This window comes from Rhipicephalus microplus, chromosome X, assembly GCF_043290135.1.
Source record: "Rhipicephalus microplus isolate Deutch F79 chromosome X, USDA_Rmic, whole genome shotgun sequence".
In the NCBI taxonomy this organism is placed as follows: domain Eukaryota; kingdom Metazoa; phylum Arthropoda; class Arachnida; order Ixodida; family Ixodidae; genus Rhipicephalus; species Rhipicephalus microplus.
In genome coordinates, this window is record NC_134710.1 from 368,516,046 (window position 1) to 368,588,134 (window position 72,089).

Genomic DNA, 72,089 nt, shown 5'->3' on the forward strand with positions numbered 1-72,089 from the left:
TCAGTTATGCTCAGAGTTACGAACAGAAAAAAAAAACGGGAAATGAAATGTCAATATGAGATGAATTCCACAAATCACAAGCTGACTCAATAAAATACCTAGCCTTAATTATTTCAAATGATTTAAGTTATAACCGCACGTGAACAGCATTTTTGCAGCTGCAGAAAAAAAGTTATGGTTCCTTGGATGCCACCCGGGTCCAAGGACTCGAGGCCGTCACCTAGGCCGGGGTGCTTGTAGCCCCACCCCGCTCAATGACGCCGGACATGTTCAATAAAGTTTTTACTCACTCACTCCTTCGTCGCAAACTAAAGCTAGCAACACCATCCGTGAAGCTGCTTGCACGTTTGACCTACGTAAAGCCAACGCTAGGATACGCCAGTGCAGTGTGGGACCCCTTCCAGTCGAGGTTAATAAATCGAAATGAAAAAATACAGAGAGAAGCCACAAGGCTAATTTTATCGCGTTATTCATGAAGTGACTCTGTTTCTGAAATGCTTCGGTTGCTTGAATTGCCTACGCTGACTCATCGCAGGAAAGTCGGTTGGCTTAAGTTTCTTTTTTTGTTATCAAAAGGACACCTTAATATTAAAACTCAACCCTATCTTGTTCCCAGGCCTTCCAGCAATGTCAGATCATGCAACTAATTTGTGTATTCGGTTCCTAAATGCAATCTTGATGTGTATGCGTATTCCTTTTTTCCACGAACGATAAAAGAGTGGAATCAGTTGCCAGTACCGGTACTGAATTCAAAGAATATAGAAAGCTTTGAACAGTGCATTAAAAATATGTCGTAAACATTGAGTGTTGCTATAGTGTTGTACATATATTACCATGTTGTTCGAAAATACATCGCGTAGTTACTTCATATTGCATACTATACCACCATCACAATATATGTATGTACGTACTTATTAAACACGTTTAAATAATGTTTCTTTGTGTATTTTAAAAAAGATTCTGTCTTCTATACCATACATTGTACTTGTTTTTGTTTTATGTTTACTGTACTCACCCTGTTATGGCCATAATGGCCAACAGTATTTGGAAATAAATAAAAAAATACCTAGCTACGTGTCTATCGGAATTTTGTTAACTCTACATCAAGAGACACATGTGGGACACAAAACTTTTAAATTGAGAACTCAAGTTTCTACCCGTACAACAACGTAATGAAATAAAATAAAACATAAAGTTGGCCCCTTCAGATCACTCTGGGCGAGAGCGCTCAGCTAAGGATATGATGAGGACAAAATTTTGCCCCGAATCGCCAGAGAGAAACCGATAGGCGGAGAAGGTACTAACTAAAATGCGCGGCTCAATGAGTCTGCATTAGCGTTTAGCTTTCATTTTTTCTTTTGTAGCGAACGTCAACGTTGTGCTGTTGGAGTATCATGCTCCACCTCAGTAACCGGCCACATTTAGGCGACATGTTATTTAACCAGGTTAGAGGGCAGTGGTCCATTTCGACCACAAACCTCGAACCAGAGACATAAGAGGCTAGCTTTTGAACGACCCACACGAGGCAAGCGCATTCCTTTTCTGAGTTGTATGCCTCTTCCCTGCAGCTGAGTTTTCGACTTAAATACAAAACTGGCCTTTCGTTACCTGCACTGTCTTCCTGCCACAATATAGCTCCCATACCGCGATCACTCGAGTCGCACTGAATGACAAATCTCTTAGAGAAATTGGGTGCCATGAGAACGGGCTTTTCGCTTAGGGCCTGTTTAAGCTTGCAAAACGCATTCTCCTTTTCTGAGTCCCATACTACTTTAACCGGCTCAGACTTTCAATGTTCGTCAGTTAGAGGGCTGGCAATGCTAGAGTAGTTTTGCACGTAATGCTGATAGTATTCAGCTAGGCCCAAGAATGCCCTTATCTCGGATATTGTGGTTGGTCGTGGATAGTTCAAGACGGCGGCTACCTTAATTTCTGAAGGTCTACGCCGGCCACGCCCCACAACGTGTCCCAGGTAAGACACTTCGCTGCACCCTATAGGTGATATTTAGTAGGTTTCAAGGTAAGACCAGCTTCTTTCAACCTGTTCAGCACAACGCATAAATGCTTGACATGTTCTTCCCAGTTGTTTGAGAAGATGGCGACATCGTCAATATATGGCAGAGCGAACTCAGAGAGGCCTTTAAGAACGCGGTCCTTTAAGCCTGACAAACAAAAGGGCGCATTTTTCAATCCAAAGCTCAGCTTAAGTGGACGACAAGTTCCGAATGGAGAAACGAATGCGGCATAGCGGCTAGCACGATAGGGGGACTTGCCAATACCCTCGCACGAGGTCTAACGTGGAAATATAGCTAGACTGTGACACAGTTTCCACCCTCTCCTCTAGGTTTGGTATCGGGTAAGTTTGGTCTCGAGTTATGGCGTTAAGACGCCGATAATCGATGCATGGCCTCGGATCTTTTCCCGGCACTTGAACTAGTATTAGAGAGGATGTATAGTCACTCTCGCCCGGTACTATTACTCCAAACTCCCGCATTTTATCGATCTCCTCTTTCATGATCTGCTTTTGCATAGGGGAACATCGATACGGCTTGCTACGGACTGGCTCCTCACAAGTTAGCTCAATATCGTGTTCAATCACCGTCATATTTCCGGGATGGTCCGAAAACACGTCTTCAAACTCGAAAACAATCCTTCTTAGGTCCTCCTTCTGAACTTCACTTAACCTAGGCTCTAGGTTCAATTGCTCCAAGATTACCTCCGATTCCCTTTCGATTACATCACTAGAGGTCCAAATTTCTGCTCCCTTTTCCTCTAAAGCATTCAAAAGCAGATTTACGACCACTTGACGTTGAACATATGGTTTCATCAAGTTACTGTGGTAAATTTCGTTCAGCCGCCTTCCTAATTTCTCTTGATAATTGGTATCAGAAAGCTTCGATATTACTTTGGCGGGACCTTTCCAATAAACCTCAAGCTTGTTCTTTTTGGACGGCCGCAGCAGCATTACCTGACTACCTACTTGAAAGGTACGCTTCTTCGTCGATTTGTCGTAGTACTCCTTCGACAACACTTGTGCAGCCTTCATCTGGCTTTCCACAAGATTTCTGGTTTTTCCAAGCCTCTGAACTCAGAAGGAGGTCTAGAACACGCAACTACATTAGGGTCCTCATCGAATCCTTCCCAGCACTCGCGTAGAATTGGCAATGGTGTTCTCTAACTCCTGCAATACACAAGCTCTGCAGGGCTAAAACCAGTGCTCTCATGAGGACCTGATCTCAAAGCGAACATAGCGGGAGGGATGCACGCTCCTCAGTCGCATTTGTGCTCTTAGCAAAGAACTCTCAGTATCCGTTTCAGAATGGAATGCGTGCGCTCTACCTGATTAGATTGCGGGTGATGGATCGAGCTGTGCACTACTTTTATTCTGCATTTATCCAAAAAGGTAGAGGTAAGGCAGCTGGTGAAGACACTCCCATTGTCGCATTGGATTTCAGAAGGAAATCCGACGCGTGAAAATATAGATAGCACTGCATCTACGAGATGAGGGGCATTGAGCTCCTTAAGTGGTATCGCTTCCGGAAATTTTGTGCTACACAGAGGGCCGTCAGGATATACCGACAACCTTCCCTTGACTCTGGCAATGGCCCAACCATATCAATTACTAGGCACCGAAAAGGTTCTGTGATAATTGGCACAAGCTTCATGGGTGCCTTCCACTTGTCCGTGGATTTCCCCGCTCTCTGACAAGTATCGCATGAGCGTACAGTCTTCGATATCCTTCCAGTATTTTGGCCAATAAAACTCAAGGGAAACTCTAGTCTTGGTCTTTTTTATGCCGAGATGCCCTGCCCAGGCGTTTTCATGCGCCAGTTCCAATAGTTGGCGACGACACTTTTGTGGCACCAAGAGCTGCTCATACTTGCGACCTTGCGCATTTCTGTAGCTCCGATACAGGAGCCCTGCCTTAATTCTCAAGAAAGGAAACGTTCTCTTTATTTTTTTCCAAGTTTACGCTTTCCAATAGCGCTTTCATCGAGAGGTCCTCACGCTGCTCTTGAATGAGCGTTTTTCGATCAACCCTCGACAGCTCACTCCAATTTTCCACTACAGGCGAGAACGTTGCACCCCTCTCGCTCTGACTCAATGGCACCATGTCGTCTTCTCCGCCGCGCCAGTCGCTTCGGCGACGCGCCGCTCGAGTGACTGCTTAAATGCTTAAATGCGACTGCTTAAATGCGAGTGATGCTTAAAGTGACAGCTCTCAGACTTCCTGTCTGAGATTCCCTCGACTCGCCGCCAAAGTCACACAGATCAGCACCTTTTGCACTTGGTGCTTCACCACATTGAACAAAATCAAGTTCCTATGAAAGCTTCCGCACCTGCGATCGCGTGAGGGCCATGTACGCTAAGTTGGAGAAGAACGATTTACCCTGCTCTTTGAGAAGCTGCTCTGAGTTATTAGAAAAAAGATAAGGAAAACGATCGGGAGGCGTGGCAGACACAGCCGCTTCGGTGCGAAGCTTACCGAACGGGCCTTCAATGACAACCGTAGCGATTGGTAAGCAAGCACTCTGCTCCTTGGCGACTTGTCTGATCCACGCGAATTCTCCTGTAAAGTCATCCGGAGACACCAACGAAGGATGGACAACGTTCATGGTTGCCGCTGAGTCTCCAAGTGCTCGATACGTTTGCCCATTCACACTAATTTCTTGGAGATACGGCTCTAACAACCGCATCTTCTTTTCCGATTCTCGGATTGTTGCGAAAGCAAACTTTTGCTTGCAGTTTATCGTGATGTGCCCGTCCTTTTTGCAGTTGTAGCAGATTAGCGGCTTCCGTGATTCAAACGCCCGTGTGGTATCAGTGCGTTGTTTAGGAACCTCACTCAATTTCTCCGCTTTCGTTTGCCCTTCCCCTACAGTGCCCTTCGTAAGAGACGGGTCCTGTCTGAAATTACGGTGAGGAGAGGGTTTCCGCTGATCAGTATTCTTCGAAAAGCCCTCTTTTCTTTCATCCTTGTCAGCACGCACTGCCCTACTAAGCAACTTTCGGCGAGTGTAATACTCCTCAGCTAACTCTGCTGCTTTGTTTAGCTGTACTTCACCAAGTTTGTCCTGCAGCCAAAGCTTGACATCCTCCTCGATGCATTGCTCCAACGCAATGCATTCTACCACTTTATCGCGGTCGTCACAAACACATTCAATTAAATCGGCTTTAAGACGAAACGCGTAGTCAACGTGTGACTCATTCCCCTTTTTAGCATACCGGAACCTTTGCCTGAAAGGCTCGGGTGACAACCTATAACGTCTCAAGAGCACTTCCTTAACCTTGTAATAGCTCTCGAACGCTTCCCTCGACAAGCACGTTATCACGTCGGACACTTCGCCGAGAAGAAGAGCTAACAGGTTCTGCGCCCAAAGAGACCACTCCCAAGCATTTCGCTCACAGGCGTGTTCAAACTTGACGAGATACTTCGCCATGTCCTCGCCTACTACGAACGGTGGCAGTTGGTCCCGAATTCTATAACCGCTGACCTGAACTGTCGGAGAAGCTACGCTGGGCGCCTGCGAACACTGTAGGATTGCCAATTCTATTCGTTTCAACTCGAGGCGCTCCTGTCTCTCGGCTTCCTCACGCTCGCGACGTTCGCGCCTTTCAGCTTCTTCACGTTCGCGAACTTCTCGCCTTTCAGCCTCCTGTCAGAGTGTTTTGAAATCTAAGTTAATGCGGAGGGCGTAAACACGGCGGTGTAAGAACTTGCCTGCGCGTCTTGCTAGTAGACTTATACTGGGTACGACAAGTAGATTCTTAATAGGGGCAAACAATTAGAGCATAGTGTGAACGATAGAGAACATTAAAGTGAAGGAACTCATCGAACCGGTGCCTATGAAAAAAGCCAAGCGGCGCGTCGCCAGCAGTGTAGCTAGGCGTCAGAGAGAAGCCGACATATGCGTGCGAGAGAAGGCATCTCGGCTCTTGGAGTCCCTAAGCTGTCGGTCCCAGTGCCGAATATGTAACGCCTCTGTTTATATGCTGTACATAAACCTTGCGTTAACTCACCGTCGTCTCATCCGCTCGTCTATCAGCTCTGCGCAGAAGCAGTCGCGAGCTGAGTAATACCCCTGTCACACGGGCACCCGCGAAGACCGTTTAACTCCCTCGTCTTTACGACAACGAAGATGTGGTCCGTGTCACACGGCCACCCTTACGCAAACGAAGGTAAACGGAGCATTTCGCAAAGGGCGTTCAACGATCTCCCTTCGCAGCGAAACGAGGTACTCTTGTCCCCAGCAGTCTAGAGGTCAGAGAAAAATTTCGAGCACTAAGTGGCCGCAGTGAAACAATAATACATTTTCGCAATATTAAACGTTCTTTCGTTGTAGTACTCATTCACAACGCGTATTTGTTTACATATATTTACGCCCGCCAGAGTTCACTTACTCTCAACACCGATGCCCTACACACCGTGCCTCACGAGTCGGGCCAGCCGGCGCCAGCCAATAAACGTCATTACCCGCGCAATATGGTACCACTTCCTCACGTCATCTGCTGTGTCACTCATGGCTGAAGAACACAAAATGTGCGCTCACGAGGCAAGGAAGCATAAGAATTTTCGTACTGAGCATGTGTACCGGCAAGAAAACAACTAAAAGCACAATGTGGCCAGCGTCACTAGCAGCATTGCTACATTTAGCAAATGCGTTTTTATTTGAAATTATTTTTAATGGTTTGTCAGTCGCATACTTACTTAATAGTGCTTTTTTGTAAAAACTGCATAACAATTAAGGATTCACAAAAAAATCAATAGAGATGAAATTAGAATGCTTTTCCGAAAATCAAACAGCGCCAGCTGAGCCCCCTCGTGGCAACTATTGCAACCTTGTCATTGCCGTGTGACACTGCCACAACTCCTTCTCCGTTCAACCCCCTAGGGGAGATTTACGTTGACGGTGTTCAACGGAGTTTGCTGGTGGCCGTGTGACAGGGGTATAACACAAGCTACCAAACGGCTGGGGCGGCGGAGTTCGGAGCAGTAGCGCCTTCGGGACCGTGTTGGCGTCGCGCCTTTGTAACAGTGGTGGCAGCGGTGGGACCCTTTGCATCACCAACGTCCAACCAGAAGCACCGCTGGCCCTGGTCAGAACCCTGTAATGTGAACCCGCCGCTACGCGTGGTTGCACAAAAGGACGAGGGATGTTGCCCGGCATTGCGTAAGACTCGCCAGACTGGAAGGCGCCGATTGCTTCATCGGGCTCGTGGACCGAGGGAGCTCGCTGTGCGTTGCGTGACAGACCAGCGCCACCTCTCGATGACGTCGTTGAGTTGATCACGTCAGGCGGGCTCGATCGCTGGTCTTGACACAGATTGCCTTGGCAGAGGCATTGACGTTGGGTGTGGACTCCCAGGCGTAACAGCCTGGCTGGCCGACTCCACCACTTTTTCACTGTTCGTCGGTTGGGGTCGTTCTGCCGCGATTCCAGCTGCACGGCACGTTTTCTCGTTCAACGCGATGATCTCCCGATTCACTGTCTTTTGTACCTGGGCTTTACCTTGAGCTCGAGTGAAATCCGTCGCGAGATTTTCCTCCACGGTATCTCGCAGTCCCTGTGTCGGCGAGGGCTCTATCTTCAGGTCTTCCCCCAAACGTTTGGGATCGTTCAGCTCTCGCACTCCCTCGATGTTTCCGATGATAAGGTCGTACAGGGGGGTCGGCATGCGCAGGGCAGTAACCCGTCTGCTGAAGGACGGGTTTTTAACCTCAATCTCCGCTTCAGGAAGCATCCTAACCATGCTGTCAATTAGGCAAACCGGTTTAGTTTTGCCTGTTAACTCACTTTTCCAAACCAAATTTCTCCGCACGATAACAGTGGAGCTACCGGTGTCTACACTGTAACCTTCTTGCCCGCAACTTTTCCAGGCAGCGTTGGCATTCCCTTCGTAACACCGGTTGGCCGTTTTGTCATTTCAGCACCCACAATAGGAGGTTTCTTCCCATTTTCAACTCTCCTAATCCATCGGTGACGTCGTCAACATCGGCTTTTGGTGCCACCTGTAAACAGGCTACTTGGTGGGTTTTGCTCGCTCCGCTACGACATGCGTCTGCTTTGTGCCCAGTCTGACCACATTTGAAACATTTTACAACAGCGGGGCTCCTAAAGTTAGTCCGACAGCTGTTAGCGCGATGACCCACTTGGTTACACAAGAAAACATTGCGGAACACTCTCCGGTGCACGCTTCTTTTGTTCGGGTGCCGATTTCTTCGAATCTTCGGGGCATTCCTTCTTGACCTTGGCCAGATTTGTGCAACCTTGCGCTTCCAAGAATTGATCAGCCAATTCAAGCATGTCTTCAAGTGACTTAGCTCTCCTCTCTTTCAAATAAAGCGACAGGCACGAGTGACAACTGCTCTAATAAGGACCTCTATAAGCTGATCTTACTCCTGTTCTGTCCCTGAAAGTTCGTTCCATCTGTCGAAATGATGGCTAAGTAGGGCAGCGTATTGCGTAGCCGTCTCACCACCAGCTGGTTTTCCTGTTGGAAATCTGTTCCGGAAGCCTTCCACAGTAAATATAAATCTCTTAAGTAAGGCTGCCTTCACCCTTGTATAGTTGGCTGCATCAGTTGGCGTCAGCCTCCCGTACTCACTAAGCGCTTCGCCACTCAAGCAAGTACTCAAAGTAGTTGCCCATTGATGTGCCGGCCAATTCTGGCTCCTTGCAATCTGTGAAGGTAAGCGTCAAGGTCGTCTTTCCTTTCATCAACGCTACGAGCAGCTTGCTTGGGTTCAAACGGAAGCCAAGATCTTCCCGCTCGCTGCTTTCCGCTCTAGCCAGGACGGGAATTTCGTTTCGCTGTTGCAAGCGGCGCCGCTCGAGTTCCATCTCGTGCTGCCGCTGCCGTTCCCTTTCAGCCATCTCCGATTCTCTTTCTTCTTTAGCCCTCTCAGCTGCCAGCCTTTCTCTCTCCAGCTCCAACTTCAATTGCTACTCTCTTTCTTCTTTTAGTGGTCGCTCCTTTGCTTCTCTTTGCATGTGATCGCATGTGATCACCAATCACATGCGAGTGACCTCGCATGTGACTGATGATGAGTGACAATTATGTTTGGGGTATAAGTTCAGCGAGAAAGAGTACCGGCACAATACTGCGCGTGGAATAGCACAAAGGCCGCCGTCTTATGCAGGCTTACGTCGCGCTATGCATGATTTTTATTTTAAAAGCCTGCTCGTGATTAGTTAAAAAACAAAGGACTTTAGCTACAATTAGCAAATAGGAAACCGGGCGGGGCAGTTGCCTGCAAATTATGCAAGGCTAGATCCGCCGGCTACCTACAACAACCTTAACCCCCTTAACCTTAACCCTTATATCGGATAGTTCGTTCTCTGTAGTGTAGCGCGGGCGGTCAGTGTTTGCGGTGTTTTACTTTGAACTAATAGTGCGTATGTATTGTGTGTGTGTGTGTGTGTGTGTGTGTGTGTGTGTGTGTGTGTGTGTGTGTGTGTTGCATGACCAATATACTGCGTTCTCCAGTGCTGATTAAATTGGAATAAACGTTAAATATACTCCACAAATGCATTGTCGCCATTTTTTGCTATTCTTCTTGACGGTTCAACTGTTAGTCCCACTGGAGCATTCTACTAGGACCAACACTTAAATCAAGTGGAGTAAGTGCTAGGGGGTAACAGTTCAACCCTTGCAGTTGCTCTCGCAGTTAGTCCGAAATTGGTTCAAAATCTCTGGCAGCTCATTTATTCCCCTAAAGAACCAATGGCATACCCCACTTTAGTACTTTTCGGCTTAGAGTGCACGGCAGCTTGGGCTAGTTGCTATGACATGACGATAGCTATAGCGCGAGAACGGAACGACGACAAAGATACAAGAAGGACACGAAGGACACGAGCGCTCGTGTCCTTCTTGTGTCTTTGTCGTCGTTCCGTTCTCTCGCTATAACTATCGTCATGTCATCGCTGGCGCTGCTGAATGTGCGTCGTTGATGTGTTCAGTCAAGACCACTCGGGCTTTGTGTATGATTCAGTGCATTTTTCAAATACACAAACAGTACTGCTAATGCAAACTCAGCCCGTACGACAGAGCGCCAACTAATAAAACCCTTTCGCTATAGTTAAAAAATTATTGAATATTAGGGAGGTTTGAGATAAAAGGCATGTGTGTTAAAATGCTTACCTCACGCCACTGCAACTTGATATCTATGCAATTAGTGTTTATTGCTTAATTATTAGCAAAAAAAAGGTCCCACTAGTACCACATGGGAGTCAGAATATGCTGGGTGTTCACTGAATCGTAGGTGAGCAGAGCGTGTGCGAAGTTGTGGTTAGTGTGAGTTTTGTAAATGATGTGTGCATGTTAGTGTACTGTAATAATTCTTGTGTGCTTTGAAGCAGAGCGGGTGCCAAGTTGTGGTGAGTGAGAGTGTTGTAATATTTCGTGAACGTTGTGTACATGTTTGTGTACTGTAATCATTCTTGTGTGCTTTGAAGGTAATTCAATTAAGGTTACGCTTGCGCATGGTACACTCTTAGTCAAATCATTACTAGACTTTGTGTGCATGTGTGTGTTTATAATCATTATTTTGTGCTTTGAAGGTAATGCAATTGAAGTTACGCATGCGCATCAATCAAATCCTGTCAAATGCTGGCTAGATAGACTACACGCTTGCAGGCAGGAAAATTAAGTCCAATTATCACTGCTGCTACGCAGGTCCGTAGGCGTGTGTCAGTGAAACCAGCCCGATTCGAAGTGGCCTTCAGAGTAGCAGGGATTTTAGGTCAATTTTTTTCGTCACAAGATACGGCCTGCAGTTAGGCGTGACATTTGCGTAGGCGTACGCCTTGAAAACAAGCAATATGTTTAGATATTGCTACGGGGCGCCACATACGAACATTGTAGAAAAAAGGACGATGTTTAGGGCGAGCTCGGGCTGACTGGGCTCCATATTGTATGCCTGCCTGTTTACCAAAAGTAAAGGTATTTTTCAGACGCCTTCTCCCCGTAACATTTTGGTGGAGAGTGCGGGTCTTCCAACAGTCAACACCACGACGATTCTACGCAGCGGACGTTCCTTGGCTGCCTGTGCGATGCCTGATCAAGACGAGCACGAGGATTCTTCGGAGACTACCCCAACCGTGCTTCGTCCAACTACGCAGCAACCAACAGCACAGCATCCAGCTGCTACCAACCGCACCGTCGTCCTGACTCAACCGCGTGACCCAGGCACCTTTTCGGGCAGTGACAGTACTGACGTGGAGGAATGGCTTCAGCCGTACGAAAGGGTGAGCGCTCTTTACAACTGGGATCCGACGCTCATGTTGGCCAATATTATTTTCTACCTTGATGGTACAGCTAAAGTGTGGTTTTCTAACCACGAGAAAGATATCACGAGTTGGGACACCTGTAAGCAGAAACTTATCGATCTCTTCGGCAAGCCCATCGGGCGTTGTCGTGCTGCGCAGAAAGAACTAGCGTGCCGAATCCAGTCCTGTACCGAGTCGTACGTTACGTACATACAACATGTGCTCGACCATTGCCGGAAGGTTGATGACAAGATGCCGGAATCTGAAAAGGTCGCGCACATCCTCAAAAGAATCGCCGATGACGCCTTCAATCTCCTCGTATTTCGAAACTCATCGACCGTAGACGACGTTATCAATGAATGCCGACGCTTCGAAGACGCGAAAAGTCGCCGTATCACTCCACACTTTTTGCGTCTTCCCAACACGGCTTCAACATCTACCTGCGAGGACGGCCATTTCCCACCAGCCCCTGCTGCTTCCGACAATATCGTGCGCATCGTTCGCCACGAAATCGAGGCAGCGTCTCCCCTGTGTGACCAAGTCCAGGCCCCCGACGACTCTCGCGCCACGATTTCTTTGATCAAGAGTGTCATACGCCAGGAACTGGCCAACGCCGGACTTCAGACGCTATGCCCCGTTAACCGACCTGGCTATCGACTGCCCAGTACACCTAGTATGCCCCGCGGACCGAACAACCGCCCACGTTACCGGAACCCGGCAGAATGGCGAACTTCCGATGACAGGCCGATCTGCTTTAACTGTGGACGAGTCGACCATATTTCACGTCATTGCCGCACTTCCTGGGGTTGGCAGCCATGGTCGCATTATGCCAACACCCGACGCCCACCTGCTGGCTCTGGGATGCCGATCTACACGCCACAAGATGATGCTTCGCCATCCAGGCCCGCCCAACCAAGCCGCTCCCCATCGCCCTCTGGACGCATGTCCCGCTCAACTAACCGACGTCGCTCCCCCTCACCTTCCTACCACCAGTCCTCGGAAAACTGACGGGCGCAGCTCCTAGAGGTGAGCCTGATTCGACGACCCGACCCGAAATTCCTCTACACACGATACCCGACACAACAACTTGATTAATGTAAATGTTGACGGTACTTCTGTGGTAGCACTCATTGACACCGGCGCTCACATATCAGTCATGAACTCCAGCCTTTGTGCTCAACTCAAAAAAAGTGCTCACTCCTGCTCCGATCACTGTTGTTCGAGTAGCTGATGGTGCAACACCAGCAGTCACTGGGATGTGTGCCGCCCATATCACTGTTGCTGGACGTCATACTACTGTTCTGTTTTACGTACTGGACCACTGTCGGAGCATTCCGCCCTAATTGACTGTTCTGCTGGTGTTGTTCAGCTCGTCCTACCACACGCCGTAGACCCTCCAGATCCTGCGCCGCCAAAACTATGCTCCGCCGACTTTGTTCGCCTATCTTGTCGAGCTGTGACGTATATCGACGTCTCTTCTGATCCACCTGTGGCTGACGGCGATTATGTCATTTCACCTAATCCTACAGTCCTCTGTTCGCTCAATGTTGCGTTCCCCCACACCATCATCACAATGAAGAACAACGTGGCATGTCTCCCTATTGTGAACTTTGGACTTAGCTCTGAAGTGCTGCCACGAGGGATATCCCTTGCAACCCTTGCCCCGGCCGGCGACTACCACATATCGGCCTTAACAGAGGATACACCGTCATCTGCAAGTATTCAGTCGGGCAGTACACTAGACTGCATAACTGGAATGATTGCCTCTGATCTCCCGGCCAAGCATGTGTCTGCGCTTCGTGGCCTTCTTGCGTCGTATCAAGACGTCTTTGATCTCTGTGACCGACGCCTAGGTCAAACGACCGTCGTAAAGCATTGGATCAACGCCGGTGATGCAAATCCAGTACACCGGTGACCCTATCGGGTTTCCTCCACCGAGCGCCACGTGATCCAGCAAGAAGTCGACAAGATGCTTGCCCGAGACATCATTGAACCTTCTTCAAGTCCTTGGACTTCGCCCGTTGTGCTCGTGAGAAAGAAGGATAACAGCTGGCGCTGTCGACTACAGAAATCTTGACAAAGTTACAAAAAAAAGACGTGTATCCTCTGCCGCGGATAGATGACGCTCTTGACTGCCTTAGTGGAGCAAATTATTTCTCTTCCATCGACCTTCGTTCCGGGTACTGGCAGATATCAGTTGATGATCTGGACCATGAAAAGACGGCATTTATAACTCCCGACGGGTTCTATCAGTTTAAAGTAATGCCGTTCGGGTTATGCAATGCACCGGCTACATTCGAACGAATGATGGACGCTCTTCTTCACGGTTTCAAGTGGTCAATCTGCTTATGCTACCTTGATGACGTCATTGTTTTTTCACCAACTTTCGAAACTCACCTCGAGCGTCTCTCAACAATTCTTTCGGTTTTCCGCAAAGCAGGGCTCCAACTAAACTCGTCGAAATGTCACTTCGGCCGCCGGCAGCTCACTGTCCTTGGACACCTTGTCGATTTTTCTAGTGTTCGTCCCGATCCTGAGAAAATCCGCGCCGTCAAGGACTTCCCTGTGCCGACCTCTGCGAACGACGTTCGAAGCTTTGTGGGCCTTTGTTCTTACTTTCGTAGATTTGTGCGGAATTTCGCTGACGTCGCACGCCCGCTCACGGAACTACTAAAAAAATGTGACTTTTGTGTGGGAACCTGAACAAGCCAGAGCATTCGTTGAACTGACGAGTAGATTTACGACGCCACCGATTCTCGGCCACTTTGATTTATGCGCTCCAACGGAAGTGCGTACCGACGCCAGCGGCCGCGGAATCGCAGCCATTTTGGCACAACGACAGCATGGCTGCGAGCGCGTTATTGCATACGCTAGCCGTCTTTTATCGCCAGCAGAGCGAAATTACTCCATCACAGAACGCGAATGCCTCGCGCTCGTCTGGGCAGCGGCTAAATTTCGGCGGTACTTGTATGGACGCCCGTTCACGGTTGTCACTGATTACCACGCCTTATGCTGGTTGTCGTCCTTAAAAGATCCTAGTGGACGTCTCGGCCGGTGGGCTCCACGGCTACAGGAATATTCCTACACGGTTGTCTACAAATCAGGTCGCCAACATGAGGATGCCGATTGCTTGTCGCGTCATCCAGTAGACCCAGCAGATGTTTCTGAGAGCGATGAGCCTACTTGCGTTTTGGCACTTTCCATGTTTAGCAACATCGGAGATCAGCAACGCCGTGATCCTCACCTCAGAGATATAATCCTTCGGTTTAGTGGTCCCACAATTCCTCCGTCTCTCCGTATGTTCCTGCTACAAGATGGCGTCTTATATCGCTACAGCATGCATCCTGACGGACCAGAGCTGCTGTTGGTCATACCACAACATATGCGTCAGACTGTCCTTGCACAGTTGCATGATATTCCGACAGCTGGTCACCTGAGAGTTTCAAGAACTTATGACCGCGTTCGACGTCGCTTCTTTTGGCCCGGTGTTTACCGATCCGTCTGCCGTTACGTCGCCTCATGCAAATCCTGTCAACACCGCAAAAAACCAGCAACCCTTCCAGCGGGACGCCTTCAACCCATTCAGATCCCATCCGAACCATTTTATAGGGTAAGTGTTGACTTACTAGGACCGTTCCCTTTATCGGCCAGCGGAAACAAGTGGATAGCAGTCACCACGGATTACACCACTCGGTATGCCATCACGCGAGCCCTTCCTACCAGTTGTGCGACCGACGTCGCTGACTTTCTTCTAGAAGACGTCATATTACACCACGGCGCTCCTCGGCAACTGCTTACCGATCGCGGTCGCTACTTTTTATCACAAGTTTTCCAAGACATATTACATTTTTGCGCTACAAAGCACAAGTTCACAACGGCGTATCATCCTCAAACCAACGGGCTCACGGAGCGGCTAAATAGAACCATCACGGACATGCTTGCCATGTACGTTTCTTCCGACCATCGTGACTGGGACTCCGCCCTTCCACTTGTAACATTTGCCTATAATACGTCTCGGCATGACACTGCAGGTTTCTCGCCATTTTTTCTCCTGTACGGACGAGAACCTACGTTGCCTTTTGACACGCGCCTTCCTGCCGTTAGCCACACGTCAGAATATGCCCGCGATGTCATCTCTAGAGCTCTAGAGGCATACGGAGATTGCTCGCCGGCGTCTGAGCGATTCGCAGGAACGACAACGACAGGTCTACAACGCGTGCCATCGTGATGTCCACTTCAGTCAAGGTGACACAGTCCTTCTTTGGACGCCGTCGCGGCGAGTTGGCCTGTGCAAAAAGCTGACTTCACCGTAATCGGGTCCGTACCGTGTGGTGCGCCAAGTCACCGACGTGACATATGAAATTGAACCTCTTAACGCCACCAGCGCGCGATCGTGTTCTGACGTTGTTCACGTCACGAGGCTGAAGCGATATTACTCAGACCAACCGAGCACCGAGACGGTGCCTTCGCCGCCGGGGGTGATGCTACGGGGCGCCACAAACGACCATTGTAGAAAAGAGGACGATGTTTAGGGCGAGCTCGGGCTGACTGGGCTCCATATTGTATGCCTGCCTGTTTACCAAAAGTAAAGGTATTTTTCAGACGCCTTCTCCCCGTAACAATATTAACAGTGGTTTCTCGCCGATAATGCGGCGGATATTATGACTACAGGTAATTAGCAAACCATTCATATCACAATCATCTATGTCTGCGTGAGTAAAATGCAAAGCACACACAGCCCTGGAATCTAACTCGAGACCTCATGCACGTCAAGCAGATGTCTTGCTAATTGCACCACAGCACCACCGCATGAACGGGAGTCTTTTCGCGGTGGTATATATCTACCAATAGGCTTTTTTTGAACCGTTGGTGGGAACTTGAACTGTTTTTGTGCCATATGCATGCATTTGATCAGCGAATAGTTTGTAGGGCTTGTTATGCCTGCGAGTCCACATCGAACGTCCATGCCTCGGAAAAAGGCAATCTGTGTCAAGGTCAGAACGCGAGCCCGCCTGACGCGAACAACTCAACGGCGTCATCACGCGGCGGTGTCTTTCCACCGCGCGCGCACAGTGAGTCACCTCTTCCCACGAGCCCGTCGAAGCAATCGGCGCCTTCCTGTCTTGCGAGTCGGACGCGATGCGTGGCGACGTCATTCGTCCTTGGCTGCAGCCACGTGAAGCGCAGCGGCTCCGGATTTGATGAAAATAACGCAGCCCAGCGGCGCTTCTGGTATGACCATTGGTTACTCAAAGAATCTTCCCGGTGCATATAAAAAAAAGCCCTGCGGCGCGTCGCGAGCAGTTGACCTATGTGTTAGAGAGGAGTCCTCGGCTCTTCGAGTCTCTAAGTTGATGGCCCCAGTGCCGAATTTGTAACGTCTCCGTATATATGCTGTACATAAACCTTGTTTAACTCACCGTCGTCTCGTCCGCTCGTCTATATCAGCTCTGCGCAGAAGCAGTCGCGTGCTGAGAAACCTACGCTACCAAACGGCTGGTGACCTTCCAGGCGGAGTTCGAAGCAGTGGCGCCTTCGGGACCGTGCTGGCGTCGCCGTCTTTCGTAACAGTGGTTGCAGCGGTGAGATTTCGTGGCGCCCTTCATAACGTCGTCCGAGGCGCGTTTCGTTACAGTGGTTGGCAGCTGCGGGATCGGCCAGTGTCAGCGACATCGATGCCGTGAGTGCCTGATGTTTTCCCCTAAGTTCACCAGATTACTCTAGCTCAGGTTATAGCAGTTTATAGAAAGGCTGTGTGAAGCAATAGAGTGAGCTGTGATCGTTTCAAGCAAAGTCGAAGTGATTTGAAACCAAAGGTAATGTGGAGGGGGTAAACACGGGAGTGTTAAAATTGCTTGTGCGTCTTGCTAGTAGACTTATAGTGGGTACGGCAAGTTAATTCTTAACAGGGGCAATCAGCAAGAGGCTAGTGTGAACGATGGAGAACCTTAAAGTGAAGGAACTCATCAAACTTTTTGAGGAACTCGGCATTACTTTGGGCCGTGCGAAACGAAAGCAAGCGATCCTTGAGATCATGAAGGATGAAGGAGTGTCGGGTGAGGAAGTCGATGAGGCCTGGGCGGATATCAAAGCACGCCGTGAGGAGGCCGAAAGGCGAGAAGCTCGCGAACGTGAAGAAGCTGAAAGGCGCGAACGTCGCGAGCGTGAGGAGGCCGAGAGACAGGTGCGCCTCGAGCTGAAACGAATTGAATTGGCAATTCAACAGTGTTCGCAGGCGCCTAGCGTAGCTTCTCCGACAGTTCAGGTTAGCGGTTATAGAATTCAGGACGAACAGCCACCGTTCGTAGTAGGCGAGGACATGGCGAAGTATCTCGTCAAGTTTGAACACGTCTGTGAGCGAAATGCTTTGGAGAAGTCTCTTTGGGCGCAGAACCTGTTAGCTCTTCTTCTCGGCGAAGTGTCCGACGTGATAACGTGTTTGTCGAGGGAAGCGTTCGAGAGCTATTACAAGGTTAAGAAAGTGCTCTTGAGACGCTATAGGTTGTCACCCGAGCCTTTCAGGCAAAGGTTCTGGTATGCTAAAAAGGGGAATGAGTCACGCGTTGACTACACGTTTCGTCTTAAAGCTGATTTAATTGAATGGCTCAAGGGCGAAGGTGTTTATGACGTCCGCAATAAAGTGGTAGAATGCATTGCATTGGAGGAATGCATCGAGGAAGATGTCAAGCTTTGGCTGCAGGATAAACTTGGTGAAGTACAGCTAAACAAGGCAGCAGAGTTAGCTGAGGAGTATTATACTCGCCGAAAGTTGCATAGCAGGGCAGTGCGCGTTGAAAAGGATGAAAGGAAAGAGGGCTTTTCGAAGAAACCTGATCAACGGAAACCCGCTCCGCACCGAAATTTCAAGAAGGACCCGTCTCTTACGAAGGACACTGTAGGGGAAGGGCAAACAGAAGCGGAGAAATTGAGTGAGGTTCCTAAACAACACACTGATACCACACGGGCGTTTGAATCACGGAAGCCGCTAATCTGCTACAACTGCAAAAAGGAAGGGCACATCGCGATAAACTGTAAGGAAAAGTTTGCTTTTGCAACAATCCCAGAATCGGAGAAGAACATGCGGTTGTTAGAGCCGTATCTCCAAGAAATTAGTGTGAATGGGAAAACGTGTCGAGCACTTAGAGACTCAGCGGCAACCATGGACGTTGTCCATCCTTTATTGGTGTCTCCGGATGACTTTACAGGAGAATGCGCGTGGATCAGGCAAGTCGCCGAGGAGCAGAGTGCTTGCTTACCAATCGCTACGGTTGTCAGTCAAGGCCCGTTCGGTAAGCTTCGCACAAAGGTGGCTGTGTCTGCCGCGCTTCCCGATCGTTTTCGCTATCTTTTCTCTAACAACTCAGAGCAGCTTCTCGAAGAGCAGGGTAAACCGTTCTTCCCCAACTTAGCGTACATGGCCCTCACACGATCGCAAGCGCGAAAGCTTACGCAGCAGCATGATCTTGTTGAATGTAGTAAACCATCAAGTAACCTTGGTGGCGAGTCGATGGAACCTCAGAGAGGAAATTCTCCGTGTGAGTCATGTGAGCAGTCACTCGAGCGGCCCGTCGCCGAAGCGACCAGCGCGGTTTCCTTAGCAGGGGGAGACAACATGGCACCTTTGAGTCAGAGCGAGAGGGGTGCAACGCTCTCGGCTGTAGCGGAAAGTTGGAGTAAGCTGTCAAGGGTTGATTGAGAAACGCTCATTCGAGAGCAGCGTGAGGACCTCTCGATTAAAGCGCTAATGAAAAGCGTAAACTTGGGAAAAAAAGAAAAAGATTGTTTCTTTTTTTCAGAAAGCAGGGCTCCTGTATCGGAGCTACACAAACGCGCAAGGTCGCAGGTATGAGCAGCTCTTGGTGCCACAGAAGTATCGTCGCCAACTATTGGAACTGGCGCATGAAAACGCGTGGACCGGGCATCTCGGCATAAAAAAAGACCAAGGCTGGAGTTTCCCTTGAGTTTTATTGGCCGAAATGCTGGAAGGATATTGAAGACTTTGTACGCTCACGCGACACTTGTAAGAGAGCAGGGAAATCCACGGACAAGTGGAAGGCACCCATGAAGCTTTCTGATACCAATTATGAAGTGAAATTAGGAAGGCGGCCGAACAATACTTACCACAGTAACTTGATGAAACCATACGTTCAACGTCAAGCGGTCGTAAATCTGCTGTTGAATGCTTCAGAGGAAGAGGGGGCAGAAATTTGGACCACTAGTGATGTAATCGAAAGGGGATCGGAGGTAATCTTGGAGGAATTGAACCTAGGGCCTAGGTTACGTGAAGTCTAGAAGGAGGACCTGAGAAGGAATGTTTCTTTTTATGGGAAATCTGGACTCCCATATTGTAGTTACACAGATGTGCAACATCGCAAGGACGAGCAGCTCTTAGTACCGCATAGATATCGTCGCCTTAAAGTGGCTGGTTACTGAGGTGGAGCATGATACTCCAACAGCACAACTTTGACGTTCCCAACAAACAAAGGAAAGCTAAATGGTAATGCAGACGCATTGAGCCGTGCGTGTTAGTACCTTCTCCACCTTTCGCTTTCTCGCTGGTGATTCGGGGCAAAATTTTGTCCTCATCACGGCCTTAGCTGAGCGCTCTCGTCCAGAATGAGCTCTAGGAAGCAACTTTCTGCTCTATTCTATTTTGTTACGTTGTTGTACGTGAAAAAATTGAATTCTCATTTTAAGAGTCTTGTGTCCCACATGTGTCTCTTGATGTAGAGGGAACGACATTCCGATAGACAGGTAGCTAGGTATATGTTGTAATATACTTTGTCTGGTGTTCTGTCGGGTGAGCAAGGGAACTTGCTTGTGTCATGTGTTGTCTGGTGTCGAACCGATCTTGACAAGTTGCAGAACCATCGACAAGTGCTGAGACCAAAGATCGTCAGAAGAGACGAGCGAAGCTGGTCTACAAGTTGTGGCCACAAGCCAGTGGAGCTGGGATCTGTCCTCAAGAATGGGATGTGTTCCCGGAACAGAGTCTGGAGCTGCATTCTCCCCATGGCCCTGGAGGCGAACCTGGAGGGACCTGGCGAACGAGCGCGCCTGACATCCGAGCCACGTGGAAGAAGCAGCTCGTCTTTCCGGCGCATTGTCTGGCGGCGGGGGTGCTGTTATGCCTGCGAGTCCACATCGAACGTCCATGCCTCGGAAAAAGGCAATCAGTGTCAAGGCCAGCAGGCGAGCCCGCCTGACGCGAACAATTCAACGGGGTCATCACGCGGCGGTGCCTTTCTGCCGCGCATGCACAGTGAGTCACCTCTTTCCACGAGCCCGTCGAAGCGATCGGCGCCTTCCTGTCTTGCGAGTCGGACGCGATGCGTGGCGACGTCATTCGTCCTTGGCTGCAGCCACGTGAAGCGCAGCGGCTCCGGATTCGATGAAAATGACGCGGCCCAGCGGCGCTTCTGGTTTCACATTTCGTTACTCAAAGAATCTTCCCGGTGCATATAAAAAAAAAAGCCCTGCGGCGCGTCGCGAGCAGTAGACCTATGTGTTAGAGAGGAGAGCTCGGCTCTTCGAGTCTCTAAGCTGATGGCCCCAGTGCCGAATTTGTAACGTTTCTGTATATATGCTGTACATAAACCTTGTTTAACTCCCCGTGGTCTCGTCCACTCGTCTATCAGCTCTGCGCAGAAGCAGTCGCGAGCTGAGAAACCTACGCTACCAAACGGCTGGTGACCTTCCCGGCCGAGTTCGAAGCAGTGGCGCCTTCGGGACCGTGTTGGCGTCGCCGTCTTTCGTAACAGTGGTTGCAGTGGTGAGATTTCGTGGCGCCCTTCGTAACGTCGTCCGAGGCACGTTTCGTAACAGTGGTTGGCAGCTGCGGGATCGGCCGCTGTCAGTGACATCTATGCCGTGAGTGCCTGATGTTTTCCCCTTAGTTCACCAGATTACTCTAGCTCAGGTTATAGCAGTTTATAGAAGGGCTGTGTGAAGCACTAGAGTGTGCTGTGATCGTTTCAAGCAAAGTCGAAGTGATTTGAAACCAAAGGTAATGCGGAGGGGGTAAACACGGGAGTGTTAAAATCGCTTGTGCGTCTTGCTAGGAGACTTATAGTGGGTACGGCAAGCTGATTCTTAACAGGGGCAATCAGCAAGAGGCTAGTGTGAACGATGGAGAACCCTAAAGTGAAGGAACTCATCAAAATTTGTGAGGAACTCGGCATTACTTTGGGCCGTGCGAAACGAAAGCAAGCGATCCTTGAGATCATGAAGGATGAAGGAGTGTAAACCCGGCGGAGTTCGAAGCAGTGGCGCCTTCGGGACCGTGTTGGCGTCGCCGTCTTTCGTAACAGTGGTTGCAGTGGTGAGATTTCGTGGCGCCCTTCGTAACGTCGTCGGAGGCGCGCTTCGTAACAGGCTCCATGAACTCGAGACAACCATGATGAGCGCTTTGTGTTCCGACTTCGGTTCGAGGTGCGCCGTTCCGCAAGAACGATTGACGTGTGTTTGTGCATCGATTTAGTGCTTCCCCGTTGGTGCGCCTGCGAGTCCACACCGAACGTCAATGCCTCTGCATAGGCAATCCGTGTCAAGGCCAGATATCGAGCCCGCCCGACGCGGTCAACCCAACGACGTCACCAAGCGATGGCGCCGGTCTGTCGCGCACTGCACAGCGAGCTCCCTCAGCCCAAGAGCCCGTTGAAGCAATCGGCGCCTTCCAGTCTGGCGAGTCTTACGCAATGTGTGGCGGCGTCACTCGTCCTTGAGCGCAACCACGCGCAGCGGCTCCGGATTGCATGAGCATAACGTGGCCCAGCGGCGGGCCCCATTGGAGGATTCTTACATCACGGCCAGCGGCGCTTCTGGTTGGACGTTTGATGACTCAAAGGATCCACCCGGTGCCTATAAAAGAAAAGCCCTGAGGCACGTCGCCAGCAGTAAACCTATGAGTCAGAGAAGGCTCTCGCCGCATCGAGCCCCTTTTCGCAGTCGGCGCTCGGTGTCCTTGCAGCGGCGAGTTTATCTTTGTTTTTTCCGCGCTCGTGCTTGTTGTCGCTGAACGGTTCAGTGCAAGTTGATGCCGGCTCCTGGCGCCAGGCTGGCGCGACAGAGATGGTGGCTCTCCTCTTTTTTTCTTTTTTTTTCATTCTTGCGCCTGCTCTTACCGGCTGCAAGCGTTCGCGCCGCGCGGCTGTCCCGGGTATTTTTTAAGTGTGAATACACTTTATAAGCGACCCCAAACCATCCACCGCCGTCGGCGGCGTCCGCAGTCTTCTCTCAATCTTTAAAAGAAAGAGGACTTGGCGAGCTGCAGCGCGACGCTCTACCGAATAAGCCACGGACGCGACGCTGATATCGGTGTCAGTAACGCGCCTTATATCTTTAACGCCGCTGAGCGCGTCCCCCTCCCCCTTCGCTCGCTCCTCCGCTCTCCTCGCTCGCTGCAGCTGCGCGCGCACCCCTCTCTCTCGCGCGCCCGCCTTCTCTCTCAGTCTCCCGTCGAGAGCGGGTCGTGCGATGGATGTCCCGGAGGCAACGCTACCATCAACAACGAATGCAGTACAACCGAATGCCAGCACTGCACCCGTCGTTGGAGGTGACGGTACCGCGGTGGTTTCGCCGACGTTGGAAGACAAGGCGGCGCTGCGAAAGGGGGAGTAAAGTTAAAATCCATTGGCATTCGCCAGTGAGTTAACGTAAACCCGCCCGTGTGATCAAATAGCGATTCCCAGGAACCATTACATCATAAAGGCACCATAGTGTGATTAATAAATATAATAGTGCGAATTAATAAATACCCCTCATAGCATCACCCCGTGCATTCGCACTTAACCATGTTCACCCTCGGGGAAATGCTTGGGAGTTTTTATTGCTGGGCTCCCTATAGAACGGATTTTAGTCAGTACGCAGGAGCGTGCCGCCTATATGCCGTTCGTTATCCGGCACCTGACTGAGAGTGTACGGCTGCTGACGTAACTTGTTTTTCTCGGTTGATGTAAAAATTTACTCCCATACGGACCTGAATAAGTTCCTCGATGCGTGTAAATAAAAACCGACCTGGCACCATGCCAATACACCATACCGATGGGGAGTAAATTTTTCTCCCTCCGGATGCTGCTTATAAAGCCCCCATTGGGGCGTGTGCTAGAGGATAAGTCATTTACTCCCATCTCGGCTTATTTCTGTTTACAGTGTAATGTGTCACATTACTTGTCAGAAAATAAGAGGTATACCTAATGGTGCCCTGAATGTTTATCGTCTAATCGCTAGAGGTTTTTAGCAAGCTACGGAAACGCGTTGCAGAAAAGTGGCTACACAGAACCGGCTGACGAGTGCGCATGGGCGACCATTGTACGCGCATACGAAAAGGAACTGCGGCGTGTTTCCGTAGCGTGTTTCCGTAGCTTGCTAAAAACCTCTACTAACGTGACCAGTTGGGCGTGTTCGTAAGACATGACTAAAACGTCTCACGGTCCTTAATGCATTCACCTATGATGATTCCAAGGCGAAAGCCGTCTTCTTTTCCTCCGTCGATTGTATTGATACATGGCTTCTTTCCTGAAAGCTTTCTAAGACGGTTTTGCACTGGCTTAAGGATTGAAGGCAGCGCAGATTGCTGCCCCTCACGTAGTTTTGCAGCCCTGCCTGCGAGATCGGCCCACGTTTCATCAAGCGACTATGTTGTCCGATGAGGTCATCGGGAGGCGTCCCGATGATGACATTATGACATCACAAACTTTGGTGGCCTACGAAGCCATGAAGTCATTAGGTGACACCATTTCACGGTGATTCGTTTATATCACTTCGTGCCCTAGCGGACGACTCCGATAGGCAGTTTTCGTGTTTGAAGAGGGGTCTAAGGTTTCCACTTTAGTTGTCATTAGGCGCACAACTAAACGCGGATGGCGAAGGACGCGTGAGCGCTCACTTGTCTCACGTGTTCTTCACTATCCTCGTCTGGTTGTTACAGACACCTTTTTTTTTCGCAGCTGTGTTTACACTTCCATGCAAATCTCCTGTTTTCAGAGACGGCTCTTAACGAGTGAAAGCCTCAGCAAATGCTGGCAGGATATTTTGATAAAACTAAAGTCAATCTTTCCGTGACGCACCTACCCGCATCGACACTATCTTGACGTTAGGGTGCAATACGAATTCTCGTGAATTCACGAAGCAGTCTGGCTAGTTGGGATGACGTCAGGCACCATAACATTCAAAATGGCCGCTTGTGTGTCACGAACGAAGCCACGGTATCGAGTGACCAGGGAAACGTCACGATATCTTACGCGAGCACGTAACGAGAAGCTCGTACTGGGATGTGACGTCCGGGTATAGCAGGATCCAAAACTAGTTTTTCGAAATTCACTTTAATTACTTTTTCAAGGTGCACTCTCGCTTAGCACTACATTGTCTAGGCTCTTAAGGGTTTGACATTTATTTGACGCAAAAATGACAACTGAAAATGTTTGTGTCAGTACCCTTCCAAAGATTATTACTCTCGTGAAAATTGTGACGAAAAAACCCTGACGGCAAGTATTACTACAAATGCCTTGTATTTAATCTGATTGCGTCAGCACAACTACAGGCAGTCTGGAAAAGTGAACGATTAGTAATTTCACGCGCTCTTGGAGTTTTAGAAAAGTGTACTCGCAGCTCCCAGCCGCCCTCCCCGTCTGAAACTCACATTGTAGACAATTTCTTTTCATTGAGTTGTACATTTATTTGGGATGAGGTTTGATTTGATAAGATGTAAGCACCACCCGGAAGGTCAACTTCCCTTTATAACATGCTGTAAAGGAGCTCGACGCTCTGAGGAGCAGCGTATAAAGTAGGATATGGTGCCATTCCAGAAAACGTATCAGCGACAGTTTTAGAGGTTCAAGAGGTACTACTTGAGTTTTTTCGCCATACATGCAGTATTGTGTTGAATGATTCTTCTGTGAACTATTTTATATTTCTTGCTAAACAAGTACTCGATCACTAAAACGTCACATCACCACTAAAATGTGTAACTATAAAATGTTCATATCATTGCGCTTTGACGGAATGCCGCTTTTCAATGTCGCGGGCCTTATATGAATATAAAGTCGCTTTCGAGAATGTCCAGTTATACATAAAGGTAAAAAAAAAGTACGCAGGAGATGCTATAGAAACCTTTAGAACACACTATAATTATCTTTTCAACGATCGGTTGTCGTCGTAGAAAATTATGTTTTGCCGACCACGTTGAAGATGGTGCCACACGAACTTCTGTATACACCCTTGACAGGGTCCCCCAAGCGCGAGGTACATTCGTTCGACGAGCCGGAATAGAGACGTCCACTAGGAGTCTGTGAAAAGTAGCGGCAGCGGGAAAATTGCAGATGTGTCATGCACACACAAATGTACACCAAAGAAACGGGCAAATCCAGGTAGGTGTGCACTTCAGCAACGCTTGTATGACAGATATGGTTGCCTAACCGACCTCCGTACCGGTCATTCCCCACCTCTCTTCGCCTCGATCCGCTCTTACGGACTTCTTCAGCGCCTCATTTGGGAGCCTGACAAATGAAGGCTTGCTTCAGCGAACACGAGCGCAGCGACCGTTTTCGCCCCTCCGTAACCCTATGCGCGCGCACACTTTGAGAGAAGGTCTTTCAGTTGCAAGGCAGTGTGCGGACGGCCGTTTCCCAGAGACATGTCTGACGAGCGTGCAGCCGTGGGCCGAGAGGGAAGGGAGAAAGAAAAAGGGGAAAGAATCCCAGCTAGCGGCTGTGCGAACGAGCAAAGCGAACCATTACCACCTCGACGCCCGCCTCTTCCGATGGGCTTCACTTTTCCAGGTACGGGCGTGCCGGTTCCTGGCACAAACGGCGCTCCTGCGAGCGCTGACACGCGGTGTCGCGTCGCGGCAAGAGCGCCTACGTTCGCTATGAAGAGTGGTGGAGTTGCTTAAAACCAATCATTCCAATGACCGATCTAACAGAATGACGTTACACTTGGTACAACTGAAATCGTGTCTTGTCGTGCGCGCTTACGTCTGCCCACGAGCAGACATAAGTTCTCTGAAATGGCTTATTGCCGGCAAATGCCATGAACGTAGAGATAAACAGTACTTGAAGCACTGTTTTAGGTTAGCGTGGTACTAACACAAAAAAAAAAAATTTTCGAGTTGTTTCCTGGCCTAAAAGCAATGGCCGAGACCTAAAGGGCCTTGAATATGTTCTGGTAAATGTGAGTGGCCTTTCAACAATTACTATATGTTTTTAAACGCTAATTTTTGGTTCCTACTGTACCGTGACGTCACGACACGTTATGAGCCTCTCGACACGTGCTCGTGCATGTGACGTGAAGCTCACAACACCCTCGGTGGTCTGTTGGGGACGTGCAAGTAGCCAGTTCGTACGTTTTGGTACCTGACGTCACTACAACTACTCATACTGGTGCATAAAGTCACCAGTATTGATACTGCAGGCTGACGTCATGCTGGTGTCTGTGTCAATATAGGTGCTTCATGTGAGAATTGACTTTAATGTGAAAATAAAATATGTTATGAAGCGTTCACCGAGCTTCACACTTGCTCAGAGTCGTCTCTGTATACAGGTGATTTGTATGGAAGCTTCGGAAATGGGAGTCAGTTCCTTTTAAAGTCGGTGCTTAGTGGTAAAGTTAAATGTGGAATGAACACTGACGGAGCAACTGCCGATATACGAACGCCATGCTCAACAAGCCCAGCAGTCATCGATACGTACCTCAGAACTTCTCGTCAAACCTGTATTGACCGCGTCGCGTTTTATCGCAAGTTCTGACTTGCACGAAAAAAAAAAGTAAAAATCCGGCATATGTCACACATTGTGGGAATCGACTTGATGGACAACCATTGTCTTATAGGCAACCTTCCCTACTAAGCTTCTAAAACCTCGAAGATGTTGATCCTTCGTCTAAACAAAACTGTCACAATAAACACCTCGCCCAGCTCATTTCTTTTCCTGAATAATACATCTCTCGGAATTTCGGCCACTCTTCCTATCGATTGTTGCTTTTCATGTTCATGCCACTTCATGAATATACATTTCAGCTATTCTTTTTCTAATGTCAGGGCTTTGTTTCACAAATTTTGTATTACTTGATGAGATATTATACGTGTAAGTTTACTTGGTATTCCTTATCTATGGTTGTGTGTCATTAATGCTGCTTTGCCTACTTGTAATGGCGTTGGGACCGCGTCAAGCTCTCGAGCTTTTAGTCCTGTACTCTTCAGATCAATAGAAATTTGATTGAATAATTGATCAACTTGATTGATTGATTGATTGATTGATTGATTGATTGATTGATTGATTGATTGATTGATTGATTGATTGATTGATTGATTGATTGATTGATCGATCGATCGATCGACCGACCGACCGACCGACCGACCGACCGACCGACTGACTGACTGACTGACTGACTGACTGACTGACTGACTGACTTCGTGTGAAGCTCTCAGGGAGTAGCTGTCTATACGCCACACTTTTAGCCAAGTCTTATAGTAGGTGGATCGACGTCTTTGTGCCTATTCAGTAGTTTTGGGCACTTCAAGGGCATACTAAGCACGTTGACTACTCTGGTGTCCAAAGGGTGCCTCCTTGTCTGACGTAACTGCTGCATTCGCGTTACAGCTCAGACGTCACTTTTTGTAGAAGCGAAGTGTGAGCAGCGTTCGTTGGCGTATTCCAACTGTGACTATGCAACAATGTCGTTTGTCGAGTCGTATAAGTGCATATGTAAGTGTTTGCCTGCTAAATTAATATTGACAACTTTATCAAATAGCATGTCTTTCTTTCGTTTATCCCACGCAAAGTGTCTGACAAAGTTTACAATGCCTATTTTCGCTGTCACTGGTTTATGTAGACTGTGAATGTCTTGCGACTGATACCCGCATGCTGTAGGAAAAAGTTTCATGCATGGCGTAAACACCAGTCCCGTTCACCATGCGCTGATACCTTCCTATGCCAATTTCGGTTTATACCAAGTTATTCAGGCGGCCAAAACAGAGACGTAGACGGACGGACGGACAGATGGATGGATGGATGGATGGATGGATGGATGGATGGATGGATGGATGGATGGATGGATGGATGGATGGATGGATGGATGGATGGATGGATGGATGGATGGATGGACGGATGGATGGATGGATGGATGGATGGATGGATGGATGGATGGATGGATGGATGGATGGATGGATGGATGGATGGATGGATGGATGGATAATTCAACAGCAAAGCTGTTGTAGCTAATTGGAGTTTCTCTGGTGTCACAAGAAAAGCATCGTCACGAAGCGGCACGCACTCTATTCTCCTTCATGGTCGTGATCTTCATCTTATGCTTCAGTCCCGAAACACAACCGCCAATTTCTTCAATGTGAGATGGGCGAGACGACTAGTACAGATAGAGAGAAAGTGAAATAAAGGTAGAGCAAGAGGGGAATTCTTGAAGCAGAAATTCTAGAAGAAAACCCGCGTGTACACCATCCGACAGTTAACGGCTAGCAAAGCACAAATAGCAAGAGGTGCTAAAGGGAATTGAGAGAGAGAGCAGAAAGATGTGAGAATGAGAAGTAAAAGAAAGGAGAAGAGTAGAGAAAATAGAATGCATTCAACAGAGAAAAAAAAAAATCAGCAGAGAGAAGGGAAACCGGAAAGAAAAAAACATGCACCAAAGAAAGAGTATCAAAGAAAAGGAACGATACAGGGAGCTGGAAGAATAAATAGAAAAAGGAAGTGAAAATACAGAGAGAAAGAAAGATGGAAAAAGCTAGAAATAGAAAGAAGTAGAAAGGTAGAGAAAAATATATGTTGGTGAGAGTGAGGAGGAGGGGAACGCCAAGAGTTCTGCTGCGGAGGGAAAACCAAGGGTGCTATCTGTTTTCGCACCACTAGGGCAAAGCTGCCCTACTTTTTTTTTCTTTTTATCTTCAAATAGTTCCCGGCCACATTGAAACCTGCTAGTAATATACACTCACGCCAACAAAAATGAGCCTTGTGAGAGCCCACGCAATGACTTCACACGCCCGCATTTAAAAAAACATTTCTTTCGTAATTTGCCATCCGTTATATAATTGTATTGTAAAATCTCGTTGATAGAACGGAAACCCAACGCTCGTTGCGAAACGCACGTCTATAGGTATCTATCTTACATTTCTGAAGTTTCACTGCCTTTTGGTTTTTATTAAAAAAAGAGGGGGGCACATTTATAGTGATATAAATATTTGATTGTGATGTTATATGAGTCATCCTACTATGTTATGACTGAAATGTCAGTGATTCAATCAATATATAAGGAATGGACGAAACGGAAACAATTAAGTCGCACTTGGTTATCAACGGAATACTGATTCTAAATACTCACGATTATGCCACTAATAAGCTAAGTTGTGGCGATTTATTTAGATCTCTTGGTTTTGTTTTGTTTTTGTTGTTTTTCAGTATTGGTTTGAGTTAGCCACGTACATCCGGGAAGTCCGTCTGTTGTCTAACATGATATGCACACGCACTTAGCATCACTCTTCACACGACTCATATAAGCAGAACAGCCACAACAGCAGCAGAAGGAAGGGGATGGAACCTCATTCCATGCATGTCTTCGACAAATAGCCCGTAATTAACTGGTGGTATCCGAGTGTCGTGTCCAGCTAGGCAAGCCATACACAGCGTTTCGAGTCCCAGTGGCCGAGAGAAGGCGCTAGGCCAGGCAAAACGCAAAAGGCCGAGTGCAAGTGCCAACGTTTGCCGATAACCCGCACTGTGAAATTCGTTTTGTGACATGATTTGTCGTGATGCACAGCACCTCCGAAGAGCAATCGAAAAGCAGAGATAAGCAGTCAATATTTATTTTTTTGAATACGAGCCCCATTAATTACGATATCGTAGCACTATCACAGACCTCCATTATATAACAGTGGCTATAGTATGCATGATCGTGTGTAAGTACGACCGGGTTAATTGGAGGAACATGGTATAGAGGTTTTTGATGCGCAGTGACCGAGGTCAGGCTGATGATGATGAGGTGGAGGAGGATGACAGTGAAGCGTGTGTACGATAGCTATGATAGTTGACATACGAGCGAACGCACTCGTCATCTGTCGGCCCGTTTCATGTAGAATGCGCCAGTCTTGCCGAACGCGTGCAAGTCAACGCGTGTGCGCGCACTAACTTGGCCACCGCAACAGAGGTCACACAAGACGACGGCTGTCGGCCGAGTTGCGAGCTCGAGCGAATTTCGGCTGCCCTGGGAAGGCCTGGCCAACCGATGTGCATCGCACGGCGGACAGCAACAGGCGGCAAACGTGCCACCATTGCTAAACGTTGTTTACTCTATCCACGAGGCGAAGAGAAGGAGCCGACGTGAACAAGCGAAAAAAGGTGAAAGCCCACGGTGTGCAAGCAGCGGGGAGCTTGCGGTGGTCGCCGCAGAGTGGGGGTCCGGGGGGGAAACCAAGGGCAAACAGAGACGCCGCTGCGATTCGTGGATGAGGAGTGAGCGGCACATTGGAAGCCATTATCCGCCCGCTGCGGGAACTCACAGCGTGGCTGTATGCGCGGAGAGCCGCAAATTGCACGGTACGCTCGTCCGATTCGGCCTCGGCTGTATGGCGCGGGTCGTTTGGCACCGTCTCCTGCATTTTCTTCGTCTTATTATAATTTTTTTTTGCCATTCCCTCCTCGCTGTGTGTCTTTCCCTCCGGCTTCCAAACGCTCGTTTCTGAGGAGACTGTCTATTAATTGCAACCGGGTTTTATTGTACACGTGCATTCGCCAGTGCTACTAAGAGTACAATAAACATCAGGGCAGCTTCGCACTGGCAAGCCTGAAGGTAGTGCGCGATTCAGCAGCCTTCTTTGTTTCTCTTTGGTGTTCCCGTTCTTTCCTTCTGCCCTTCTTTATTTTTCTCCGGCTCCGTTTTTCGCACTTTTATTTCTTTTTACTTTTATTTTATTTCGTCCTTTCTCTTATATTTTTTGTCTATTTTTTTCCCTTTCTTACTCTATTTCGCGCTTGCTTCTTCTTTTTTCGTAGTTATATACGTGGTTTTTTTTTCTACGTTACGCCCATCGCACTAGAGTTTTTTTTTTCTTTTTCGCTGATGATGAGAAGTCATCATCATAAAGGCGCTCGAAGAACGTGAGGAAGAGTTAGTCATCTCCTTTGCGCCAGCACGTGCTCAATATGCTGCACACGGAGCGTTACGCGAAGCGACGACAACAGCATTGCAGCCTGGCCCCTAAAAGTGTGCGCACTTCACAAAAAATTTACTCGGAGCTTGTATGCAGGCATGTTCAATTGACGGTGCTCAAGCCTTGCTCAACTTCGGACTCCTTCGCTAATTTGTCTTATAAGCAGACGAATGATATTGAAAATTGTGAGTCTAGGGCAAGCGCGATTACTCCGATAGCATGACCACAGAGCTTTAAAGCTGCAGGAGGTATGAATAGACTTGTGGAGGTTGCTTTTGCTCTGCACAGGTTTTATGGCAGAAATGTGAGATCAACAGCACGAACATTCTTTCGAAGGGTTGTAGAGGTCAGGAAAGACAGCTCAGTGTATTATACTGGCAAACGGAACCGCAGTGGCATATTCAACTTCATTGAGGCTGCCTTGAAAGCACTCGCCTGCATTTTCCTGGTATTCAAGCACATATTACGTCAACTGGCTCATAGATCCTTTATGAAATCGAAAATGAATTATATTTGGATATGCATTAAATAAAAAAAAATCAGTATGCCCTGATGTTTTCCACGGGTGCCTTGACAGGGTGACCTTTATTGACACCGTTGAGGCGAGGCAGAGAGAGGGAGGGAAAGGTTAATTGAAAGGCGGGGAAGTTAACCACAAGTAAGTTTTTCTGTTTGCTACCCTGCACTGGAGAAGGGCTAAGGGGAATAGAATGGCAAGGAAATAATAGAAAGGGAAAATGAGGCAAACACATACACATTCAAGCCCGGGAATGTCATGTTCGTTGCAATGAGGTCGGTTGAGCACAGAAAGTTGAGGGACACCTTCGTCGCTTTGTGGCTGGACTGACACTCATGCGTGGTATGGGATTCGAGAGATTAAAAAAAAATTGTCAGTAACTGCCGACAGAGAATGAAAGGCGAGTTCTGGCGAATAAAGGTGTCTAGTAGAAGGAATGCCTTGTATCATTTCTCTGGCATACGAGTATTCTGAAAAATATTACTGACGTTATATCTCGAGAAAGAACAAACCACGAAAGTTAATATCAAATTGATATGCAGAAGAATCAAGCACTAGCCATTCATCCAAAACTCACTGCCTCTGCTGCATGGACTTCCAGCCTCCACCGAAAGGAGACTTCACTTGTTATTGGCAAGGAGCTTGAGGGTATGTCTGGGTTTACCACGGTCAACTTCCAGTGCTTTAGTGTATGCGGAGGCTCGAGAGCCACCTTTAGCAGTACTCTGAACAAAAAAAAAACATCTGAAAATTTATTTAGATTTTTCCCGCAACATGAAAGTCATTTTTTAGCTGGTGCACTAACACGAAGGACAGCAATGAGACTACAGGATAGTATATCATCATTTCAAGCAGTAGTACCAGAATTTAAACAATGGAAACCTTCAAAACCACCTTGGACGCTGCCACTTCTCAACGTTATCCGTGAAATAGACGGCATAGAGAAGAAATCAGACATGGCACCTCTGGTAGCGGCCCACTTGGTACTTCTCAGCTTCATGCAATGCATAATGAAAAAACTAAGATATATACAGACGGATCATGCACTCAGGAAGCGACAGTCTGTGCGGTCTTTATACCCGAAATTCAGGAAAAGAAGATGTATAAATTATCGCACAAATCTTCATCGACGACAGCAGAATCGGTGACTATCTTTGAAGCAGTTAAGCTTATCTGCGAGAATCCTGAGCCACGAAAATGGGTGATATGCACTGATAGCAAACATGCTCTTCAGCTAATCAGAAATGTGAGATCACGTTACAAAAATGGTGAAATAGCACAATGTATTGCAGAAACTGTGGAATATGCCTTATCGCAGGGTCACAACATCGTATTCCAATGGATACCCAGCCACATTGGACTAAAGGGAAATGAAGAGGCTGATAGCCTCGCGAAGAAAGCATTGAAGGAAGGACGGGATTGCGCAATCCCTATGTCTGGGGTGGATATTCGACATTTTATAACGCAAGCAGCTAACCATTGTTCGATGGAGAAGTGGTTTGAGAGCCCTAAATCAAAGGAAACGGTACTTTATGAAGTTGATCCACACAAAAAATTTTCCATAGCTACAGACCTCCCACGACACCTAGAGACATTAATCCACCTACTTCGATTGGAAGTAGCATACACAGCTTCCTGCACAAGATACATCGATCCAACTCACCGGAATGCCATTGTGGTCATGCAGAAGAAAATGTTCGCCATATTCTTTTGGAGTGCGTTATATACGCGAATGAAAGAGAAAAATTAAAGAAAAAATTAGCAAGTTTGGACAGACGGCCCCTCACAATAAAGAAACTACTTGGACCATGGCCTGAGATGCATCTCCAGAAAAAGGCAATAATCTTCCTGACAGACGTTTTAGTGGAGACCGGACTGGACAAGCGCCTATGACAGACAGCTAGAGATGGGTATATATAAAATGTGGCCATGTATATACTGACAATAGAATAGTAAGGTGCGCGTGTAAATAGTTTGACTGTGTGAACTGCGCTAAGAAAACTGTGTATTGGCATGATATTTGAACTGGTTTCAGTGTGCTATTATGTTTTTTTTCTTTTCCGTATTGTTAATTTTTGGGTACCGTTCTGTATTATTATTTTATTTTTCGCTGCAGAACTTTGTGATATGGAGTAGCCGAGGCAATAGGCACCTCGACCTCTCCACAGCAAAACAGTTAAAACAGAACAGAACAGAACAGCCATTCATCAGCATAAGGTTCAATGATTAGAAAAAAAAAAAAAAGGTAGCGGGGGGGGGGGGCAGAATAGTTTCCCAAAATTAGTCAGTGGGTTAAATTGAGCTTGCTGTATAGCCGATCATTCCGGAATGATTTCGACTACCCGGAGCACCCAAAACACGATAGATGAGTGCTTTTCCCTTCGTGCCCCTTTTCGGAATGCGGCCACCGTGGCCGGAAATCGAACCTCCGACCTCGCGCTCAGTCGAGTCTTCACTGAGTCACCACGCCGTGTAACCGTTAGAATACTCCCCCGCACGAAACGGAGCAAGCACAAGCCGCACAAACACGCAACGGTGCCTTTTAGAACAGCAGCTGTCGTCACTCGGGAGGAGAGAATCGGCGACCACGTCGGTGCGTAAGAACGCGGCTCAAGCTTCGCTTGACCCCCGACACCGGAAGGGCGGCGGTGGCGCCGGTGGTTGCTACGGCGGCGGCCACCTCCGAAAAAGAGAAGCAGAACTCGAGCAACACCGGAAACCAGCGAAGGATGCGCCAAGGATCCTCCCACTAAACGGCGGGACCCGCGCGCGAGCTCGCGCTGCCGGCGCCAAACAAAGCTCTCTCAATTCGCGAAGGTGGACGCGCGTGTGTATGTAGTTAACAGGCGAAACCCGCTTCGGGGACAACGCGGTCGGCCCGCACCAGCGCCGTTCTACGGGTCAGCGGGAGGAGGCTCCGCTTCTTTTCCACCTAAATGACTGACTGCGTCTTTCGTTTTCGTTAGCTTTTTCTGTTTCTTCCTTCGCGCCGCGTACTACACGTCGGCTCGCACTCATTCAGTCGTCGAGTGCGTGGCGTGGTTGTTTTTGAGAGCAGCATGCGTGGCATATGCGTGCACGAACGAGCTCGTTGTTTAAGCGGCATGCTAAAGCCACTCCACAATTGCTTCCCTGGTTTTTCCTAGCAATGGCGGCGTCTTTCGGGTGGTCGCTCTCTTTCCCTACACGTGAATCAGTGGCTCTCTCGAGAGGCCAATTTGCGGGAGGTGGTACTTCGACAGAAAGGGAACACGCGGAAGAAGACCTGCCTCACCTCGTCCTGGTGCGTTGGAGGCTGTGTGTTATTTATTTGTGTATTTATTTTTAAAAAACGTAATGTGTAGGGCTGCAGGCGCTGGGTTTTCGAATGACGAGTGAAAGAGAAGCAAAAAAAAAAAGATAGGGGAGGGCCACTTCGGCGGAGGAAAAAAAAACGGTGGTTTTCGGGGGAAACAATTGCGACAGCCTCAAAGGAAAGAAGGGACACCGAGAAGTTACAAGCAGAAACGAAGTACGCTCGCCAGTGCTCCTTTGCGGCGGCAATAAGCAACCGTATACCACGAGCTCGTTATTGTTGTGCTCGGTTGTAGAACTTCCGTTGAAGCGTCTGCAACTACGGGAGAGATGTAGAGAGAAATAAACTGAGAATATGGACAAGGAATGGAGGAAGTGAGGAGGACCAGAAGTGGGGAGAAGGGAGTGTCTAAGTAACGACGCTGTTTCTTTCTTTCTTCATCATGTCTAGCATCTCGCTCCAGCAGCGGAGAACGCGGAAAAAAAAGGTTGAAACTTGCCGACACTGACGCGCTCCGTCTTTCAGCGCTTAAAGAGAAGCCGTTAAGCAGGCGAATGAACGACGCCACTTGCCTTCCGGTTCTGCGGGCGTCGTCTGGCTCTTTGAAGATGCCTGCTCATGACGCCAGTACATGGAGCGTTTTTGACTCAGCGTCCCCTGTTACTTTGAAACTTCATGCTTGAGCAAGTTATGTGCATTTCAAAGCAGAATTATAGGTGCACCCTCAAGGATCAGGGCTTCGCGGAGATCAATGGAACCTGGCGGTATAACAAAGTGTAACCGAGACCATACATCAGTTAGTTATATCCTATAATCGTTGTAACCGTTAAAATAGGTTGCGGCAGATCTCACGCAATCAGGGTATCGCTTTTATGCGAAGCATTCAACGTTTGGCCTCCTGTGCCACATCGACTTTTTCTTCTTTTCTCTGTCCAAGCGTTACATCACCGACGTCTTTTTCGTAAGCTGTGTAATGGATATACTTATGGCTTTTATGGCTTGCCAGCCACGTGGGCTTTGTTGCCTAAAGGGTGGCTCATTGTTCAATGTGTGATCCGTAGTCACGTTATAACATATAAGTTAGTTTTATCTCAACGAAGTGGACCCTACTGTGTGATGACGCGCGTATCTTAAGTGGCGGTCGTTTGCGTATTCCTCCTGGGTCGAGCGTCACTCGTGGCTCTTCGGTCGGACACTTGAAAATACCATGGATTTGATCCCAGCTGAAACCGTGATTTATTTTGTTTGAGCCCCTCGAGTTTTTCTGGACCCGGGCTCCTTAACGCTATCGAACGAACACTCCATAACTATATATCCGTTGCTTTGTCGATATAGCCTGTGAATCCCTTGAGGTACATATCAACCTTCCAACAGGTGCTTTTTGGCTCTGGCCCTATCTCGGGCCGTAGACACCGTCATTCAGCCAATGAATAGCGCGATCAAGCCCTTTCGCATTCCGGTTGGAAGCAACTTCAAGCATATTTATTTCTATACACTCCTAGGCTGGCCTATTGACACACTTAATAGAGAATTGGCTCACAAACGCCGAAGCACATACAGATTTGTGAAGATGTATTTGAGTAATTTAGCATTTTAGTGGTAATAAGCATTCCGCTCGTGTTCGTACAAGAAAAAAATACAACACATCGTTAAATTGGCAGTAATAGTTTCAATGTTTTACTTCCCCAAACTACAATGTGATTACGAGAGACGACGTATAGCGCAAGGCTCCAGAAATTTGGACCATATATAGGGTTCTTGAATGCGCTCCTAAATCCAAGCACACGTGCCTCCAGCATATCGCCCCCATCGAAATAATCGAAATACTGCCATGGACCGCGGCCAAGATTCGACAACGAGGGGTGACTACGATACTAATTTGCTGGTCGTGAGCATTTCGCGATATTTTTGAACAATTTTTGCAAGACACTATTGATATCAGGGAGAAAATTTCATAGTGTGATGGCGTGAGGAAATATATGATAATTTATCGCTCCAGTTCGTCTTTTGATTGATGATTGATACGTGGGGTTTAACGTCCCGAAACCAAAAGATGATTATGAGAGACGCCATAGTGGAGCGCTCCGGAAATTTTGACCACGTGGGGTTCTTTAACGTGCACCCAAATCTGAGCACACGGGCCTACAACATTCCCGCTTCCATCGGAAATGCAGCAGCCGCACCCGGGATTCGATCCCGCGACCAGCGGGTCAGCAGCCGAGTACCTTATCTACTAGACTACCGCGGCGGGGCCCGGTTCGTCTTTTCATGCATGCTGTAGGTAAAGTGCGAAGTATAAATGGGAGTAATTCTCTGGTGGTGGTTCAGAAGAGCATCAAATGTAGCTTCTCTTCTGGTTCGGGTTACCGTATAAGGAAGCCTGCTTCCGTGTCTAAAATGACATCCAGCACAATGTAAGTTTTTATGCACACTATCGTCCTTCTTTAAATGGAATGCGCGAACGTGTGACCTGTGCGCTGTGGATAGATGGATAGATTGATATGGCTGCCCCCTTTAGATCGGGCGGTGGCTAACGCCACCAAGCCGTGCTGGCTGCCAATACAGCCCCATCAAGTGATAGCTAAAGAAAGCACTCCTGTTTTTGGCGTCATCTACTGGCAAACAAAATAACGGGTCATGCATGGTCGTTAAAGAACCGCTGCTAGATTAAGCTCCCCCTACGGTATCGCAGCGGGTGGTTCTGCCAAAAGTGGACGTGTTTTCCCTACCTGTCGGTTGACCACCACGGAGGGCCGGCCACGTGCTCGCGTGTTCCCTTTCATGAATGACGAGAGTGTACCTGTTTATGTGAGTGTCAGTTTCGTTATGATACAACGGTAGGGGTGGCACATGCCGACCGACAGGTGATAATAGACTTATATGAGCATTGACGTAATCTGCTCTCAATAACTTATAGTTTTGTAGCGAGTATCTTAAATTCTAGTGGGCGAAGAAAACACAGCGCCCGGGCAAAGTAAATCTATTTTTAATATATTAACAATATATTTAATATTGTAATAATAAAAATATGATTGGCGCATGTTTTCTTCGTCCATGACAATTTTTGGCCAGTAGGGATTCCACAAAACTCTCGACTTCCTCTTAAAAGATGTAATTGCATCAAAGAAAAAAAAACTAAATATAACAGTACGTAGTATATCGTGTATATAGGCACAATCAACAGCCGGTTGCCCCCCCTCCATGTCTCCCTCAATCTCCCTCCATTGTACCTCACTGATTCCTGTGCTGAACCTTCAAAAGAAGGTATGTTGCCGGAGATTACAAATACACGGTAACAATAAAAACAGAATTAATTATATCTGACAAGTTTATGCGCGAGAGTATACAAAACTTTGTTAAGCGTACAAGGGCCTGTACTACACTTGCACAGTGTACGACGTTCAGCTGCGAGTTTCCGTGGTACTTACGAAGTTATAGCCCAGTAGACATACCTCATGGCTTATGAGTACTATAGAGTTTTTTTCAATAGCGAAGCTTAATTGCTTGCTTCCTGCTAGAGCAATGTGACTAGTATTCATCACGGAGGATTGGCCATTTAAACCGGTGGTTAACCTAAGGAAAAAAGAGTTAAAGTTTAGATGAAGAAAAATTAATTATTGGTCGTCTAAGGACTATATAGGTATATAATTATATTATGCAATACAATAAAATTAGTGTGAAGAAGTCAAAAATATATTTTGATGGGAAATTACTTGACAACTATTTCTTCTTGTGTTTATAACAACGTTCCTGTTGCTGTGAAAGAATAGGCCTCATGGGAAGTAATATTTTCAAAATATTTTAAAAAGTAATAGTAATTGCTAATTTTCGGAATAAAATATCGAAATTACTCTTTCTATGACCAAAGAAACGATGGCAAGAAAGTGCAAAGTGATCAATATTTACAGGTTCTTGTCAGTGAAAGCATAACGGCACCCGAACAGACCTGTATAAGTAAAAATTGAGGGGAGGAATCCCGCATCAAAATTTTGGAAAAGACACTTCCAATTTGCGGGCTGAGAACCATTTATTATATCAAGAAAAAGAAAGATGATCGTACTCTTGAACTGGTAAGCTAGTTTTCTTGGACTACATAAGCAAGGTACATTTGCAAAATCTGGGTCAAGTAATAGAACCAATATCAGACACAATCGACGTTACAGGACCATTTAGGGACCACCACACGAGTGCATAAACAATCTCGTGTAGAAATGTGCCACGATTACATGGCACCGAAACCAACCACACTGTACGCAAGTTTTTAGGAATAAATGGAATAAATGCATAGCAAATTGGAAACTCAGAAGGGGTCGATGAAGCTAGAAATTCACATAAGAAGGGCGAATCAGTAACTACGATAACAGCCGAATCATTTACTGAAAGATTTCGAAGGGTTAAAATATTGGAAGGGAGCTCTGCTTCAAATATTCGGGTATAGCCCGGGAGACACACTGAGAAGGATCAAGGTAAAACATCTGAGAAAATGTCTACACCCGCCTTCTCATCCCACATATATAGATGCATTACCAGGTGAAGTAGATGGCTTTCTAACAAGCCTATATCAAGGTACCTAGGAGATAGAAGTTTGGAATTAGAAGAGCATAGGTAATCAAATTCAATTCCAGTTCTTGCCCCCGAGTCGACATTTGGAACGATGCCATGTATGCGTTAAAACATCTAAAGATTCTTGTCGATCGTACACAAACAACATTCGAGGCCTATATATACCTGATACTAAGGCCCTTTAAGAATGTTCTTAATTCAGAACTAAATATAAACTGCTATCCTGTCAGTGAAGATGCGTAAAATTTTATATATGTTTTGGCGGTTAGAATGCGGAATCTGCAAGCTAGAGTGGGGATTTCAGGCTTCTTGGTGTAAAGCGCTGTTCGCCATAAATTTTGGCACCCCTAGACCACTACGAACAGCCTCTCACTCTTCAAAACCAGGGATTAATTCTGCATGCTGGCCCTCTAGAGAATAAAACACAACCAAATTCTAGAACTGGACGAACATGCATGTAGTAAATCATAATTGGATTGTCCCTGCGTAGGCCAGTGGGGTGTCGACCAAGTTTACGAATCATTCCAACTGCACGGTTTGCCTTAGATTTAGTAGGTTGAATGCGATTTCGCCAACTTAATTTTTTGCCATGATATGCACCTAAATATTAAACGCATGCAGTCGTTTTGGGCAATTGAGTCTTGGCAATACTGAAGAGAAATGCTAATTGAAGAATTCAAAGGAAAAATAATCACGGACCTTTTGCGAACATTTAGGCTCATTCAAATGTGTTGAAAACATAAGTATAATGTTGCATGCATTGAGTGAATATCGCATGCATGAAGAAGATGTTTAGCAAAACGTTCCTTGTGATTCGATCGCAGAAAGGTGCCATCTTAACGGTTATGTGCCATTGTATGCGGGTATGCACAACAGAAATTGGGTAAATCTCACTATTCACCATTCGTCTACTAAAGACAGAAAAGATTACATTTGGCCCGGAAAGTGGCTGCGAAGCGATGGCGGTGAGCTGAAGACCTCGAGTATACGTACAACGAGAAAATACTATCTGCCAGCCTGTCTGTCTGTCCGTTCGTGCATCCGTCCGTGCGTCCATCTAGAGAACACTAGAACAGGACAGCCAACGGCGACTGCGAGGAGACCCCGCATCCAACTTTTATAGATACTTTTTTTCCATTTTCCGAACTCCCTGCTTCGCCTACGTGGAGCAGGTGGCCGGCTTTAGTTCCTGCCACCACGGCACAGCAGTCGAACATTGCGCCAAGTCAACGAGAGTCGTCTGCTAAAGCCAGGCGTGGTGTCGCCGGTGTTATAGGCCATTTAGGGTTAATTAAGGAAGAGCTTTGCACCGTAACTTCTCGTTTTGGGTTCGATGAGTACAACCTCAGGCCTAGATGCGAGATATGCATCTTTGCGGGTGATCGGTTAAACTGTAGCTCGCGTAAGCGGGGTGTGCTATGTGTGCACTTGTCGATTACCGCCCTGTTACTTCTTGTTGCTTGAGGCAGTAGAAGCAAAATTTGGAGCTCATTTGCATGAGCTGCACCTCAACTAAGCCTCGACAAAAGCTGTGATTCATCTGTTTCCAGCTTAGTTGTTTAGAAGCTGTTTTCGTAAGTCTTGTGCATAGAAATCTTCGCTGCTCTGCGCATTAACTTTGCGCAGTGATAAGCAACTCAGCGATAAGCACCTCGGTGGGTCGTGTCCTAACGAAAAAGAACCGAGGCTTTGCAGTAAGGTATGAGCCAACACTCTTAAAAAAAGTTAGTAAAAAGGTATACCAACTGCAAGCAAATGGTAGTAACTGCAGCGGTTACCACCTTTTTTGGATTGTTACTACCCTTTTGCTACCTGTTTACTACCTACGTTAGTAAACAGTTACTAGCTGCTACCGTTACTAACTTTTTGCGACCTGTTTACTACCTACGTTAGGAAAAAGTTAGTAACTGGAAAGAAATAGGTAGTAACTGAACCCAGTACTACCTTTATTGCCCTGTTACTACCATTTCGCTACCCGGCTGTTGACTATCTAATCCAAAATAGTGTGATTCCTATTCTGATAATTACGCAACCGGGATATGTAAAGGTCATTCGAATATCGTCGAAATGGAGTACAAGTTAACAAACCGTAAGCAAGCGCTACGCGCGTTGTAATAGACAATTGCAACAAATTTAGTAAATTCCAGCAAATATTAACAAGATCGGCGTATCAAAACACCCAGACGGTTACAATTAGCCCTGATGACGGTCACAATTTACCACTGCATCGTCCCCAAATATTATCACTGTTTTGCCCCGTCAAACACCCAAAACAATTATCACCTTTCAAACGCTGATATATTAGCCATGCGAACTATTCAAATGCACTGAGAATAAGATCGGTACCTTGTTTCGGCCACTGTACATATAGTCTTTTTGTGGCCATTTTGTAATAAATAAATATGACATATATTTCTTTATAAGTAAGGCTGTTTAAAAGTCTTGTGCTACGTCGCCAAACACACGTAACCAGGTCGTATATTATAGTGCTGTGGGTTCAAATTTCTTGTAATCCATCCTGAAACACAAATGCTCCTCTGTGTCAGACATGCCCCTGCCAAGTAGGGGCTTTATATACCCCACGCTTACTTCATACTACATGTGAGCGTCAAAAATAGTGATCATGTTAGGGGTATCTGTTCTTCGCGTGCATGGCATACCACGCTTCATTACCCGAAGTTGTCAAGTGTTGAGACATTCCTTGATTAACATTAGCGGTGGAGAAATAATATGTCAAAATGAATAAACAAGGTAGTATCGGTTAGTACTTTTTTTCTTGCAACCTTTAAAGTTACTACCCATGAGTGGTAACGGCCACGGTAGTAACAGTTACTAAGTGCTGGTAGTAATAGCAAAGGTGCTAACTGCTACCACCCTTGCCGTTACTAACTGCGCTTACTACCATGGGTTGTAACATATGTGACAAGCCGTTACTACCCCAAAGTTAGCAAGTACTACCACCTTTTTTCTAAGAGTGTAGTTTATAATCCATCTGAATTGACACTACTTCTCAGTTCAGGGGACAAAGACAAGAGCACTTTCCTCTCAAATATTCAGATTGCTGAATGTTTATCAGTGGATGATATTCGGGATCATTCAAGCAAAAAATGCTAATTTCGTAGAATTGCGAGATCGATACATAGACATAAGAGCACTTGCCACCATCACACCCTAGTTTACAAGTATATTGCGTTAAGCTGGCGAAAAGAAAAATGCACTTTAATAAAGTACACTAGTCAGGAGAATTCAAATTTCTGATGGATGTATGAATGGACACTCTCTGCCCTTGAGGTAAATCTTGAACTAGATCATACAGAGTCGCTGAGGGCACAGCCTTAAACTTTTCCCTCAGCTAGCGTATTTCAACTTTTTTTTCTGTTTTCATATGCGGTGGCATAGATGAAGCGTTCTTTTTTTTTTAATACGCCGGTTGCAATATACCTCTTGTTCATGGGTTTTATTGCCATTCTTTTTTTATGGGCGAAGGTCCTTAGCGTGTGGGTCGTTCACTCCTAGTAGTAGTAGTAGTAGTAGTAGTAGTAGTAGTAGTAGTAGTGCTAGTAGTAGTACGTAGTCACTTCTAGATAATTTTAGGAATTACTTACTGGATGGCGTTGTGTGTATATGTCCTTAGAAATGATATCATTAGATGGCGTTTAGGATTTTCATATAGATCACGATTTCGTATGGTTGATCGACAGACAGACAGACAGACAGACAGACAGACAGACAGACAGACAGACAGACAGACAGACAGACAGACAGACAGACAGACAGACAGACAGACAGACAGACAGACAGACAGACAGACAGACAGATGAAAGGACGTACGGACGGACGCTTCGTTCCACTCATCATCATTTACTGCGTGGATATGCTGTGAATTTGTTTAGTGTTCTCGCTAAAATGACGCAAGCAGCCTGTGCACCCTGTCAGCACCAGTGAAGCATGCACAGTCTTGTAATGAATATTACTTAGCAACGCACTTTCTCCTTTTTGCTGTGCCAACATGCGGACAGCCAAAACAAGGCTGCAAACAGTGTACAATGTGCACGAGTGCCTTTACGTTTTTGCGAACCGCAGTTGTTTATCAAAAGGTATCTTTTTCAGCAATTTGCCTTCGTCAAAACCACGTTGATCGAATCTTCGCGGATGACAATGCTCTAGGATGAAATAGATGTATCATTTGAATCCTGGATTATAGACAACAATTACCGGTGGTTTTCGCGGCTCTTCAGGAACCGTGGAACTTCACTTGCGGGGAAGCTGAAGTGAAGCACTTTTTCCCACAAGCTGAGAAAAGCCGAAGTCCTCCGCAGGAGCGGGGACCTGTTGTAGAGATTCTTCTGGCAGATCGCAAGACAGCAGCAGTTCTTTTCTTTGGTGACCTTCGCCTTTTGCGCCTTCATGACAAGTACCCTGGGAGTTTCGGAAATAAATAATTAAGGAATTGCATTACTCTTCAAAGCTCACGCACCATGGTCTATTTCGACGACTTTATGGTGATATTCTGATTTATGATGTTCTGACATGTCTTCAGGATGTCGCTTTTTGAAACTGAACATCGCACACCCTGAACGTCTTTCCCAAACTTCTCTGCGCGCGTGGAATGGATCTGTTCCACTTCTGCGTGTCGAAAGGCGGAGAGAAGTGGCGTTTCTCGGAGTTTTAGCTGGACCTGCTGGTGCGCCGGGCACAAAACATGTCGCCATGATGTCCGCGAGGTCTAAGCCATGATGCACAGGATAGGAGCAGTGGCATCAACTTCGAGAGACGTCCAACCGTGCACACGCACTCGGTACGTCCACACGTTGTCAATGCTTAGTCCGTGTCCGCGATGTCAACAATCGGAGAGTCCAACGTCGTAGATGCCTGAGTGTTTTCGTCAGTGTAGACGGCCGACTGTCTTCAGAAGACCATGGAAGCATGCCACGTGTACAGTGATCGACGACACATACATACAGAGAAAAAAAACGGTGCAACAGATCACCACCATGGAACGCACTAAACTGCGGCGGCAGGGAGGCCAGTGAAGAACGGCCGGTTATACTTCGCGCTGTTGCGGACCGACGTCTAGCCGACGCGTCCCCGCTGACGTGGACTGCTGAGAGATTCGCTCGGAGGATTTCAAGCTGGACGGTCGTGCCCTCGCGATCTCCGACGCCAACGTAGCTCCCGCCGACTGGTTCGCCCTCCACGGTCTCCTGCCGCCGTGCAGCTCTCGCATTGTGGTGCCCCGCACTTGGGCTGCTTCGACGGGATCCCCACTTTCCTATCTCGTTCTATTTTCCGTCGCTCGCCTCTCTATATCTTCATCTATTTTCCTTCTATTCTTTTTATCCCTTCTTCCCCCCACCCCTATAAGGCACTGCGCCGTGTCGCCGCTCAGGCAGACAGAAATTAGGTGCCTTTTTCCTCTTCCTCACAACCACAACCACCACCACTGCTGAGACGTCAAGGTTACGTCGGACCCGGTCTCCTGTGGTAGCGTGGCGCAACTTCGGGTGAAGGAAACGATGCTGACAAGTTGGGGAACGAAAAACAACAGGTTTACTGGCACTATTTACAACTATTTACAGCATAAGAGGTTAGGAGTTCCGAAAACCACGAGCGGGGTGGATGAACCGTTAAACCATTGTTCACAGCAACGTCCAGCATTTAACAGAGTCATTTTAAGCCTTGTCGGGATCTGCCTCTTTGATCGGAACACCAATCGCACACATGACGCCACCTACCGTAGCATCAGCCAATAACACACGACCGCCAAATAGTCATCGCATCTCCTGACACAATGCTCCTGTCAGTTTCACTAAAGAGAGGGGAAGAAGGGCCCTTCACGGAACAAGTTGGCGGTCGGGTTGCTGCTGCTGCCTTTTCCTGGAAGAGAAGCAAAGTGGTGGATACTTTAACCGCTTAGACACGACCTGCGCGGTCGGTCTGCTTCGCCGTCTCTCCAAACAAGCCATCAGGAGAGAATGCTCGTAGGGATATTGGCTTACAAACAGTCGAATTTGCCACATTTTAATCCCTTTGCTGCTTCCCGCCCCTTGACGCTCGTTCCGAGAGAAGGGCACTGAAGTTTCAGAACGTGGGAACGCCGCCCGGCTATGCTTCTCATGGACAGCATGGCGCCCATAGACGAGAGTCACAACAGCGTAAAGTTAAAGCCAAAATATAGGGGCTTTACGCAAAGTTAGACTGCTACGCCCCCACGCTCCCTAGGAGCAAGTCGCGGCCGCCAAAAAAGGAGGTGTTTGGAAACTAAAAAAAAAGTATGTATAGACGTTGACCGAAGTGATGGAAGGCTTACACTAACGTCGATGTGCACGTGTCCAGTCTGTGACTGCCTGTGGTTTAACTTGTAGTTAGAACCTCTGTGCACTTAGAGTGATCGCAGGAACAACCTAGCATAACCTAGCTGCAGTCTAGAAATAGAAGCAACCAGATTATTCTTCAGAATCGTCCAATTTCGCTGTTTCAAACTTTTCGCGGCTTAGTGCAGCTTGGTTTTTTTTTTTTATGGCTTCCATAAACATTTAATCATTCATGTTTGTACTGCAAGAATCCCTTTCGACAGCCCGTATAGTAAGCCTGGATGTCGTAGGCAGTCACGCAGTCCGTACACTCTTGGCTAACGCTATATAGGCATGTGAGTAATACGTACATACAGGGCAACGACGTCCGAGAACAAGCGCACCTATCTAGGAGGCTAAAATACACAACTGCCGTACATTGAGCATTCCCTTTAGGAATAATATGGCACCTTAGTGGAGGCACTTTCACAATGTAAGCTGTCATGGCAGGAACGGAGCAGTACTACCCAGCGCATCTTAAGCAGTCCCAGTCGAGAGTGCGCCTGCGCACAAGCGTGCCTACATTAAAGCGGCCAAAGCCTTGCTGATTTATTATGTTCACGTGCTTGGCTCCAATGTCGACGAGAGAAACAACAATGGAAACAACGTTGAACGGAAGCACTAATTTTAATGCTGGAGTGAGTAGATGCATATACTCGCCCGCTTGCTGCTTATGAGCAGCAGTCGACAAGTCAGTATTAGAAAAAAAAACTGCTTCAGCGTCTTTTCTCGAAAGGTTCCTGAACGCAAAACAATGCAGAGAACCTCTACAAGGAACTTGCATGACACGCACCCGATTTGCATGTATCAAAGCGCACACTCTATCATGTATCAAGGCGCACATGGAACAACACATATTTAGTTTTTGATTAATTTAGAATAACCCTATTTAATCTAGACCAGGTCTCCAAGTAATAACAGAACGTACTACCCTTTCGTCTTATAGTCTCCAAGTCTCTTTCTTCAATAAGTACTGAACAATCATCGGCATATATTATGCACTTACAGTATAGACCGTTTCTAGGCATTGTAGGCGCGCAAGGACGCAACGAATGGCACCCTACATGCAGAAATAGTGCACAAAGGGATCCTTCAGTTTGATGTCTATGGTGGTGCGAGTTCCATCATCCACGTGAATGATGCACGTATACACCCCCCACACACAAACGCGCCGTACAGAAGCACACAACGCCCACATGCCTACACACGCACGTATACATGCATACGCGCACTGAGCAGTATAGCATGTCGAGCACCATTCTGGGAGTCGACACGAATTGACAGGCAGTGCGATTTTAGTACCCGCTCACATCGTTGTAGCTTGTTTTTAAATCCTAAACTTAATATCGGTAGGTTTGGTACATTCCTACACAGAAAAAAAAAACACTGTTTGACAGAGAAGTAACGCAAAGTGATTTGATTAGCAACTGCTCTTCTTGATTAATTGATTGATTGATTGTTGGGGTTTAACGTCCCAAACCGACCATATGATTATGAGAGACGCCGTAGTGGAGGGTTCCGGAAATTTCGACCAGCTGGGGTTCTTTAACATGCACCCGAATCTGAGCACACGGGCCTACAGCATTTCCACCTCCACCGAAAATGCAGCCGCCGCAGCCGCGATTCGATCCCACGACCTGCGGGTCAGCAGTAGAGTACCTTAGCCACTAGACCACCACGGTGGGGCCAACTGTTCTTAACTCTTTGACTATTCAGGGACAACAAATGAGGCGTGGTGGTCGCGGCACATCTATGTAGACGCGAAGCATGCCGGCATCCGAAAAGAGATGAAGACCGCATACGAATGATTAGGGAATTTCAAAATGAATCGAGCACACTGAAGTACACATAAAGAGCTTAACCACGCCACATTTTTCTGGGTTCATTAAATGCGATCCACAGGTTTAACAGTGTCATTTCCAGCGCCTCTAACGTATCTCGATATGACTCCTTCATAAGCATCACGCTGCCACTTCTGTGGTTGATCCTAAATTTCATATCGTGTGGTCATTGCCAAAAGTGAGCCTTTACCACGCATGAGCCTCGGTAGAGCAACAGCGAAGGTAAAGAAAAAAAATAAGCAATTCCCCGCGTTCAAGTGACCTGAGTAGATCACTATAGTAGCGGCGGCAGGAGCTAAAAGAGCCGACGAAATGCACGGATCTCCCGTAAAGAATCGCCGAAAAACCACGCGAAGCCCGCGGCACGCGTTGTGTCCACTGTTGACCCCCGAGCGGTCATTACGGCACAGACATTCGCCTTGATCGCCGGAGAGGAATGTCAAAGGAAGCCGGCGATGCCCGCACGGGAGTCCGCGCGTAAGAATGAGCTCCTTGGCGATTCATTGAGCGCTGCACAGTAGCACCCATGCCGTGCGAATCGCGTACGCTGGCACGCCGAAGAATGATGGAGAGAAGGGAGAAAAAAACGCAAGGTAGCACGCGAGAGATACCTGGGTCGAGCCGCGACGCGGCCGGCACGCAAAGTGCATCAGAAATGGTTCAAGGCGGCCACAGGAGATGAAGGGAAACACTTCGAAGGAGTACGCATTCCTCGGTCACAACTTACGCCGGCCGCTCGGCAAATATAAATGTCGCCAAGGCCCCGCCGAGGGCACTTTAATGTATCAAGCAGGCCAAGAACGGCCCTAAGCACCTTTCGATGCGGGACACTTGGTGTCGACCCTGTAGTATACGCGGAAGCAACATAAAACGAAAACAGTCGTTTTTTGGGAATGATCGCGTGCACTTGAGTACTGTGGGAGAGAGGGCAACATTGCTCGGCGGAGAGGTGTGAAACGCGAACGGCGAAGGGAAGAAGGAAAGAAGGGTACGCTGTAACGCCAAGCAAGCTGAAACTCCGAACGCGGTTGACACCGGTTCGAAAGCTATAAGCGAAAGATGTAGGCGGGAACCGACAATGCGTCGCATGCGGCTGCGAATGCGTTCGTCGACGATTCTTTCACGGCCCCGCGGTGCCCGGCGAGGGCGTTACTTCATCCTCTCTAAATAAGGGCACGCCGGAATATCGAAGTCGACGGGAGCACCAACTACGGAACGGCGCTGTTCGCATGCGAGGACCCTTTAATAATAATAATGGCGCTCGAACGCACAGTCGGCACTGCTAAAAAAGAAAGAGTAAAGATAGAAATCAGAGGAAGAGAGAGTGAGGCGAGAGACGGCACAAAGCCGGTGAGGCAGCGAACAGCAATAAGAGAATCACGCACGCACTCTAGAAGAGTCGACGACGCCGAAAGGCCGCAAAGGGACACGGGCCCAGACGAACTCGGAGGACGAAACAAACAAAACGAACTGCACCGCACGGTGGGGCAGGTAATACGAGACAAAAAATAAAGAAGCACCGAGCTGGGCCAAACGGCACTCGCGGCCTCTCATCACGCGGGCCTGCCCATCGCAGCACGGGTGCCGCGAAAGGAGCCCGTCCGCAGAGCGGCGATTCTTGACGGCGCGCGGACGGACGGACGGGGGCGGATCGCGGCAAAAAGCGTCAAGTGGCGCTCCCTGTAATCAAAAAGGGGTCCGCCGCGAATCTCTTTTCGCGCGGGCTACCGTGGAAAGCCGCCGCGCCACGAGGGGGCGACTTGGCGCCGACCGCGGTGCCGTGAAGTGGCCGATGGCGCCGCTGTCGTCGCGGAGGACGCCGTACGGGGCGAAAGTTGTCTCTGGAACAAGTGGCATGAGACCCTGGAGGGAATGCCCCCGGGTCTTCCGGTCTCGAACTTCCGCCTTCCTCGGAAGAACGGACGTGGCCCGCTCGGTAAAGAACACGTAATGAGAGAGGCCCACCACAGAAGAACGGTGAACTCCGTCAGTATCGTAACAGTGGCGATTGTGCACGCTGCAGTGGCGGCCCACCGTGCCTCATGTCGGTAACCAGTTCTTGTTAGTTCGCTTGTTCTTTCTTCCACGGCATGTGTTCGCGAGGTCGAATGGCTGACTGTTTCTTCGAGCAGAAATATCCAAGTGAAAAGCTTCGCCTGTGTCACACATATCTATAGCTGTGCCTAATGGGTTACTAAAGCATGCAAGTTTATATCCTGGCATGACGGTCCCATTTGAATGAAAACCAAAAGGGGGAGGGGGCAGCTTCATTGCTTAGATTAATGTGCTATTTACGAATTTAATAGATGTTCAATATTAATCCGGTGTCTTCTCCGTGCGACTTTCCTTGTAACGATAGATGATACAGTAAACAAACCTTAATTTTTTGTCATTTAATTGGTAGTCACAGTTATTCTTACACGAAATGGTTACCCCTATTAATAGTTCATAAACAGAATGGAGACGTGCGCCACTTGATATCTCATTATGCAGCAGCGATACACTGAATCCCACAGATCATCGCGACTGCAGTTGAAACTGGATTTAACAAAACCCCATTTTACGAATTTCCTAATTTAACGAACAAATTTGGATTTCCCGTAAGAGCATTAAGCCAATAGGCTTAATGCTCTTACGAACTCGAAATAGCGAAACAAACTGCGCCACCAAACCTGATTTAAAGAACCATTCCGGGAAAATAAGATGCATAAAAACAGGTTTTATTCCTAATTTATGGCATCTGGAATGTCTGCCAGTGTGCTGCCACCTTAGCAGTGATACAATCGACGCAGCGGAAGTATTGCCGCTTTGTTTCTTACAAAACTACAAGCGGGAACTGAACGACAGACTTGCGCATTTATTTCCAGGTTTTGGGCCATCGATCTCCTCCAGATGGCGAAAGCGCACATCAACTCTCACCTGCGTGGTTTTTAATTGCGCAAGTGAAAGTTAATGGCAGATACACTGACGTCGTGTGAGTCTGTGCGATACACAGTTTTAATTTTTTGAGGACTGAAAAGTTCCGTTCTTAATTTGACGAAGTTCCCGATTTAAGGAAATAATTGGCGGGTCCCAGTGACTTCGTTAAATGGGAGTTAAATTGTACACATCCACCCAGTGACGTGAAGATGCAAGTTCGGTTCTTAGCAGTTGCACACGACCAGTGTTCCATGCAGTCTCCTTAGTGATGACGAACTTTGCCTGCAGTAGCACTCGTGATGGGTCCATTGGGTAAATATTCATTACATATATTTTTTTTAATAATGACATGTGGCACAAACAGGAGCATGAGAAATAACGGGGCAAAATGTATGTAAAATTTTATATTGAGCATAGCAGGCACAGGAAGACAAGAAAAACTGGGGGACCCTTATGCTTCGCCTTAAAAAGTTGAACGCGATAGCGACGTGCTGTCCCTATAGTGCGTACTGAGTTGAAAATGGCTTGGGTCAGTGCAAGATTTCGCATACGGAATGCATTCTGTGTAATGTGTAGCATACTTCAAACCATCGAGTTCCCTAAATTTATCTGGAGCAGACTCTGGCAATGCGATCATTCAGCGACCATGGGAATGAGGGGTAGTATATACCTTGCATAGTCTTCATGCATGCGGGCGGCGAACGCACTTCTAGCTTCGTTCATTCATGCGTTTTGGTTTTGTTGCAATGAAAGTTCAAACCGTCTTGAACTTTGTGACCCGATGCGAATTGTTGATCCTAAGAGACGAATGTGGCGAAGCGTAATTGCCGAACATTTGCCGATTGTTGTTCTATGACAAAGCAGCTTCAAGCCACGCTAAGCCCGGAAACGGAGCGTACAGCACAAAAATTAGGCAAATGCGTGTAGCACTCATAATTCCCCTGCTCGCTGAAGTGCCATGCGTTGCAGCTCCCATATATACACTGGCGCCAGAGTTCCCTCTAGTGTATACTTATATAGGAAACTCTATATGCTTTAAATCACGGGAAATCAGGCGCGTGAAATCTTTTCGAACTTGCTATGCATACATGGCCTTAATGGAAAATGCGGAGTAACGTGTGCGCCTTTTGTAGTGGGTGGCCCGCTTTAAACCACGAATTCGTAATAATTGCATCTGACTCCCGATCGCAATGTATACGCTTGTACTGCGCAATATTACTGCGATATTACAGGTTGCATTGTGAAGCATGTATACAGCTAGGACGCGTTTGTTTGTAAAGCATGCATGTTACTTTCACTGCATTTCCAAGCAGAGGAAGTTCTTTGCACTATGTTTCTAATTATATGCGTGGCTTTGTGGTAGAACACTTATTTGCCACACAACCGACCCGAGTTCAATCTCACTCAAACCCGGGTGAGATCCTCACTCACTCCTACATTTTTTTTATTCGTTTTGTTTGCATCTTTCTCGATTTTTGGTCATGATTGTTCGCTTACAACCAACGACGCTGACAACAAAATTTCTGCGAAACGAGCTCTTTAACGCTATCGCGTGAAAAGTGAGTGTGAGAACATGATTAATCGCTTTTACTAGCAACGCGGTAGCGCAAACTGCTGTGATAACTTTTTTTCCCTCGCGCCTCAACAACTGACGTGAACTGTTGCGCGTCTTTTTGGTTAATGAATCTGTGGTACATGGCAGAAGTGCCAATTGTAAAATCACACATGTCCGATCTCTTTCTTGATGAACAAATTCAAGCTAATAAAAGGCAATAACCAGTGCACTTTAATAAAACCATTTTAATATGTATAATGAATATTGGTAATATTGCGGTCATTTCCTATAGCCCATTCGCGTGAATCCACAAAAAAAAAATATTCTCTAAACTCTTTCCACTCACTGGAGACCGCACGGCGTGTTGACGCTTGTTAATGCAAAACACGCTTGGACTAATTAGTTTGTTTCAGTAATTTATAGCCTGTCTTGCACGGTTTTGTCCGCTACAGCACACATTCACAATATGCGCAGTGTGAATCCCATCGCCAATATAATGCAATAGTCCTTGTTCCTCCGATTCCCTATAACGTTCTCTAATTGATTTCGTTCATGTTCTCATCTGTATAGGTACACATATACTTTACATGCGCGTATCCTAGATATACTTTACATGTGCGGCAGGGCACAAAACTCCACTCCCACCGATATTCCTTTCTTGTTGTTATTTGTGGGGTGCTATGTATCTGTTATTGTAATAAGATCTATAAGTCGTTCGCTCAGCTGTCTCGGCAATCGAGTCCTTCGTTTGCCCCTGGTCACGGACAAATCGACGCGTTATACAGCTTCAACCTGCAAGGAGACACATCAACCATAGCGTGCAGCTAAATTCTAAGCGGCGGCAGTGTGTGCTCCACAATAACCACACGGTGACGTGCCTGTTCCGATCGCATCTCACGCTCCAAGCAAAAAACGCGCGTTCGCACAATCACTGTAAACGCCCACAACGTCCACTGACGCCCTTCGAGATGCATCGCGCTTTTGCGAGCCACTTTGCCGGCAATTTACACCGGCTGACACAATGGTGGCCAACTGGCGCGCACCCGTGCAGCCGAGACGAGCCTCGCTTGTCCTGCGATCCATCGAGATGCGTGCGTCGATTTCGTGTGGTTTGTAATTTTCTTTGTTGCCTGCTGCGCCACCGCCGCCCCTGGCGCCCAGCATGTGCGGCTTCAAGGAGTCATCTCCGCGGCGTTCACTATCCCGCAAGGCCCAGGAGACGCCTCCGATGAGCGCCTGCCACGGTCTTCCAAATCGTTTAGGCGAAATCGCGCGCCAGGATCTGTATACGCGCGAGAGGGTCGGTGGTTCAGGCCAGTCGCTCGTTCTTTTATTTCTTTATTCCTTTCGCCTATAAAGTCCGGGTGCTTCGCACAGGGTGCAACGCTTATCTTAACCGAGATGAGAGTACGTGCTGAGATTGCGAAGAATCGAGGACGGGCCCCCGAGTTCGCCACCCCCTTAGTTCCTCCTAACTGGCACTTCGTGTTCGTGCGCATATGACCATTGCTCTTCCACGGTTTTGTTGTTTTGCCCCTATGTAAACGGTTCCCTTGGCTGTGTGCGTTCTGCGTGATGATGCGTTGTTGATTCGATGTTATGATTCCATGTTATGATTCCATGTTATGATTCCATGTTATGATGATTCCATGTTATTAAAAATCCTCCGTGCAGGATAAACGTGTTCGTCAGCAGTGTTACACTACATACAAGCGATTTCAAGAGTGAGATAAAACTTTGCAGTTTTCTTTCGAATAAAGCTTAGGTTTAGGGGACTCGTTTCGCACTCATTGGGAAGGCAACGGGATTCCTGGTACGAAATCAGAACACACATGCATGGCTAGCGTTGATTGAGGCTAATGAAAGTGGCATGTTAAACCATATGTACGCCAACAATAATCCTGCGGCATAAGTACAAATTAGACTGGTCACTTATTAACATCAAGAATTCGAAACAGGCAATCAACTGATAATTTAAGTTAAATTAACTATATTGCGAGCGCGACAAGTGAATGACTCTTCATTCTCTTTACATATCATCATCACCTGTACATCATCGTCAAGACGTTGGAGATGCTGCGAGAACGTGGATGAAAACACTAAGTGTGTCTTCGAGATAGCATAGACATGTTTTCCATTTGAAACCACGCAACACGTCGTCTATCATGCGTTCGAAGGTGATGGGCGCATTAAAAAGTCCAAAAGGCATCATATTAAACTCGCACAGCCCATCTGGCGTTGAAAAGGCGGTCTCCTCTTTATCCGGCTCCGACATAGTCAGAAGTAAACGTTACCTATTCGTATTCCCCTGTCCTCGTCTCAGTCTTGCTCGATGATCGTGAGCTTCCTTGTTGATTTACGTCATGGTCGTCCTTAAATAGGCAGGCCAGCGGAGTTGCTGAAGGCAATTGTTTCAGAGAGAGAAAGAAATAGATGAAAAGTACAGTTGTTCGAGTTTTTAATATATCTTACGATGAAAAAACTACGGCTTGAGGAACATGTTTCAGGCACACCAGTGCAGTCGATAATTATCTTTGCACTCTGACTCAAGAATCCTTAGGAATTCGAGGTCCCCCTGTTAAACAGTTTTGTTGAAAACGCAGCTTTGTCTGTATGTCTAAAAAATCACAGAAATGTTATGGGTAATCAACGTATCTCCGCATAATTCCACCTGTACGATAGACCCCTGCGATGGCCAAGACCGGGCTCACACATTTCTTTATGCCTGGTTGTCTAGCTGGTCTAGACGTTCATTAATCACGAATCTCATAACATGGCAGCGTCGTGTAGAAATTCGAGTGTACATAGAAGCGGTGGAACCTTTTTCGCACTATTCGACAGAGTAAAAATGGCGACCTGCTTCGCGCATTGTATATCCAGTTTTCTCCATTTTTGTAGAAACGAGCCACTCGTTCATCGCTGGAGCTTCAAAATCTTACTACTTCCACGTATGCGATAGACGAGCGCGTCCCCGCCCTGCTATACCGTAATGCTTGCTTACATAGGTTGCTTACACAGGCCCTGCTTTTGCACCCTTGTGACGCGCTCGTGTTGCGGGTGAGCGGTGCATATAGTGGAAAGTCGCAACGCACGTATCCGCCTGGCCTGGTCGAAGAAAGCGTCAAGCCCTGGCAGACAAAGGCATTAAAATTAGAGAGATTAACGTGTGCGCACTCAGCAAAACTGCTAGCTGGCCTATTGGTGGAACGAATTCATTTTTTTTTTTTTGCCACTTAGCGCGAGACGAACAAAAACGACTGAGTAAGGAGTACACTTATTATATAGATTGGGCTCCTCTATGTGTAGTCCTTACTTTATCCTTGTTTGTCTCGCGTTAAGCGCTTTGTTGTGAAAAGGAAATTAGCCAAATACAATTAGCAAAGAGGTAACCGGGCGGGGCAATTGCCTGAGATTTTCGCAAGGCTACGCGTATAGCGACCAGCAACCTACGACATCTAAAGTCCTAAATCATAAGTGGGTAAAAGATGAATGCGCACGCTAAGTTAGTTCTCTGTACCCCTGAGGGTCTGCATCGCCTAGGTACATTGCGGAAATAAAATATCTGATAGGCGGTGTCGCTGAAGCCACCGTCGCGATACACTCTAAAAACTGCGGAGGGTATCGCAGGAGTAAAAAAAAAAAGCAAAGTTACTTTTCAGAGTGTTGTTCTACTCTCGCAAAGCATCAGATATAGAGTGAGTCATTTTCACGCAATATGAAAGGAGAGATGAAAACTGCTTTCTACTCTACCTCTTTCTGAGAGAGTGGAATGTATACACTCTTCAGGCATGAGAGAGTGAAACGCCGTTATACTCCTGCTCTTGATTATATTTCCATGTGCCGGCACACCGCGAGATATCAGCACTACTTAATAACCACACATATATACAGTAAAAAGTACACTGCAGTAGTTTTTTTTTGTTTTTTGTGGCATTAGAGACAATGACAAAAAGAACATTTTTCCAACATGTGCAAGAAAATTTCAGCCCGCTAAAAGGCACTTGAAACTTTTGATATCCACGTTCTTAGTTTCGGATCTGTGTAGTGAAATAAGTGAATGTGACCTCATTCAATATGTCATGATCGAAACTTATTTCAAACTGCTATTGAATTCTCCTTATATTATTATTCATGTTTTTGCGCTACGAACGCCGCGTACAGGGCATGCTGCCGTAAGTCTAACGTACGGTATACGGCTACAGTGAAGTATTGGGGCTTTAGTAGTGGAACGTGAATAAGAATGACCGAAAATATGTCCTAGGGGGCAAAAAAACTGAATTTTGCAGTGTACACACTTCATAAGCGTGATTTTTTATCGACAAATATGACTAACCGCTTAGCGAGTCAGCACAAAAGCCGTTCATATCATCAGTTGCGCTATTCTTCTTTTCTATACTGCAAAACGCATCAGATGGAAGTTCTGATCTCACGCAGCACAAAACAAAAGCCTTAAACACATTCAATACAGTACAGTTGGTTGTCACAAGTGCGGAGACGCTCAAATCTGCGCTTGTAAATAAGAAAATATAGGCAGATCACAAATACTGCTTATAACGTGGAAAAATAAACGCTCATGTATCTTTTGTTATGATGGTTAGCGTGTCGGGTCCCCAATATGATGTGAGTCTACAGGTCATAGGTTCGAGTATTGCCCGGTCAGCTTTCTCTGTGTCGTTGTGCTCGTATTTAGCCATCCCGATGGTGTGCACGCAAAGAAATCTGTCAAAAACTATTAAAAAGCCCAATTCTGACCCGAGTTCTGCTACTTTGTGTGTGTGTGTGTGTGTGTGTGTGTGTGTGTGTGTGTGTGTGTGTGTGTGCGTGTGTGCGTGTGTGTGTGTGTGTGTTTGGCAGACTGCTCTTTCACAACAGGATGGTTGGGGGCAGGCGTGCGCGCTGCGTCTAGCTCTGCTAAAAGTGGCCATGCTTTCGAATATTTTCGCTTAGAAGCCACACGTTGTCACACAGCGTTCTGCGTGAAAAACTGACAAATTATCCTACTATAAGATTCCACTCACACCATTTCATGTCCAGAGAGAACACAAAACAGCCATCGTGCAGCACGAGGTCGCATGGTAGCACAGCCCGGAAATGCAAGTCGATGCTGCCTTTCAGAAAAGAAAAGAAAACGAAAAATGGCAGCATATCCACGGAGTGAATGATGGAGAGTGGGGCGAAGCATCCGTCCGCCAATTCGTTCTTGCTTCCGTCCGTCCATGCGTCCGTCTGTGTAACCGTCCGTGCGTGCGTCTGTTCGTGCGTCCGCACGTCCACCCGTGCGTCCGTCCCTACGTTCGTCCATGCATTCGCCCCTGCGTCCGTCCATGCGTCCATCCGTCCGTGCAGCCATCCGTACAGCCATTCGTGCGTCCGTCCATGCATCTGTCTGTGTGTCCGTTCGTCCATTTGGTCAACACTCCAAGTAGCACCATCTCGCATATTTTCATCATATATTCCGCATATAGAAACGCCGCCATCCAGCGGACATTCCAAGGACTAAACGAGAGGTGGCACACGCACACTTTCTTACGGCTTGCGCTTCGTGTCTACTTCCTACCTTTAACCACCTCGAGTTCATGGTATATACTAGTTCATTATATTCATGGCACTGCGATTCAACGCTCGCTAAACCTTTCTAAAACCAAGGAGGTTACGCCCAGGGAGTAACGCGTAGCAACCTTATCTTGTCAGATAATGCTCAATGTACATGCCCATGGCTGCTAATGGGGAATGAGAGACAGGAGAATTCGGCTTTTAGTTAACGCGCACGCTGCGAATTTTAATTGTTCATCAACGCACAGGAGAAATCTCCCACCGGCACGACCTTGCAGGTCAAAGCGTAAGACATGTTACGTACCACGACGGGGGACGAACGAGTGCTGCTTTAAGGAGCTTCTCCCCTAAAACAGACCGTACTAGGTTTTATTTGGCCATTTACATGCATAACTTCAATGTGTTTCCCGGTATTGCACAGTTCTAACAGCCAAAACATGGCCAGGAACCTTTTTGCGAAGTGTGACAAGCTCCCTAGCACGATTTAACCACCCGAAAGTGTTGCCGAAGGAAAGAACATGCACGTTACAACCTTCATAAAAGACTGAGCGGTTGCAGCGCCTGCGAATTTGCCATCGCCCTCTATTGTGGGCCACAAACGTGGTGCATTGTGTCGCGCACCCACATGTCCCAGGTGAGACCAAGCAGCATATCATGCTCGCATCTCGGCGCCTCTGTATATAGATTTAACATGGTAGCAGTATATGAGAGCTGGAAATTTCGTTCTATAAAATTTAAGCTGACCCTGTATGTTGCTCGTGACTTTTGCGATTCACAGTGCCCTTGAGATTCGTCGGCGGGGCTGTAAAATATTTAAATGCTCCGAAAATCTAAGCCCGATGAACCAGCAGCTGCATGAGTAACAATTTGAGTCGATTCTGATAACTAGGTTTATTCATCTTTTTTCTCGCCTATTTGCCATTCATTTCGGCCGCCAAGAAATTACGTGACAAGTACCTACCCCAAAACCCCGAACACTGCTCTGGGCATGACCTTACAATGCCGTGCAAATCGACAGAATATACTTTCTCGGGGCGCCGTTTCCCTCAGGATTATATAGGCGCAAAGTGTGTTCTCTCCGGAGAGAATCTTGAATATCTGGCTGTAAAGGCATGTCCGCCAATTAGATCGCAGATTTACAGCGGAGTGAATCAGAACACTACTCATGGATCTGCTCATTATGATGTTAAGTTAGACCTTACTGCGCGGAAGGAGAATCTATGAGTTGAAAGACAGTAAAATATTGCCGCGAAGCGCTGTAGCGCTATATAAATCACTAGTCACTCAATTTAAAATACCCATTTTGTCAACGTTGTTAACCTATCAATCTGTATACGGTTACCTGTATACGATTGGCATGCAGTTCACTGGTTCCCCTTAATGTAGCACTTTTCCTGACTAGACTTTAAAATAAATAAATAAATGAATAAAAATCAAGCGTAAAACGCAATAGAGATAGCCCAGTTAAACATTAACAGCACATTATCCTAATTACTGCAGAAACGTGATACACCGGTTGTGGTCGTGTACGGAGCTACAGCGAGCTCGCCGTTCACCTCAGAGCGAGCCGGCCGTAATCCGGGTCGCTATGCCGACTAACTATATAAGATGGATACATGAACCGTTCTGCCTATTTTTATTTATTTATTTTTTTATCAGTAAATTTAGCGTTCATGTCCAAACAGCAATTACTGTATCGAGTACAAGTACAAGATTTTCTAAAATCAATACCAAGTGAGAATAAAATCTCAAGAAATCAAACAAAACACCAAGAAACTAAATCTAAACAAAATTATAACATTCAGTATTACAACCCAACTCAACCAAACTCAAAAGCGAGTGCTTTTTGACATACCGCGGTTCGTTCAAAATTTGAAAGTGGCAATAAATAGAAAGGAACGTTTCACTCAAGAATGCATTCTTAAAAACATCCACATCGTTACATTATACAACGTCATCCGGTAACTTGTTTCATATGTCAACAGCCGATACTATGAATAAATTAAAAAAAAATATGTGGTAAATGAAAAGTGTTGTGTGCTAACCGGGTTTTGGTTGCAAATCTGGTGTGCCTAAGAATGAAACCTTTGCTGTCACTATTTTGTAGATGTTGTAGGATCTATGAAAAAATTAAGAATTTCATTCTGTCAACGTTCATTCTTTACTGTATGGTAAGCATAACAGTTCTTGTTCTCAAACCTTTCAATGACTGTGTTTTACGTTGTGAATTAAAAAAAAAGTCAAGCAGCTTCCCTCACCTAACATTTCGAAGATTGATTACACAGTCGAGCTGATGGCATAATATCTCTATGTCATTACTTGAGTTGGCTCTATAATATATAGTTTTGCAGTTATGTGCGTTCGCAAATGTCCGGTTGTATTTCCTGTTCATCTATCTATCTATCTATCTATCTATCTATCTATCTATCTATCTATCTATCTATCTATCTATCTATCTATCTATCTATCTATCTATCTATCTATCTATCTATCTATCTATCTATCTATCTATCTATCTATCTATCTATCTATCTGTCTGTCTGTCTGTCTGTCTGTCTGTCTGTCTGTCTGTCTGTCTGTCTGTCTATCTATCTATCTATCTATCTATCTATCTATCTATCTATCTATCTATCTATCTATCTATCTATCTATCTATCTATCTATCTATCTATCTATCTATCCATCTATCTATCTATCTATCTATCTATCTATTTTCCGGGGAGCGCATGACTTTAGCGATCTCCGAACACTCTGTTGGTTATAGACAGTTACTTCATTTTTGGTGGACTGTAGAAGATTCGCAAGTTTTGCTTCATTCCTGTATCACATACCCGCTAGGAGCTGCGGACGCTGCGTATAGAGATTTTCCACTAAACTCGACTTTATATAGCTCTGCCATCAATAAATCTTGAGGCCTGTTTCGAACACGTTCATATCTTGCAATGTTATTTTGCATGTGAGGCTTCCATATCGGGCATGCGTATCCCATGACAGAAGCAGTACGGTTGTTTTATACGGTAAATGTATTACTTTAGGTGTCATGTCCCCAAGCTTATGACGAGGCATTCAAAGCTTTTGTGACTTATCGAAGATATAATCTATGTGGCGATTTTAGTCTTAAATATATATTTACGTGAATATACAGCTATTTACAGTCCGACGCTCGGCAGAGTGGTTCGTCTTGTATATGGCATAAAGAAATAAGTGAAGCTTGGTTTTCCGAGTCATTGGCATAAAAACACTTATTGGTTCTACTCAATTTGCCATTTTTTGCACCAACAACCTAACATGCCCAGATGGGAAATAAATTTTTCTGGTCGTAGAAAGATTTCACTTTAGCATATATTTTTCTGTTATCCTCATAAGGCTTAATAAAGACGTAAGACGAGAAGCTGCTGTTTATATGTGTGATCATTATAATGTTGGAACAGTAGCGACCCCATGACAAATTCCTATGTAACCTCTGAGCCTACGCCCGTCTCGTACTAATGGTGCCACTAATGCGAATCACCTGCCCTGTGATCGTCAAATAAGCTGCAATCCAGTTTATGAGCATATCAGTTTGCGAAATCGCGCACATTTTATGTAGCGTGCTAAGTTCTGCAAAGTCGCGCTTGTTTTGTGTATTAGACTTTACGCACTAAACCAACTTGTTTAAATGTGATGAAACTATTGTGCTGCTGGGTAGGCCTAATGGTAGACCTTTCATGGTAGGCCTAAGGGCAACAATTTGTTATGTTTGGTGTTTGATGAGTTGGCGCATAGCTACTTGAAAGACGGGTTGCGAGGTTAAAAACGCGAATGAAAAATAAGAGATAGAAATCACGCCTGTGTTTGGCTCTATAAATTCAGTAATCCCCGAAAATTTCATTGGCACGTTTATATATATATATATATATATATATATATATATATATATATATATATATATATATATATTGTGTGTGTATGCCGTAATCAACTTTTGAACTTTTGACGATGAATACCTATGAAATTATGCAAACTATAGCATGCAAGTTTTTCACGCGCTGCACATACCTATATTGCTCCGCAAAAACGGAAGCAAGTGCTACGCTGAATTCAGCACCTATGTATTTCAAAGGCCAAGATCGTCAGGAGGGCCAGGAGCAGCCCGAGACTTCTACCACGAAGACCACCTACAGAACCTGTGGCACCGAGTGCACCTGCTGCCCCCTGAATCTCGTCATCAGAGGTTGTACACAATTATCTCTGTCAACTCCCTTTGATCGAGCCATCAAAGAACCAGCTAGATCGTGTCAAATATGACTCCATTGAGTCATGGCTCGATAGGTATATTTTAATGAGGTATACCTATATCGGTAGCTTCATAACTGAATGTTTTATCGCAAAGAATATTTTGGGTACCCTTTGAAAGCCAATGGCAATGAAATACTGCTTCGAATATATTAGTGATTACTCATTAGTAGGGATGCAGATATCATTAATAATGATGTTTATTCTGCCATGTGTACAAATTCGCTGTTACATGCCACCGAGATGAGGCGAAAGGGCACAGTCAACTGCTTCCTGATCAGACTTACATATCGGCTGGTAAAAAAAAAAGAACGCTGCTATATTTTGTCATCGCTTCAAAGCCGGAACACACACACGCACGCATGTGAAGAATTGTTCCAAAAAGAAAACTTCTGTGAATCCTGGCGATGGACATAATAGCGAAGCAGGCTAGCCAGTAAATGACAGAACTTACGGCCGTAAAATTGAGAAAATCCTGCCTTTTATGGTTATCACTATATGTTACTTGTAACCAGGTGAAGCTTTGAATGCAACTTTTTTTTTCAACCTCCGAACTAAAGACGAAGCAACTCCGAACTAAAGATGTTTGCGAGCTTTTTGTGGTGTGTAGGATTGTATTTCGAATCTAAATATTTACTCTAATGCTGCGTTGTATGTGTGCTATCTGAAACTGGGCCCACTAAACTATTTAAAAGTTTAATGCAAATGGGACGACGAAGTGATTCTCTCACAGAACGCTTGTGCCCGTGTCTCAGTGTTTTCAATTTGTTTTCCTGGAAATCCTGGGAGCTGCCGCTCCCTCCTTTGCGGTGATGCTTCAGGACACACCTGAGAATGTTCCAGGCGTGCAACCGTCGCGCCGGACTTCGTCGTCCAGGAAGCGTAGCAACGCGTCGAGCGACACCGACAGTGAGGCAACCGATTTGTATTCGGACGGCTTTGAGTCATCGGCTGATGACTTCACGGTCGTCATGAATCGATCTACAAAACGAAGACTGCTGCGGACGGCATCGTCGGCAAGTGTTTCCACCGTTAAGACTGCACCACAGCGGTGGCCGCACACCATGCTGTTTATGCCTGAAGACCCTGCATCTAACTTGCGACTCCTCAACAGGCAAGTTCTTTCTGTGCTTCTCGAGGAAACCGCGCCGAATGAGATCAAAGACGTGAGGATCAATGCACGAAAGAATGTCCTTGCTGTAGACGTTATGCATCGTAGCGCACTGCAAAGCCTTCGGCACATAACAGAAATCGGCAACATGAAAGTTCGGCCAATGGTCGCTACAGGTTGTAATGGCACTGTTGGCGTCATTTATGATGTGGATCTTTCCATCTCAGCTAATGACCTGCCAATACTAATAAAGCCAGCGACTGAAGGCACCCGCATCACGCACATTACCAGACTCGGCAACTCACGCTGCTTGAGGCTTGTGTTCGAGGGAGACAGCCTTCCCTCGTATGTCAAAGTTGGCCATGTTCGCCACTCAGTGCGTCCTTACATACCGAAGCCACTGCAATGCTACAAGTGCTTCAAGATGGGACACGTAAAAGGTGTCTGTGAGAACAAAGTTGTGTGTCCGCGGTGCGCTGAGTCTCACTCAAAAGATGCCTGCAGTGCCACCATGCTACGATGTCCAAACTGCCACGGCGCTCATGAGGCCTCATCCAAAGATTGCCCGCGGGTGCGAAACGAGCACGCGGTACTCAGGCGTATGGTGCGGGACAATTCAACGCACAGGGAAGCTGCCGCTACACTACGCCGACGACGGCGTCGTGGGCGAAGACCATCACGGAAAAACTGCTCTACCGATAGAGAGGTGTCATCCTCTATCAAAGAGGTTGACCCACAAACACCGAGCTCACTGAAGACGGATACTGCCAAACAGAAGAAAGGGACAGTAGTCGCGCCTTCCGAACAGTGGCCCTCTCTTCCACGACGTCAACCTACTTCGGAGCTGCATCAAATCCCGCCGCCCTCGACGACCCCTCAAACCAGTGATGCGATGAATGAAAATCAAGTGATAAGCTTGCTGCAATCCCTGATGAGTACCATGCGTGTCCTACTGAGTAATATGAAGACTTCTGCTGCGCAGACCGCACTGCATGTGCTGGACACCCTGAGTCCGGTGCTTGCAGCTCTAAGGTAAAACCATGGCCAGCGAGGCACCGTCGTTTCGAGCGGAAGTCAAGAATGCATCTGTCTTTCAGTGGAACGCCAGAGGACTGAAGTCGCGCATGTCTGACTTTAGACAGTTTGTATTTGTGAACCGCTTCCCCATTATCGTGATTTGTGAACCCAACCTGTGTGCTTCAATCAAGCTGTCAGGATATGAGTGCTTTATGTCCTCCACTCACAGAGACTGCAGCAAAGTTATTGTATTTATGCGCCATGACCTCACTTACGTTCACCACAGAGTCTCGCCTGATGAAGGGAATCAGTATGTGTGCCTTACTGTGAAGAAGGATAAGGTTGCTTTCACGATTATCGGAGCTTACTTATCTCCATCAAGCCGCCTTGACTGCGAGTGCTTACGCGGTATTCTGACATCGACTCCAAGGCCATGGGTGATCACTGGCGACTTCAATGCCCACCATTTCCTATGGGGAAGCTCCAGGGACAACTCTAGAGGAAGAAAATTGGTGTCCTTAGCCTCGGAGTACAAACTCTGCGTTTGTAACGATGGAAGCCCTACATATTTACGCGAATCAGCCTATAGCAGCTGCCTGGACCTTACATTGGTTTCTCGTTCACTTACCAGGAAAGTGCACTGGTTTTCGGATCTGGAAACGCGGGGCAGCGACCATATACCAACTTACCTGTGTATAGAAGGTTTCACCAGCTCCAAGTCCTCAAGAAGCCTCAAGTACACCGATTGGCCGAAATTCAAAATGTTACTGGAAGATTGCTGAAACGACGGCTCATCATATAACCTAGAAAACTCGATAAAGGATGTCCTGCAGAATACCACGCATACACATTTGACTAGTCACAAGCGCACCGATTTCGACATCGAGCTTGAGAAACTTCGCGCAATACGCCGTCGTGCAGAACGAAGGTACCGACGGACAAAGTGCATGGATGATTTGAGGCTGGCTAGACGCATTCAAAAGAAAATGCAGCGGCACATGGATAAACTGGCTAGGCGACGTTGGACATCCTTTTGCGAGTCGTTGGATCCACGAAAGCCCCTATCACTGATATGGCGAACTGTCCGGGGTCTTAGCACAACCTTGAGTCAGCGACACCCGTTTACATCTCTGGCACTTCACCTTCGATGCAGAGAGATTGACGTCGCAGAATCTTTCTGTAGAAGAATTGCCGGTGATTCCAATTTCACAGTATCAAGAACGGGAATATTTGACAACCCACCGCCCTCACGTGATCCCCGTATGGAATGCCAGCTTTCTATGGATGAGCTAGAGGCGGCACTGGCTCTGTGCAGACGTTCTTCAGCACCCGGTCCTGACGGCATTACCTATCGTGCCCTTTGTAATCTTGGAGACGAAGCTCGGATGGCACTCTTACGCCTATACAACGACTCCTGGCAGACTGGTACTGTTCCCCAGGCATGGAAGTCAAGTCGTCTCATTCCACTTCTAAAGGCTGGTAAATCTCCTTTGAATATTGCCTCATACCGTCCTATCGCACTTGCCAGTTGTGTGGGAAAAACGATGGAACGAATGATTCTAACACGAATGGAGTGGTATTTAGAGCACTACGAAATCTATCCAGTATCCATGACCGGATTCAGGCGCGGCCATTCGTCAATCGACAACGTTGTTGATCTGGTGACGTATGTTCAACACCAGAAAGCCTGTAAGAGACTGTGCGCCGCCCTGTTTCTAGACGTTAAGGGGGCTTACGACAATGTCACCCATGAAGCCATCCTTAGTGCTTTGGAAACAGTAGGTCTTGGTGGCAAGATATATATGTGGGTGTACAGCTACTTACAGCTGAGATCATTTTACGTGATGACATCGAATGGCCCAACACCTGATTATTACAGCAGCCGAGGAGTTCATCAGGGAGGAGTGCTAAGCCCTACCCTTTTCAACCTAACTCTCATTGGTCTAGTCGAGCAGCTACCTAGCACTGTAGAACTTTCTGTCTATGCTGATGACATCTGCATTTGGACATCAGGTGTGACAAGGCCTCAGCTTCGCGCCCGCCTTCAGAAGGCTGCTACAACGACGTCATGCTATCTTCGTAAACAAGGCCTCGAGGTGTCCTGCGGAAAATGTGCAGTGGTAGCGTTCACGCGGAAACCAATGTCTGCTTACAGTATATCGATTAATGAAGAATACATATCGTTCAGCAGAAGCCACAGGTTCTTGGGAGTCATAATAGATAGAAACCTGTCGTGGACTCCACACGTGAACTATGTGAAGAAGCGGCTGATCGCAACATGCCACATGTTCAAATTCCTTGCAGGAAAGAATTGGGGAGTGCCCATACCATCCATGCTACAACTGTACAGAGTGCTGTTTATCGGATTCTTACGGTACAGCTTACCTGCAATGTCTAACACCGGCAAGACCAACCTGCGCGCAATTCAGAGCATTCAAGCCCAAGCACTTAAAATATGCCTTGGAGTACCGCGCAGTGCTTCAACGGCTGAAACCATTGCCATCGCTCAAGATCACTCGATAAATACGCATATTATTACCGAGACAATGCGCATGCACCTCAGGCATTATGCCAGGACCCCTTCTCACCACCTGGCGAGCCTAGATGCTGAAAGGCCCCGCACGACATACGGCACTATTGTCTCCAAGCATCGTTCATCGTTTGCTGAGACATACGCACCTGCATCAAAGCCACTGCTTCCTCCTTGGAGCTTGAGCCGGCCGCGAGTTCACTTAATGATTCCAGGAATGAGGAGAAAATCGGACTTACCGACACATGCCCTGAAACAACTGAGTCTATTCCTACTGGAAGAAAACTACAGTAACCACGTGCACATTTACACGGATGGCTCTACTACGCCGTCTAGTTCAGGTGGAGCAGTGGTTATACCATCACAAGGGGTAACTCGGTGTTTTAAGACTTCACATGGGACAAGTTCAACGACGACAGAACTCGAGGCTCTGCGCAATGCACTGGAACACATCAACTCAGAAGAAAGACCAGGTAAATGGGCTGTGTTTTCTTACTAAAAACCAGCGTTACAGTGCCTGATATCAGTTCTCCGACGCGGATGCCACGACCAGTTGACCTACCAAACCGTGAAACTTCACCACCTGTTAACACAAAAAGGCCATGACATCATCTTTCAGTGGTTACCTGGGCATAGTGGTATAGGCGGCAATGATTCTGCAGATCATGCTGCTCGCACGTCACACAAAGAAGCGAACAGCGTTCCGATACCGCTTTCAAGAGCGGATGCGGCGAGGCAGATTCGTCAACTGGCCCGCAGTCTCACACTGCCTGAGTTGAACACACCAAGCATACGACGTACACGACTGCACGAGCTCGACCCTTCACTACAACTCCGGCCTCCACCCGGCCTACATCGACGTGAAGCTTCGCTTCTCTATCGCCTTTGGCTGGGAGTTGCTTTCACGAAAGCTTATACCACGTTAATCAGAATTACTGACAGTGCGGCGTGCGATGTTTGCGGCACCGACGAAAATATCGAACACCTGCTGTGTCATTGTCCTCGATTTGCCTCAGATAGACAAGTACTTGCCAACGCAATGCGGCGACTGGGTGATCGGCCTCTTTCTGTGCAGGTGCTATTACAGCAACGTACACATGCCTCGACAGCCCACAAGGCAGTGAAAGCCCTGCTGCGTTTCCTGAGAAAGACAGGCTTGTGTGAACGCCTCTGACATGCGGTAGATTTCTACACGCTGCAGTGAAATTACTGTCAGTCTCTCCCCCACCCCCTTTTTTCCCTCTCTTCCCTCTTTCTCGTCTTTCTTGTCCCCTTCCTTAATCCCCCAGTGTAGGGTAGCCAACCGGATGTCTTTCTGGTTAACCTCCCTGCCTTCTCCCTTTTTGTTGCTTCCTCCTTAATGCAAATGGCCTTGAAAGGAAAGCGACAACAGGATATAGTTACGACTTCATTTAGAAGCTTCCCTTGTGACACTCCATGCATAACAACAATTTAGAAAATCAACAAATAATGGTCAGAATAAGACATACCCTTTCTGTTTCATCTGTGTTTTATTTCTTCTGGCTGTGGTTCGTCGTTCATTAATTATAAGTATTACTTTTACTGCAAGTCAGCGGACTCCGAAAACAAGTTTTTGTATAATAAATAATGTTTACGTGTAAATAGGACCATTATTATGATTTAGTGCAACTCACTTGTGTTAAGCTCTGAATAATGATGATCTTTCACATCTCTGAAGCCATGTTTTCTTTAATCAACGCATTACCAGCTGTTCTAGATGATGCGCTCCTACCGATGTTCAATACAAAAGTAATTTGAAGCACATTTAACTTCAGGTAACGTGTGTAATAATGCAAAGCCTATAAAGTATGACTGTGCCGATCATATTTTTGTCTCATCGTTTTCATACCTGCAGTAACCAATTTAACGGTTTAACCGCAACAAAACAATTTTCGATCGCTCACAAGGGTTTTATGGAACTCGTATTCAGTTGGTTGGCGTGTCATACTTCAAGGGTTATTACATCATGTGTTAGACATGAATGATGGGCAGGTACGAAGAAATCTGCATCAAAAAAGCGCGCCGGAGGAGCCGAAGCGCATAGCAGTTTCTGCGCGTGGCGGGTGGGTCTTTCAGTACTATTCGACTGCAGCGCCACCGCCACTTGTCAACACGGAAGGGAACGGGTGGCGAGGCGTGGTCTCACCACTCAACACTTCTAGTACACTCTACTATAGCGGGAAGCACGCCGCGACGGCGCGCCGCCTGGTGGCGCGATCACGCGGCAAGCAGCGGCGCACTGTCCACATTGTCGGTGCTGCGAGATTCTCGAGGCGCGCACAGCGCGCGCACCCGCCGGCTCGCGGCTTCTCGCTGACAGATGGAGAGAGGTGGCGTGGGTGAGGTCATGCCCACGTGAGGAGTGGGCTCGAGCGTTGGGAGCGGACGAGAGGGAAAAGGCAGAGAGAGAGCTGACACGCGGCGAGCGTGTGGCAGGCGAGGGAGAGAGACGTCACCACGCTTTGCTAGAAGGCCGTGAGCTACTTGGCACCACTCCAACACCTGCGGCGAAGGGAATGATGCGGACGGAAGGACAGCGTTACGCAGGCTAGTCAAAGAGCTGCTTCACATCTAATAGCGCTTTCCGGTACTGTTTATTTGTGTTGGATCGAATTCCTTACAAGGTGAATCGAAGTCTCCTTGAAATAAAGGCAGTCATTTCATTTGAGCCCTTTAATCATGGTATACTGCATCGGAGTCACGAAGGATGTCATGAGCAAAGGCTTTGAATGAGTTCTGTACTCGGTGCCATGCATAGAGATTCAAGTACACGTGCGCGCGGCATTTGGGCATACTGCCCAGTCGAAAGGCAACCTTGTGGCCCGCAAACGGGACAGGTTACCTCGAGATCAGTGAGAAGACGCCATGGACACTCGCACACCACCGCGGCCAAGGTGACCTTTCAGGGAAACACGGTTGCTTGCAAACGATTGCGAGCAAAATTCAAACAATAACTGAAATGCAACAAGCTGGCTTCGCCACAATAACAACATTATTGCGGAGAAGCCACAATTAAAAAAATCAGTACAAGGGACATTGTTTCAGGGTGGTGCGTAAGAACACTTCTAAGCGCTCTGCTCGTGCGTGCGTATTCAGACGACATCTTTATACTGGCTGACACGGCACTGATCAACCGCGTTAGCTCAGCTACCATGGCGGGAGCCTGCTAACCATGAGGTCCCCACCTATAGAAGGCCACGCGCGGCGCGAAACTGTTAATGAAGGCAACGGGCAAATCGGTATTGTATGCGGTGCAGCAAATTACCGAGCAATTTTTGACACCCATTTACGCTATACAATGATTAGAAGTCGTTTCATGAAGACATTGAGCTGCTCTCGAAAGCTCATGGTTCCAATTCGAAGGCGCCCAATATCCGCCTGAGTAACCGGAAAACACCATACGTGCGCTAGCAGAGTCGGTGCGTTTATTTCCACACAAGCAGTTTAGCGGCATGTTGTATGGCGCAAGTTAGGCGGGTGCTGCATGCGGAGCGAGTTCCCGACCCGCCAGCTAACGACACCGATCGGTTCCGTGAAGGGGAACGTGCATGGGAACAGAGGAGACTCCGTCGTTCACATGGGTCACGAGAATATAGCCGTCAAAGTCACCCCCCTTTGGGACAAAAAGGAGAAAGCCTATACCGGGAAGCGCGTCTCACAAGGACCAGGCCAAACGCGGTAGTCAGGTTTTAAGACCATTGTTTGGCATTCACGTGAGCCGTTTGAGAATGCCGCTCGGACGCGACCACTTGGCGGACCAAGACATAGTTGCAGCATGCGGTTGAGCTTGCCCCCCTCTCCCCCCTCACGATACGTCATTACCGAGTGCTGTGTGTATGGCGGCTTCTACGAAGAGAGGTTTAGTGAGAGAGCTGATGGAGCTCGAGCCTGGGAACCAGTGGTGTTCCGTGCAGGAAATTTTCGCTTTTTCGGGGAATTTTCGCCTGTCATTTTGAGCCATAGAGAAAAAGCTAATCTTTGTGATATTGCGGGACATTTCAGGAATCGGTTAAACTCCCTTATGACGACCGGTAATTAGCGGCCACAGTGCGCCTTCATCTGCGGTAATCGGTTCTGGCCGCATGGACCCCGCAAGCATAGCCTTTGAGATTTGTTTCTGATATTTACGCGGAGCGATTTCTAGTTCACTATTGGTGTTACACTTGAAGCCCACGATGTGCAGTGTATACTAACGCTACATGAATTAATAAAGTCATGCTTTCGCTGTGCGGCAGTGGAGGGGCTAGTATGATTTCAAAAGTCGCCAGTACGTCAGACACTTGTAATTATAGTATGTGTGCACGTGGATGGGGGCGGAAATTAGTACTGTTATACAGGAAGATACGCTGGGAATTTCGTCAATGTTTGGTGGAAAAAAAATTCCCAAAATAGAGAATTTTCGTTTCTCTGTATGGGAGTTCTTCGGCGTAGAACGGAACATCACTGCTGGGAACGGCTACCGATGGATATTAGCTGATACACGAGCTGACATGGGAGACAGTGTGACAACACGCCTTGCGCAGAGCATCTATCACCTCGCGTGATGCATTGTGGGTAACGTCTTCTCTATCAATGCAGTGTCTGTTATGAATGTGTTTCCTGCAATTGGTTGTGGTGATGCAAGTCCCCACGTGTAATTGACTTGTGCGCAGACCCTTTGTTTGACCGAGGGTCGAAAAGAGGGTGTTTGAATGTGAAAAGAGAGGGCGGAGGGCTTGGACACGGGCAGACGGGTGAGTGCCGCAATAAAGCGTCTCTTCACCGGACAACGGCTCTCTTCCTTCGCGCTGCCACCGAGCAATCGAGTCATTGAGGAACGCCCTTTCCGAACCTTAAACACCTTCCCTCCTTATAGCTAGTGTGAGAAGCTAGCCGAAGAGTAGGAAATTACCTGAAGCACCGAATTTTTTTTTTTCAAGTGGCGTAATAAGGAAGCACATACGAGTTGCGTGACGATGACATAACGTGCAAAATCGCTTCGGGCGATGCACTCATCGAATGCACGACGAAGCATGCAGGCGTCATGACACTCACGGAAAAGTTGTGCAGTGTGAAATAAACTGCGAGGCGAGAGCCAATGAATCGAGCTTATAGGAAGTAAGGCGTGCTTTCATGCC